The sequence below is a fragment of the Eptesicus fuscus genome, chromosome 14 (genome assembly GCF_027574615.1).
Source record: "Eptesicus fuscus isolate TK198812 chromosome 14, DD_ASM_mEF_20220401, whole genome shotgun sequence".
In the NCBI taxonomy this organism is placed as follows: Eukaryota; Metazoa; Chordata; class Mammalia; order Chiroptera; family Vespertilionidae; genus Eptesicus; species Eptesicus fuscus.
The window spans coordinates 41540314-41612402 of NC_072486.1; the positions used below are offsets into that span (position 1 = coordinate 41540314).

At 38.4% G+C, this 72089-nt stretch overlaps 1 protein-coding gene across 3 annotated transcripts; it reads right to left on the reverse strand.

Annotated features, from left to right (window-relative positions):
* Positions 1-10299: 10299 nt before the first annotated feature.
* NAMPT (nicotinamide phosphoribosyltransferase) lies at positions 10300-46937 on the reverse strand. Of its 3 annotated transcripts, XM_008149991.3 has the most exons (11): positions 46765-46936; positions 40974-41130; positions 37794-37897; positions 35368-35496; positions 28009-28167; positions 27337-27473; positions 20995-21220; positions 19192-19311; positions 14335-14475; positions 13046-13180; positions 10300-10987 (listed from the first exon to the last, which is right to left on the reverse strand). In XM_008149991.3, exons 1-11 carry the CDS (start codon positions 46819-46821, stop codon positions 10877-10879), a joined length of 1476 nt encoding a protein of 491 aa, XP_008148213.2. In that variant the 5' UTR covers positions 46822-46936; the 3' UTR covers positions 10300-10876. The 3 variants fall into 3 exon arrangements, with proteins under 3 accessions (XP_008148213.2, XP_028014642.2, XP_028014653.2); XM_028158841.2 differs by lacking the exon at positions 14335-14475 and having other exon boundaries at positions 46765-46937; XM_028158852.2 differs by lacking the exon at positions 28009-28167.
* Between the last annotated feature and the right edge of the window lie 25152 nt (positions 46938-72089).

Below are 72089 nucleotides of genomic sequence, written 5' to 3' on the forward strand. Positions count from 1 at the left end.
CAGAAGGGTTCCAGGGTGTGTCTGGCCCATCTCACTCAGTCCCGATCGGCCGGACCCCAGCAAGCTAACCTACCAGTTGGAGCATCTGACCCCTGGTGGTCAGTGCACATCATAACAACTGGTTGACCGGTCAACTCTCTGCCCCCTGGTGGTCAGTGCATGTCATAGCGAGCGATTGAGCAGCCTTAGCATATCATTAGCATATTACCCTTTGGTTGACCAGACAACCAGACGACCAGACACTTAGCATATAGGCTTTTATTATATAGGATTAGTTTTTAATCCTCTAACTAAAAAACCCCACCCCAGACTTAGTAGAAAATAATTTAGAAAAACGCTTTAAATGACCACATGCATGTGTTTTCAAGTATACAAGTGTATTAGGCTGGGTTTTGGGGTTGCCAGATCAGAATACACCTCAGACAAGCTCAAGAAGAAAAGGAAATTTATGGGCTTATGTAACTGGAAAGTCCAGAGATCAGCTGCTTCAGCTTGATTCAGAGATTACATTAATCACTTTCCTTCACAACCTGAGTCTTCCTTTCTCTCACTGGAAATAGGCTTCCTCCATGTAGCTCAGAGTGTGGCCACCAGTAGCCTGAGATTCACAAATCCATGGCTAAACACCTTAATAAAAAGACCTCTTTCCTCATCTCTGCATGTCAATTCCAGGAAAGACTTCATTTATTATCTCCCACTTGGGTCCCACCTCACTGCCATGATGGTGCACAATGATTGACAGCAATATCTAGACTCTATGGAATGGGGGGGAGAATCCTCCAGAGAAAATATAGCATTGTGCTAGAACAAGGGTTGGCAAACTTTCCTGTAAAGGGTCCGATAGTAAATATATTAGGCTTTATGGCTACTTAAGATCACTGCTTCATATTCTTGGTCTTCTCCTACCAAGCCTTCTTAGTACCACACTGAGGAAAAAGTAGAATTAAAATTGAGCAGAGAAGGATAGTAGGAACAAAGAAAAGAGGGAATGAAGAAAAATGGATGAGGGTAACCATTTGAACATTGGAACATTATTTCAGAAAGTATTTAAGGAAATATTTTTTATTACAAAATAACAAAACAGGAGTTCTAGAGATGTAAAGCTAGAAAAACTATACTTTGCAAAAGTAAAAGTAAAATTCATTTCACTTAAATATGAGCAACAGAAAATGACCATGGTCAAAGTTCATACAAAGTTTTGATAAAATATAGTATGGAGCACAATAACATTCTTTTAGACAGTGAAAGCACATGCTCACAAAGAGATGAAAACTGTAAAACCTATTTAAAATAAGCTAAAATGAAAACCTATGAAGGAAGAACATAGAGAAACTCACAAATGAGGTGTTTGGAAAAGAGAACTACCTCAGATAAGAATTAGAAAATTTAAAAATCATTTCAGAAATGAAGGCTACACCATATTGAATAAAAGAGCAAATAAATATATTTATTTTTTTAATGATTAAAAGGAGGAAACTTTGGAAAATCAAAAAAGATATGAAGTGGGAGGATTTGAGAGAAAATAGATTTAAAGAATATTTAAGGAAGATCGAACATATGTATAATAGGAGTTCCTGAAAAGGAGAACCAATCCATTGAATAGAGCAAATCTAAAAACTATAACTCAAGAAAAACTTACCATAAAAATAGACCTCAAAAACTACATTTTGCCCTAACCAGTTTGGCTCAGTAGATAAGAGTGTCGGCCTGTGGTCTGAAGGGTCCCAGGTTTGATTCTGGTCAAGGGCATGTATCTGGGTTGCGGGCACATCCCCAGTAGGAGGTGTGCAGGAGGTAGCTGATCAATGTTTCTCTCTCACTGATGTTTCTAACTCTCTATCCCTCTCCCTTCCTCTCTGTAAAAAAATCAATAAAAAGAAAAAAAAAATCTGAAAGCTAAGAGGGACTTCTCTCAAAAAAACAAAAACAAAAACAAAAAACAAACAAAAAAACTACATCTTGAAAGGATACAGTGTATGTGAGGGAAAATAGACTTGGAATAGACTACACTAAAACACGCTTGTAAAATTATTGGAATTTAAAAATAAAATGTTTAATATTCTGATAAAAGGATCAAAAAATATTTCTTAGAGAAAGCAAAATAAATTACCATAATATTTTTTATAGCAATGGTTTATGCTAGGAGAGAAAATAAAACATGAACCAAAGACTATATCTAATCAAACTGACACTCAGTTAAAAAAGGCTTTAGGCAAAATATTTTGAGGATGTAAGAATTTAGGAAATATTACTTTGAAGACCTTTCCTGAGGAACCTACTAAAGAACTATTTTCAGACAGCAAAATGATTGGAGAGATTGACATAAAGCCTAGTAGTAAGCATTAAACATCGGGGGAACTAGATCTAGATTAAAGATTATAAAGGTACTAGAGGCCTGGTGCAAGAAATTCGTGCACTTGGGGCCGGGGGGGGGGGGGCGGGGTAGGGTGTCCCTCAGCCTGGCCTGTGCCCTCTCGCAGTCTGGGAGCCCTCGGGGGATGTCCAACTGACGGCTTAGGCCTGCTCCCCATGGGCCTAAGCCGACAGTTGGACATCCTTAGGGCTGCCGTGGAGGCGGGAGAGGCTCCTGCCACCACCGCTGCACTCGCCAGCCATGAGCCTGGCTCAGGGCTTCCGGTTGAGTGGCGTTCCTCCTGTGGGAGCACACTGACCACCGGGGGGCAGCTCCTGCATTGAGTATCTGCCCCTGGTGGTCAGTGTGAGTCATAGCAACCAGTCATTCCACCATTCGGTTGATTGGCATGAGGCCCGGTGCACGAAACTCATGCATGGGGGGGGGGGGGGGTGTTGGGTTCTCTCAGCCCAGTCTGCACCCTCTCCAATCTGGGACCCCTTGGGGGTATGTCCGACTACCAGTTTAGGCCTGATCCCGGGAATCAGGCCTAAACCGGCAGTTGGACATCCCTCTCACAATCCTGGACTGCTGGCTTCTAATCGCTCTCCTGCCTGCCTGACTGGTCACCCCTAACTGCCCCCCCCTGCTGGCCTGATTGCCCCTAACTGCCTCCACCGGCCAGGTCACCCTCAACTGTCCCCCCTGCTGGCCTGGTCGCCCCATGCAGCCTGCTGTTCAGTCGTTTGGGCATCCCTCACTAACCCCCCTGTCAGCCTGGTCATAGGTAGCCATTTTTGTGAGGACGTGATGGTCAATTTGCATATTACCTCTTTATTATATAGGATATGTGTAAGTATGTTGTGTGATGGCTGTGTGTTCTAATAGTGTAATAGAGTGCAACTATCAAAAACTGGGGGGAAATATGATGAGTATATGAAAAATCGATTAAGTTTACTGATTGTCTTATAGATATTACCTGGGAGTAAAACAATATTATTTCAGCCGAGGCCCGTTTGGCTCAGTGGATACAGCGTCGGCCTGCGGACTCGGGGGTCCCAGGTTCGGTTCCGGTCAGGGGCATGTGCCTTGGTTGCGGGCACGTCCCGGTGGGGGGTGTGCAGGAGGCAGCTGATCGATGTTTCTCTCTCATTGATGTTTCTAACTCTGTCACTCTCTCTTCCTCTCTGTAAAAAAATCAATAAAATATATTAAAAAACCAACAAAAAAAACCACTATTATTTCAAATTAGGTGCTGAAGGAGAAGGAAGGATGCGATAAGAGCTTACTAGCTAAATTTAATATTGCTCATAGTAGAAACTAATAGACAACAGTAAAAAATGAGAGCCCTGGTGCATAGGATGACACTCCAACCATCTGAGCCACACTAGCCAGGCCAGGGTGGCAGTGACTTATTGGTATTGTTCCTAATTTGGTCTGCCCAGAGCTAAAGCAACTTTCCTTGCATTGCTCTAGTGATGTAGGGATGGTTTTATTACTGACCACTGGTTCATCCTCATTCTGAGGGTAGCCCTTTGGAATGAGGGGTGCTTTTAGCAGGAGGATTTTTTAATTTGTTTACTAAGTCTTGTCAGGCCTTAAAAAAAATTAAAGGTCAGAGTCCCCAGGTTTGGTAAATGTCCAGGACAAAAGCAGCTTCAGTGATTGGTTCTCACTTCAGAGTCCCATTTTCACTTGGATTTTTGACCTGGTAATTTCTTACTGTCCTGTTAGTTCAATACTTTTAAAATTTACTTTTTGTTGTTTTCAGTGAGAACATGGTCAGAATTACCTAGCCTGCTTACATATCTGAAAATAGAAATCTCCTCATTATAAAAATACATAGACATTTTTTGTCAAAAGTTTGATATTGCTGGACTGCACAGAAGATTCCTGGAATTTCTTTTTAACCTTCTCACAGCACATGGTCAGATTTCTTAATTTTACTTCCTAAGTTTCCATTTCTCCATCTGTAAAAATGTCATTTAAAATAGCCATCAATTTTGGGATCCATATCAATGAATTCCATAGAACCTATTGAGAGTTGAATTAAAATTATATTTATTTACTTTGCCTTATTTTAAAAACCGTTTAAGGTGATTAAAATCTTAAAATTCCCAAGAGCACCACTAGAAGCTCATTCAAATAAAGAGGGAAGAGCATTTGAAAGCATGAATTCGAATCTGCTCTGCAGTTAGAGTTCTCATTGTGGTCTGTAGAACAGCCCCTTTAAGTGTTATGCAAATTGTTTTATTTGTAATTGAGAATTTATCTGTGAAGAGGGTACATAGCTTTAAGCAAATTCTCAGAGGTCTAAGACTGAAGGAAAGTTATGAACCACTGAACTATATACAAGGCAATCTTAGGCAAATAATTTATTGTCTTTCTACCTTATTTTTCTAATCTATATTTTGAAGAAACAACCTTCATGAATTTATTGTAAGGATTTTTCAAAATGACAATAATATGTGAAGATACTTTGAAAGTTACCTATCTCTAAACACTCTTAGTAAAATGAAATACTTATTAAAATTTTCAGGATATATTATAGAGGATATCAAAACATGTGTTTATCTTAAGGACATTTATTTAACAAACATCTGACTGTTCTGTGCTGAATTCAGGGGCACAGATGAGTAAAACACAGTCCTTTGCTGCCTTGTACGGGACACAAACCCATGGACTGTGAGTGCTGTTTTATAAATACACTCGGTACCTGTGGAGGCCAGAGGAAGGGCATGTGGGGTGGGGATAGCAGAGTGAGCCTGCAGAATGCTTCTTGGAGGTGTCATCACAATAAGCTACCAAAGGCAGGCATTCTGGCTGAGGGGTCAGCATAAGCAAAGGCAGAGAAATGGAGAAAATGGTAGTGTGTCTGTGTGCATGTGTGTTGATGAGGCAGAGCAAGTCAGTGATGCTGGCACAGAAAATGAAGGACAAGACACGAGGCTCTCCGTGCTGCATGGGCCAGATAGGGGAGGTTTGTGTAGGTTAGGCTGGGTTCTGAGCATCAGCCAGTCGGCTAAGAGGAGGAGCACCAAACGCTCTAAGCAGGGGACTGAAATGACTAGATTTTGCTACAATACTCTGGTAGCAGAGTGGGAGGGAGAGGAGGCTGAGGATAGGAAATCTACTTACTTGAAATATTGCTTCAAAGAGATTAGTGAGCCTGAAATGGGGGCTGGAGAGAAGATAGGATATAACATTATTCAGTAGGTAAATCAATATAACTGTGAAGTTGATTACATGTGTGGGGTAATGGAGAGGGAAGTCTCACCTCAGTGGGTGGTCAACCCCCGCTTCACCCCGCCCCCTGCCGTGAGGCAGAGAATCAGGAGGAATATGATGTTTGGATCTGTTGCATTTGAGTAGGTATCTGGATGAAAATGTATTGCAGACAGGTAGGGAAATTCAGAGGTCTGGGCTAGAGAGCTGAATGGGTGGAGCTTTAGTAGATAGGCGAGTGCCCCAGACCATGTGAATGGCTGAGACCAGCCAAGGTAAATACAACGATAAAATGGGACCTGCCAACATTTAAAGGTTGCGTGAAGAAGAGCCCTAGAGAAGGGATTTAACACAGAAAACAAAGTAGTTCCAAGGAATGAACTATTAGCAGTGACAATACAGGAGAGTTCCTCCCATGAGAACTCAGCATATTCATTTGGCCATCAAGAGGTCCCTGTTTTGTTTAATGCAGGATGAGAACCAAATTGGAGTTGAACAGGAAGTGAGGCAGTATATGGAAAGGAAATGTACAGAGCTCAAGAAGTCTGGATATAAATGGGAGATGGGAGACACAGAGCTGATATTATCAAGGGAGGCCTTTTTTTTTTTGTAAAGAATGGAAGAAACAGAAACATATGTTTATTGGCTGAGGAGGAAGGAATAAAAAGGGAGAGGTTGAAGGTTAAGAGTTGGCTTTTCTCAGGCTCAGAAATCTGGTAGAAATCTTCAGGCTGCTCAGAAAGACCTAATCAAAAATTAAACTTTTGGCCAATTCATCAGGAGAGCTCGTAAGCACTGGAGCTAATTCATTTTAATAAAATCTACAGAATGTCCTACCTAGTTTAAGTCAAAGAAGTAACCGCTCAGTAGCCAATCACAAAATTTAAAAAAAAAAAAGTCGATCAGGATAAGTGTATTTTAAATTGAATTTTGTTTCCAACCAAAGAAAATATTTTTCTCTGGAATGAACATAAATTGAACATAAATCCTTATAAACCAAAACTTTTTTCTGCAGAGATGATTCTATAAACTGGTCAAAAAATCAATTGGCAGGCTACTACAGTACTTGCTGAGAGAGCAGCAACATGAGCTCTGAAAAGTGGTCAAAACCTTAGGTCCCTTGTGAATATACCAAGGAAGTTACCAAGTCATGTATACCAGTGAGGTGAGGGTTCAATCAGCCCATGTGACAGTATGCAGGCAAATACCTGATTTTCATCAGGACCCATTTTCATGTTAGTTAAAAAAATTTTGGTGACATTGATAACTTGAATGATTCTAAATTCCTAAGAACATATTTCTCTTTGCTGGAATAACTTAAAAGTATTTAATAAGTAAGTTTTAATGGAATAAAGAACTGTGAACCAAATAGATAAAGTTGTCTCTGGGGGAGAGAACAATTAGAGAAACTTCTGAAAATAAAATGATAAAATGAGGTGGGAGGACTCTAAATACATGGGAGAGGTGACTGATTTTAATTGGCTGCAGAATGCTTTGGCTGGTCTCTTAAAAATAAAATGTAAACGAAATGTAACATTCCAAACAAAAATTTAAAGATTATTTAAAGGCTTGAACATATGGGCCTGTATCAGAAAATGGGTATTTGTAGCAAGCTAATGAAGTCAAGAAATTTTTTATCTTGATTATGCCTTCTCTCCATCCATTTAGACATCAAATATTGCTTGAGTGCCTGGTGAAGGACAGTAAGCCGTTGGCAACTCTACAGAAGCACTTTTTAATCAGCTTGTACTTGTCACGTATGGTTGGACCCTTCCAAGAGGCTGAGCTTTCTGCAGGCCTGCCTGCACTAGTACTCTCCTTGCTTGATCCCTTTGAGGTTTGCATCCCTCCTTGTTGCTGCCTCCTGGTCCCTACACCTCATTCACTGAACACTTGGGCACTGATTTAGTTTTCCTCTCCACTACAACTTCTGCCATCCTCCTGGAGGATTTTATTGTCTACCCATACAACCCACTTGTCTTTTCAGGTTTCTGGATCTTGTCTCGTCCTCTTTTCTTAAGCACATTTTATTCTTTAAAGAACCATACAGTAAATTATTTTAGGCTTTGCACTACTCAACTCTGCCATTGTAGCATGAAAGCAGCCATAGAGAGCTGTGGGCAGAGCTGTGTTCCAAAAACACTTTATTTACAAAAATAGATGGACTAGATCTGGCCTGTGGTTTGCCAGGCCATACTCTACACTCTCTTTAGAGAAGTATCCTTTCCTGTGTCTCTAGTGGCTGCCTACACATCAAATTGGTATCTTGAGACTCTTTTGTCCCCAAATCTGTATACAAAGCTACCTAGTATCCTCATTTAAATGTTTCAGAGGCATCTCAAATCTTAATATAGGAATTGTGCTCTTTCTCTCCCCATAAAGCTGGTCTCCTTCTAGTGTTCTCTCTTAGTAAGAGGCACGACCATGCATATACTAGTAGTTGCACAAAGTAAAATATAGGAGTCATCTTTGACACTTCTCCCTCTCATTCTCTAATTATTTGAACTGAAGGAATACATTAAAAAGGCAAGTCTGGAAATATGCCATTATTGGAAGCACACAGTCAAGTTTAACATTTCACTAATAGAGCTAAACTTTATTTCCATGTTTATAAAATGTTTATCTATGATGCTGAATACATATATTAGAATTGACTTAACATACAACTTTGGAGAAAAACTGACATTCTCCACTGAATGGGTTAAAAAGGAATGTAAAACTACAAAATACTTGTTTAAGTGTTTAATTCTAAATATGGCAAACAGAACAATAAATACCTTGTCATTTTTCCTCTAATTTTCCAAATGATAAAATATTTTTTGTAACAATTTATATCAATAAAGGAAATAAGGGATAATCACTAAAACCACTTTAACTATAGAGTACAAATAAAGAGTCTTAATACAGAACACCTATCTCCTATTTAAAATAAGAATACTTTATATTATGAATTGAGAGGGATTAACCGATGTCAGCTGCACATCTAATGTCTTAAGGAAAGCCACACATGCCACTTGCTTTTGTCTGAAACAGGCTGATTTAAAGGGCGACACAGCAGAGTTCTATGTGGTACCTATGCTAACCATTGCTACTCAGAGTGGTGCTTAGTGATGGAAATTCAGGGTTAATCAGTTCCAAATGAGTAAGAGTGAACAGAATTAATCATCCCACCCCACAATCTATGGCCATATCCAAATGTACAGATTTTAGCATTCATTGAAAGTCTTAAAATAAAACTCCTCTAGATACTTTGAAATTGCTGATATTCACAGTACAAAAAGAATATTGCCTTTAGTTCAATTCCAGTGTTTAAACAAATTAAATCAAACTTACAGGTGGTATCAGTTATTTGTGATATAGTTTCTTTTAATTCTTTATAAGTCCCTTAGAGCACATTTTGTGAAAAGATTTAATTCTTTTTAATACTAATCTTTACTTAGATACATTTAAAATCATCTTAAAATTATTTTGTACCAGAAATTACAGGATGAAAACTTTTACTGAAAGTGAATAAAACTTAATATTCTCATTAAACAAGTGTTTAGAATCATCTGCAAAAACCTATATTTTTAATGTTATAAAAGATGTTTAATAAAGGTAACTCACCTCTCATTAGATTATTCTAAGAAAATACTAATAAAATACTTTCTCATGTAATTGTTCAGGACAGATGATTTATGGCTTTTCAATTTTTTAAATTTCACATTTAATCAGATTCTTAAATGAGAAAAGAAAGGATGAGAGACAAACTCCGTATCTACTTAACCTTCAACCTTCCCTGAAAATCAACATTTCTCTTAAAATTCAAGGCACAGTCCTAAAGGGCCAGATAAACATTTCAGGTTTCCGGGCCATGTGTTCACTATTGCAACTACTCAATTTCTGCTGCTGTCTGGGAAGGCAGCCCTAGACAAGATGTTATTTAACAACAACAAAAAAAAGCAGTCCAAATTTGGCCTTGGGCCTTAGTTGTCAACCTCTTGCTGCCTTAAAAGTGCAGACCTAAATATATACGAATCACCTACAAAACAAATGGTCTCCAGTCAGATGTGATGACTGACTCAGAATCTAGCAGATAATCACTCTAGAACATTTTGATGCTGAATACTTTGAATTTAGCCCATTTTCTTCTTTTGGTTAAGATTCTTCTATTTAAACTCATGTCATCATGCTTTTGACTGGGGATAATTCATCTTCATTTAAGAACTTGATGGAATATTATTTATTTAGGAATTCAGTTTAAAATAAATGATGTCCATACAATTTAATATTCAATTTAATTTTTAAAAAACTTAATGAAAATATAACAGAATCAAAAAATTTAAAATAAGTACACTCACTACCCATTCCAGTATTAAGTCATATCAACTATAGAATAGGAAAAATAAATTCAAAGTGTAATTATTTTAAAATACACTACTTCCACTTTTGTCAATATTTTACATTTATGTATACATTCTATAGCGGAAGCAGAAATTCTTTCTAAAAACATTATTTGACATATAAAACTGTAGTACAGGCCTTTCCAATTTGGCATTTCACTGGTACAATACAATGACCAACATATATAATCACTGTACAGTGCCTAGACATTCCAGTAAGAACCATTATTTTCTTAAATGTAGAATGATTAATATATATTCTACAAGGGGCAGTGAGGTTAGTAATTCTATAGGATGTGTCCCGACATAATTTTAAAATTCTACAATAACACAAACAACTTTGTTAAGGCCATGTTTTATTTGCTGATTAATGGACAAAAGGCAATGTAATTTATCTTCAAGTATTTTCTTGAAAGTCTGTGCTCATAAAAATCATGAAAAGTTGGAAAGACTGTTAAATCACTGAAACTTTAAATATATCGTACACAATCTTGTTTGTACAAAAATACAAGTTAAATATAAACATAAAGCAATCATGACAACTTTATGCAAATCTGTTTTATGTGATCTTTAGTTATATATAAAAGTTTCTCAGTTCTGTTGAGAAAAGATCAATACCAGATTAAATTACTATCTATTGGCAAAGGGCCCTAAAAAGCTTACTTTAGCATTAATCTTTTATGTGGTCAAGTGCATTGCCTAATTGAGATCACCTAAACACTGGGAAAAAAAAGAAAGGGCAGTATGTCCATAAACCAACAAATAATTTGGCTGTAATGTATCATAAAACAAAGAAACCCCACACATCTGTACAATGAACATTATGTATCACACACTCACCCACACTGGTGTATAGGTGCGTGCATGTACACGCACACACAGAGGCAAGGACACACACCCAGTCATAAAACAAAGCCTAATGAGGTGCTACTTCCAGTTCAATATTCAGCTTTGCATTTTTTCTTACTTCATCAAATGAATAACTTTTTGTCACCTTCCCATTCTTGAAGACAGTATGGAGAAGATCCTGCACAAATTTAACAATACTGAAGTTTAATGATTAGACTCTCAAGCAAAATACTTAAGCCTGGCTCATGAATTAGACTTCCTAGTCAAATACACAGAGATGTTGATGGTGTTCAAATTATGAAATAATTTTATACACGAAGAATGCTGGTGGAGCAGTCAGACAGCAAGGCACTATCTAAAATGGCTATGTAGAAATACTTAGCTTTTATGAAAAGGAATGATCTAGGCATTACATTCTTAAAAAAGTTGTCCTTAAAGGATAAACCAAAACACTTAGTTGACCTTTTTTTTTTTTTTTTTTTTCAGGTGCAAGATGCATTGCCTAGAACTATGGCTGTTGATAATTACCACTGACAGTACAACAAAGGAAACCTTCCCTTGTTCCTACCCAACAGGCTCAACACTAGGTTAATAAATGCATAAGCCTGGAGTTTAATAAAAACAAAAACAATTATTATTTCTTAAGTAATGCACAGTGACTGATTTTTACTTTGTGTATATCCAAAAGTCACTGATACAAGTAATGTATTTGATCCTGGCAAAGGTAGCAAAGACATACTAAGAAATCAGTACTAAATTCCCTTTTGAGTCCGGTAAAGCCACTCCGGTCTCACTAAGGAATTAACTACCTCTAATTTCTCTTTTAAAAATCTGTAAGTAATCTACCATGCTTAACTTTTCCATCTATTCTTAAGATTGTGATACGTAACATTATCTAATATTTTCGTCATTATGTTGTTTCATATCACACTGCTCTACATAATCTATCAAGAAATGGTGGTTCTTATTCTTAAATCAAAATTCTTAATTTTAAGTTAATTACTACCTTAAATATTCTAGAATATCATTCACATACTCTTAAAAATCAATGCCCTTTAAAAAAATAAGTTATGACTATGCCTTTAAAAAAATAATAGTTATGACTGTCTACAGTAATTCAGCGAAGTCCTGGTAGCTATAAGGGAAGGCTACTCAAAGGACAGTATTAACAGGCTATATAAAGGAATCTAATTCTAAAAGTTCGTTTAGAAACATATTTTAATTAAAGGTAACAAAATGTTTTTTCATTCTGGCTCAAAATCATAAAAGTAACAAGCAGAGTGTTAGATATGGTATAATGAATCTCAAGTACTAAATTAGTGTGTTTATATTTAATATAAACTTTTCTCTGAAAATATAAATATTCATGAGTAGTTTCCCTAAAACAATGAGTATGTTTTTAATCCAGTGTGTTAAGAATTAGAAATTTTATAATTTTTGAGTTCACAAATATAAATGTACTTTTGTATGTTAAAAGACCATTAGATCATATGGACTCCTTTAGCATAAGCATACTACGTATTTTTCCAATTTGATTGACCTGAATCAGAAAACTTGGTTAAGGCTAGGTTTCACTATTTATTCGTTATGTAATCTGAATCAAGTCATGTAGTTTTCACATTTCATACTACTAAGATAACATAATTTGCCTTTTTAGTCCATGGAGTTGCCCTGAGAATCAAATGAGACTACTAAAGAAAACCATCTAAGCTGGATTCTATTATTTTTTAAAATGGGATTATCTTTAGCATTTTAGAATTTGGATAAAATAAAAGCCCTTCTTTTTTCTGTTAAAATTACCAAAGTTTACTATAATATAAATAGCTATGAGAAGTGTAATAATAATATCCTTTAAGTATTCCTAACTATTCCTCTTCAGAAAAAATTGACTGCTAAAAAACACAGCTTGTTGAAGCTTAGCAGTAACAACCCTGCTGGTCACTATTTGGAAACACTTTTACTTTTTAAATGTTACAAAATATTTCACCCAATATATACAAGTCTCATATTTATGATCTAGCCATTTTTTGTTTTTCATCTTATTTTGGTAGGTTCAGTCAACTATTGTATATTTTAAAATAAAGCTACTTTGTCCTCAAAGAAAAAAATTGTTCTGATAATTTAAAATTTAAATACAACTAAAGCCTCCTTTCTTAATTTGGAGAGCCAAGCTACTACTGTTAAAAGGAGGAAAAAAAAAAAGGGCAAAACAAATCCAATCAGCATAGATACATACATGACCATATTCCTCGAGGTCTCCTTTTCCTTCCTCAAGTGTAACAAAATTTCCTGCTGGTGTTTTATGTAAAGATAATCGACCTTTTTTGGATCTTTTGTTGGGATCAGCAACTGGGTCCTTGAAGACATTAACCTTAAATCCAAATTCAGAAAGAAAAAAGATTAATCGTCAGTAATGGTCATTCAACTCCTATTAAAAAATAACCCTACATACATAATTTACAAATAAATTTTAAGGCAATTTTTAGGTATAATGAAACCAATCCACACCAGGTTTTTATAAACCAATCCTAGCCTGTGTTGGAGGACAGAGTGAGTTCTTTGTTAGGAAAAAAACAAAATACAAATCTTGGCTATTTTTTCTTACCAATGAAGATTACCTAATACTCCTTTTGTAGGAAATATTTAATGCTAACATGTGATCTTTAAGGTATCTCCTTTTATATCACACCTTATCTTTATACTGATCTAAGTATAGCACAGACATGCTATTGAAAAACAAATCTACGTCAACTCAATTATATAATCTGTGGCTCCAGAACTAGGATTTTACTAAGTATGGCTTTCCTATTTCATAACCTTTGCATTTTGTTACTTTTTACTCTATTATATTGTTACTGTCAGAAGCAAAATGATCTAGAGAACCTCAAGAGCAGTATGTTTGTTTCAAGATCAGAAAGGTAGGAGGCAAAACATAAGCAGCAGATGGTCAATCCCATAACTATCCAAAGAAAGATGGAGGTAAATAAAGCAGGGGACCAAACCAGGTATTCTTAGGAGAGTCTTCTCCACCTCACCCTTTGACCCACAGACTCTCAAGAGCTATGAAGCCTAGGGCGATTGTTGTTCAGTTGCCTAGCAGCCTGGGTTTCCCTATTCTAAGGCTACTAGAACATGATTCTGGTGTCACAACTCCAGTGTCATACTCTACCTCCCTAAAACACCGTTTTGATAGTGTTTACATGCTTGCTTATCGTTCATATACGATGGCTAGGTTAGCTGATGTTCATGTTCCAGATCAAATATGGTCAACTTTTTGATTCAAAGTTATATACAGAAGCAGTGGGAAATGACTGACCTGCATTGTCTTTTAATCTCTCATCTTATTTTTTCTGGTCTTGTTATTATCTAATGTCTCTTTCCTTTTTATTCAGGCAGTCAGTAATACCTGATAATATATTAATACTTCAGGACCATATTATCATTTGATTATTGCATTCAATAACTGCATTCTACCTAGATACATAAAAAAGGTACTAACACAAGAGTAAAAGTTAAAGGACATACCCCAAGGCCATTGGTTACAACATAACTACACTTAAAGGAACAATTCAAGAGATCTCTTGTTAATTTTTGTAGCAAAGCTCCACCAGAACCGAAGGCAATATTTTCAATACTCCATTTTTTTTGCTTCATGCCTTCTACAACCTAGAATATTAAAAAATAAAAACAAACAAAAACTAAGTAAACTGGAAAAGAAATGAGGTAATTTTCCATGAGTCATATTGATAAATAAAGCATCCTAGAGTTGTATTATAACATAGTGAATGATGAGATTAAGCATAGGCTTATACAAAACTATATCCCACATTTTCTTTTAAAAGCCCCACCTACCCCAAAAAGGACAAACTGAGGGATAAGTGTGGAGGGGAGGGATTTCATTCATAGTCCCTGAATTTGTGTTGTTGTCATCATTGTAACTGTGGTTAGGGTTGAGGAAATGAAGGAAATGAGAGAAAAAAATGGCTTTACATATGTAAGGTTACTTAAGTAAACTTATCTGTCTCCTATAGTTGTTGCCCAGATACCAGTAGGGACCTAGACATTTGCCCTGAATTTCTACATTCTAGGAATGACTAATCACTCCTAATAAATCTCAATACATGTTAGCACATGTCATAATGCATATCATATCTAATGGGGCATTTAAATAAATCAACAGATACTGGTGGAAAAACAATATAAAATACTCTCTCTTACATATCATTCAGATATTGGCAGAGTCATTTTAATTTTTTTTTAAAATATATTTTATTGATTTTTTACAGAGAGGAAGAGAGAGGGATAGAGAGCCAGAAACATCGATGAGAGAGAAACATCGATCAGCTGCCTCTTGCACACCCCCTACTGGGGATGTGCCCGCAACCAAGGTACATGCCTTGACCGGAATCGAACCCGGGACCCTTGAGTCCGCAGGCCGACGCTCTATCCACTGAGCCAAACCGGTTTCGGCGGCAGAGTCATTTTATTCTGGCTAGAACTCCAGTGCTGTAAGCAAAATTATGAATAGACTAGGCATTAACATTTATCATTGGATCACTTTTGGCAGAATGATGATCTACAAGCCACTAGAGAGACCTGAATGAACATATAGTTCTGGCAGCTAAAGTAGTTTTTTCAAGGGACACATAATTTGAAAGTTATATTAATTTATTAAGTCACATTATTATTGTCATTTATATTTCTTTTTCCTAAGTAGGGCTTATTTACCTAGCATGTCTTATTTGTGATAGAAGGTTGCAAGTTCAATTTAATTTCACGAGATGAGTCAAAAGGAAGTATTGGAAAATCTGGTTCCATTTTACTGAAACAGAACTTTCAGAAACGATTAGAAAACCGTAAGCAAATTTAATAGTTTTATGTAAATCATTAATATAAATTCACCATATTCCCCTCAAATACTAAGAGTCTTGACCTGACATCTATTATTTTCAACTCTGAACAATAAAAATATATAAACTCCAAGGACCTTCAACTTTTAACAATCTCACATTTAAAAAGGCAGATTTTTTCTTAAATCCCAACCATCTAATTCTACTGCTATATGTCAGGCATCACTATGAAAACATACACAATTTATTTTAAAGTGATTCCTTAGGCTATACATAAACTCAGTCTCATGTCTTTATTATTATATCAGAACCCAACAGTATCCAAAGGTTCTGGATTCAGATTTTTCATTGAAATAACTGTGAACAAAGTATAACTAAAACAATAATAAAATCTTTATAAAATAATATAAAATTAATACATGTTCCAGAAGAGTGAATTTCAATATGGGAGAAATGCAAAGAGTAGAAAAGAAACAGACAGATGGAGGGTAAGGTGGTTTAGTTAAAAACACATCACCCTAACCAGTGAGCAGTGGTTAGAACACTGACCAGAGCACCCAAGGGTCTTGAGTTCCATTCCAGGTCAAGGGTATGTACCTGGGTTGCAGGTTCAATCCCTGGCATACGGTAGGCAACCAATTAATGTGTCTCTCTCACATTGATGTTTCTGTTTCTCTCTCTCTCTCTCCCTCCCTACCTCACTCCCCCTCTCTCTAGAAAATCAGTGGGAAAAATATCGAGGATTAACAAGAAAAAATAGAGAAAATTGTTTCAGACCTGTCACATGATTTTAGATATGCCTCAGAAGCGTAAGAATGAGGAAATTACAAAGAACAGTAATCACCTAATGTCATATATCTGCATTTCTGGCTCAGTTACTTTAAGATATTCTTCCCATATAGCTGCACCAGAAGTTATAAAATTTAGACAATTTGGAGTTAAAGTTTAAGTGAATCGTTCTGTTAAGAGTACAGGAAATTTCAGAATTAGGGAAAAAACACACCACTACTTAAAAATATTTACAAGAAGGAAATCTGACTAGACATAAACTGACAAAATTTAACTGTTAGATACTACTCTTAATCTCCTATTTTATGCCCATGGTATTTAGATAAAAAAAATTAATGTACTCCTATCATTAAGATTTATATAAATCTTCTATTTAGTCTCTGGACCAAAGTTATGAGGGTCAAGGGACATTTCCTAGAAAGGACGAGAAAAGGTTTCTAGGGAAAGAACAGTAGGATATGCTACAGTGAAAGAAAAATGTTTCAACTATGTGGGACTTCACTTGCAAAGAAATCTTACCAATTTTGAGAATTTGGTATCATTTTAAGATCATTAATGAACTACTCCAATAGAAAGGTCTCCATGATAATCAAGATGACTGAATAGTTAACTGAGATACAAACAGAGAAGACAATCTGTTTTGTCCAACACAAGAGAATTCTGCCTCTTTTTGTAAATAAGCAGATTGATTTTGGTACACACAAACTAGGACATGCTTACACTGTAAACTTCATGGGGAAGACTGATGGTGAATAACAGTATAGAAAGTGAGGCTGATAGTCAATAAAAGAAGCCAATTGTTTGAAATTAAACAGATTTTTTTCATTTTGTCAAAATTAGTCATCTAATTTAGTACATAAACAATGCAAAACCACTAGGTGAATTATTCTTTCTCCTTCTAAAAACTTATTTGACCCACCTCCAATATGAAGAAAGCAGCTATCACCCTTTAGGTAAATCAACACGAGCACATTCACATTACACAAACTTCATTCTCTGATCATTTTCACCAATGCAAAGAGTATTTGTCTCAATATCTGACTTCTTGTTCATAGTTAAAAAGGGCAAAGGAAGAAAAGCCAATAGCTTCAGTTTTTTAAAGGAAGTTGGATTAACAAACCAACTTAAAGAGCTCACCACTGGAATAAGGAAGGGCAGATATAAGCAGTGGGAAGAGCACAGTACAATGGGTTTTCTGAAACGGGTACAGAACCCTGTCCGTTTCTTCATCTGAAAGGGGAATAAAGAAGGTTATCTGCTAACCTGCCTAAAATGTAGGAATTGGGTAATAGTTCTTATCTGATACCCAGATAAGAAACCTTTAATTCAGCTGAGCTAAGGAGACAACAGCAACTACATATGACAGCTGGGATTCCTATAATCATCCTCCTCACTGCAAACTTTTCTTCTTTCTCTTTCACATGAAAGCTCCTAATGTCCCAACACCAATGTCTTAGAGGAGTTTGGGGGCGTTTCCACTTTTCTTAGACAAAGCAGTTTGGGAGAGTTGGTGGAAGAAACCTCATTTCTGTTATTCCAAGAAATCTATTTCAGATACCTCCTTTTGGAACACTAAACGCACATTACCACAGAAATACTGTTTTGTTATATTCAGTAGTTCTTACTTTTAAGTGAACCTTTGGAAAACTATTTATAATGTGGATACTGATTTCACTGTAACTACACACCAAACTCTTTCAAACAGAAAAATCTTGGATAACTTGTGTCAGACAAATGGATGCCCCTGGAGATTGACATACATTAAAATGTCAGTGGCTACAATGGCAGACAGTCCATATTATGAAATTGGTGATATCCTTAACTTTTATGGAGTATATTTTATGAAATTATAGCTCTTTAGGAGCTTACTTGAGAATAAAAGTAGCAAAAGTTTTAATATAATGCACTATGTGGCTAAATCTAACAATAATAATTGATGACAGTTGAGGCTTAATTTAGAAGAGCTAACAAACCATTTTATAATTTTGAAAAAGCACATATTAATACCATTTGAGTTTCACATTGTTAGAGTATGTGAAGCTCCATTCTATTAAAACTGAGACCTATATGAACAGTGTCAAGGCTTTTGTTTTAATACAAGAAACATTCCTTGACTGGCACTTTCTTGTTTCTTAGTGATATTTTTCTTTCTTTCTTCTTTTTTGTTAATCCACACCAGAGGATATTTTTTCTATTGCTTTCAGAGAGTGGAAGGGAGAGATGGGGGAAGAGAGAAAGAAACATCGGTGTGAGAGAAACACACGAATTGGTTGCCTCCTACATGTGCCCCAAGCGGAGGCATGGAGTGAACTTGCAACCCAGGTACCTGCCCTTGACCGGGAATAGGACCTGTGACCCATTGGTGCTCGAGGGCCAACACTCTAACCACTGAGCAACACTAGCCAGGGCAATGATATTTCTTTAGGTTTGTCATCCAGGGTGGCCACTGAGAACTAGGAATATAAATGAGGTTTCATTGTTACTTTTAAGTTACCTGCCATGACATTTTGAATTTAATTAAAAAAGGTCCGCCACTTGTGTCTATAGATGCTTATGTCGTACAAATGGTTAAGTTACTATTATTTATAAAATGGAAGCAATTAGCAGAAAAGACATAGAGTATATCATTATAAACACTTAAGAAAAGAATCACAATTATGCTGAAATTATGTGTTGTTATCAAACTAATAAAAAGGAACTTAATTATGATTACCTTATTGGAACACTTAGTATAAACACGTACCTCTTGTAAGGTATTAATATCTACTCCATCTCCTTGAATAACTCGAAGATAAGGTGGCAGCAACTTGTAGCCCTTTGAGTTCTCAGTAATAGGAAATTTCTTACCCAAAATATCCAAAACCTGTACAGAAAAATACACAACCCAACAAAAAATAAAAGTGAAAAACAAGTGTAAAAGCTTTCCAAAGTTAAAAAGTGACTTTGCTTTGCTAGACAACCTTGAGAATATAATCAATTTACTTAAAAAATTTTACAACACTATGCATAAACCTTCTAAAATTTAGTCTCAATTCCTTTTATGTTATAGACATAGAACGTATTTTCTATCAAGTCATATTATACAGTCAAGTGGCTCAAACCATAAGATTTTTCCCTTACATCTATCAAATTATACAGATTCAGGAAAAGAACCCACCCCAAACATCTTAACATTAGGAGCTTAAAACAGTAAATATAATAGTTTTAAAAGGTATAGAAAACACAATTTATCATGATTATACTTTTGATTTTCATTTATTCTGCTTGTGCCCAATAGTTTTATTTGATTTAATTTTGATAAAATAAAAATCTATTTGAATTACAAAGTTCAGAGAAATATATGCAGGCAAAGCTGGAAATTAAACTCATATAACCCAGTTTCGCTGAAGTTCCCATTAGTTAAAGATGACACCCATTTTTTAAGCCAAATTGCATAATATGCAAATCATACCACTCATTCATTAACTACTAAAAGTTTTATAGCAGCTGAAATACCTAAACACTGATTTAAAATTTCTCAGAAAGCTTGGCCAGAGATTCAAAAGACCTATCAGACAGTTTTTCTCCCCAACAATCATTCCCTTTTCCTAAAGAAATTGATTTAAGATTCTAACAATGCATAGATTCCATATTGATGACTTAGGTTATTTTTAAAACTAGGTCTACACATTTTTTTTTTTAAATTAGGTAACAGGTAAAACATGAAACCTGTTAAGTTTGCTAAAACCAAATCTGTAAATATTTCAGGCTAAGATGATTTTAAGATTGGTCTATTATTAATAGGATAGGAAAAGACTTCCTTGATTCTATATCCCCCTTTCTTAAGGGGTATTTTATTATCTAATTATTAGATGGGAAACTGGGGTAAAGTGAGAAGGTGACAATGGATAGTTGGCTTATTTTACACGTTGTGTGACCTTGAGCAAGTTACTTTAACCTCTCTATCTAAATCTGTTTGTCTATAAAAAAGAGAATGTAATATTTATCAGAGTTTTCATAGAGATTAAGTGACACAGCTTAAGAAAAGCATCTAACAATATTTTTCTAGTAGGATCAAAGAACCTGCTCTTATTTAGTGCTTTTCAAAGAAGGCAAACCAAGTCCTGAACACTAAACATAGACAATACTGCTACATTGATGATCGAAGTATCTTTAAAAAAACACTACTTGAAAAGTATTTCTAATATTTTTTTACCACCTCAACTTGCACATGTTTCTTTTGCACTAAGAACTTCAAAGGTATAGCAACAAACCATAAACTTGGTAACAACCAAATCACAGGAGTCATTAAAATGGTAATGCTATCAATTAATTTTGAAACAAAAAATAATCAACAGTACTTGTCTATATATAAATAACCCATAACTAAGGGTATCCTTTCTGTTATTGTGTGACCTTGGGCAAATCTATTACTCTCTCTGGGCTGCAACTCTAAAGTAAGATCTAGGATAGCTCTGAAATGGTATGTGTGTAAATGAAATTAAAAGTAGTGGTGATGCAGCTGGTCGATAGCATTTTAATAATCAAGTTATGTATTAAAATTTACCTTTAATACAGTGTCAAGAGGATTTCCAGAATCAGGTCTGATTATTAGTGGTGCCTCTGAACTTCTTGATACTATTAAATGTCTTAGATCTTCACCCCATATTTTCTCACACGCATTATAAATGTCATAACTATCGCTGACCACAGATACAGGCACTGATGAGAACTGTGTTACTATATGTTCAAAAGCATCTTTTTCATGGTCTTTCCCCCAAGCTGTTATGGTACTAGAAAACAAAATGAAAAGACAGATTTACTCAGGCAGACACATTACCTGTTCCTGAATCATATCTCATGATTACTATACTATATCATCAACACTGCAGAAAAAGTGAGTGATTTAGTTTAATGAATGCACATCAGAGGGTTAATTGAGTAGCTCAGGCAAACCACCTCGTATAATTTTTTTAAAGACTAAAAGTAATATCACTCCTCTCCAATAATTATTTAAGCTTTCAAGTCATATTGAACTTTTTTGGGGGTATTTAAACTTAATGAACTATAAAGCACTTACTGAATGCACTTTATTTGTTATGCCAAGATGTTAGAAAGAATGGACACATGTTCCCACCATTTGTTAGGCAATGTAAGCACTTGGCTCCCTCCTGTGAATTTTCAAAACCATGTACCAATAATAGTAGGCATACATTTTATCTTTTTCACCTTTCAAATTCTTACACTTAAAGGCAATTACTTAAACTATACTGTAGATACATATAGTCAACTAACTCTTTACCTGTTATATCTTCAAATGGCTAGTAATTATCATTTATTTCATTTATAGGTTATCCACTAATTAACATATATCCAGGGAATAAGAATTTTAATATTTAGTTTGAGCAAAATGTAATTTAGGTGGAAAATAAAGTGTGAGAGTTTCTATGAGTGACTTTTACAATGTCCTCAAATAGATTAATATTATATAATTTAAGAACTTGTTGGTTTACTAATATAGGGGTGGGCAAAAGTAGGTTAATAATAACAATAAATAATACAATCCTACCTAATAATAGAGTAATATGCAAATTGACCGTACCTTCGCTATGCCCACGATTGGCCAGGAGGCACGGGGGGGCGGGACTCAGGGTGGCTGGGGTGGCCGATTGGGCTGGTGGGACGCTGAGCTCACGTCGCCAGCGATGGCGAGAGCTCAGCGTCTGCGCCATGGCTATGCTGTGGCACAGAAGGGGCCCCTGGGGCAGCGAACCCACATCCCGCCACCGACCATCAAAAGCGGGGAGCTGGGTGTCCGCTCCGGCACCAGTGGACAGACACCCAGCTCCCCCGTGATCGAAAGCGGGGAGCTGTGTGTCAGCTCTGGCACCAGTGGACCCCCTGCCATCAAAAGCGGGGAGCAGGCTGCCAGCAGTGTCCGCGGAGCGTGCTAGGCTTTGCGGGGCAGTGGATATGGCCTGGATGGCAGGTTAGGCCTAGGGGACCCTACACGTGCATGATTTAATCATGCACTGGGCCTCTAGTCCTATCTAAAAATAGACAAATATGCAAACTGAACATACCTCCGACACACCCAGAGGCCACGCCCACAAGCCACGCCCACCATCCAATCAGAGCAAGCATGCAAATTAACCCAAACCAAGATAGCTACAGCCACAGAGAGCAAGGTTTCCTAGGTAACAGAGGAAGCCAAGCTTTCCGCCTGCCCTTGCCAGGCCTAAGCCTCCACTCAAGCTACAAAGTTTCAATTATAGAAGGTAAACAAATTCAAACAAATGGCGGCAGAATGGAGCTTGAGAGAGCAGGCCAGGATTGCTCCCGGCAACAGGGGAAGCAAAGCTTTCTGCACACCCTGGCCGGGCCCACCCACTTAAGGCAACAAAGTTTCAATTATAACCCCAACACAAATGGCTGCCGGCCTCGGAGGGAGCCCCAGGCTTGGCTCCGCTCCAGGCTACAAAGTTTCAATTGTAGAAGGTAAATAAATTCCAGATACCAGGGCCTCTGCTTGGGTTGCCAGGGGGCGTGGCCAGCCTGCAAACCACCACGGGCCCCTCGCTCAGGCCACCCCACACCCCAAGGGAACCCCACCTGATCTGGGACGCCCTTCAGGGCAAACCAGCTGGCCCCCACCCATGCACCAGGCCTCTATCCTATCTAATAAAAGAGTAATATGCAGATTGGTCATCACTGCAACACACAATATAACTGCCCCCATGTGGTCAAAGATCCTGCCCCCATGTGGACACAAGATGGCCACCACAAGATGGCCAGCAGGAGAGGGCAGTTGGGAGGCACCCGGCCTGCAAGGGAGGGCAGTTGGAGATGATCAACCCTGCAGGAGAGGGCAGTTAGGGGTGACCAGGCTGGCAGAGGAGGGAAGTTGGGGGCAAACAGGCTGGCAGCAGAGGGGTTAGGGGGTGATCAGGCTGGCAGGCAGAAGCGGTTAGGGGCAATCAGGAAGGCAGGCAGGCAAGCAGTTGGGAGCCAGCAGTCCTGAACTGAGAGAGGGATGTCCGACTGCCCATTTAGGGATCTGATTGCCCACCAGGATCGGGCCTAAACGGGCAGTCGGACATCCCTCGAGGGGTCCAATATTGGAGAGGGTACAGGCTGGGCTGAGGGACAACCCCCCTCCGTGCACGAATTTCGTGCACTGGGCCTCTAGTAATTAATAAATAATAATACAAGGATAAACTGTTTTGAGTACTCACAACTGTAAACCTACTTTTGTCCACTCCTGTAAATAATTTTTAAAATTCTTAAAACAGAATAATGAACTTGAAAACTGCCATTTTCTCAGGCCAAGCAATTTTTCTTTCTTCCCTAATTTTCTAGTCTTTGCCTCTACCCCATTTTTGTAAGTAAAATAATGAAAAATAAGACAACTCATTCATTTACTATAAAACCCCATGTAGGTAAACGTTTATCTCAAAACTTTTTGAAGAGTCATATGAATTTAAGATTGGAAATTGTCATTTTATTTTTACTTTTTTTCTAAAAGATTAGAGTAGCCAACTTTTCCCTGCTGTCAATGGTATGCTGGGGATAGCAGAGTACGTACAATTCAGGGTTATAAAGACTTAACTACCCAGAGAGACTACTCTTGTCTGAAATGGAAAGATAGCCTATTTATATAGTGAACACTCTTCTAAACTATAGAGGCTACCAGTAGCTATGCTGTTCTCTTAACTCACTCAAGCAACTGCAGGCTATGGGAAAATTAGGACATGATGAAAAAAAAGCCCCTTCTTCATATCAAGAATTGCTATTGTCCCCTTGATAAGAAAGACAATTAAGAGCAAAGAATACCAGTACTGGAGAGCTTAGTAACTGAATAAAAAATCCTAGTTAGAAGTTATTGCTTATGCAGTTATATTTTACTAGCATTGTATCAATACAGTCATCTAACTCTATGTGTGTTTATATCTAGCCAACGTAATTGTTTATTTTAATCCTTTATTTGCTTTCCCTGTGGCATCTGAACTTTCCTGAAGCTTTCTTTCCCATAATTTCAATGACACCTCCCACGTTCTGATTTTCCTATTTCTATGGCTCCTTTTCCATATGCCCCAGATGCTATGCTATCTCTTTTCTTCAATCTGACCAAAGGCTGTGACCTGGGCACTGTCTCCCTTCATACATCTCCACGTGTGAAAAAAACACACACACCCAAGCTTTTAAAAAATACCCTCGTGGTGAGGATTTCCAAAGTACCCTAGTCCAAGTTTTGCTTCTGTACTCCAGATGCACTTTGTTAGGTAGAAGATGAATACGTTCATCTCATCATACCACAGACTTTTCCTAGAGCATTCTCTATATAATCCAGTTGTTACACCCATTCTTCTTAGTATAATATTTAGTATATGGAGATCATAAATATTTATTCAATGAATTCTACTCATGCCAATATTCCAATTTCCAGGTTCAAATTAGATAACTTTCCGAAGTTTGAGGGAAAAGGTATATAACTGAATATTTCTAAATTCAGGTTCATATATTCCTTAAGAAAATATTTACAAGAATAATGGCGGTGCTATAAAATTTAGAGTTCTCTTATTTTAAAATTATTTTAGATGTTAGCTCATTTATTTTCAATGACCTTCTGATGTTAAAGATGTAAAATTTTAGCTTCTCCTTTTATTTGGTTGGATGAACAGAAAAACAGAGAGGTAAGTGCCTTGCCCAAGGCCACCCAAGGTGTCAGCTACAGCTATAAAGTTCTATTCACTATACTATACTGTTGTTTAAGACTTTGACTTTTCTATTTAAGGACATCTGAAATACTCTTCTATATTAAGGAATCGAACACTTACAAATGTAGTATTATGTGACTTTAAAGTAAATGGATTTTTACCTTTTTATCATGAAAGCCCTAAAGAAGATACTATCCTTATTCTCACATTTATAGTACCATTCTCATGGTACTATACAAAACCACTAGTCAAGAGTCAAATACATGGATACTACATTAAGTTTTAAAAGCTGTACATACATCTAAGTCTGAAATAAAAATACTGTAACCCTAAAACCATTATCTGTTGATAAATTTTCCCAGTTTCACTAGTCTTTTTTAAAAAAAATATATTTTATTGATTTTTTACAGAGAGGAAGAGAAAGGGATAGAAAGTTAGAAACATCGATGAGAGAGAAACAACGATCAGCTGCCTCCTGCACGCCCCCTTCTGGGGATGTGCCCGCAACCAAGGTACATGCCCTTGACCAGAATCGAACCTGGGACCCTTGAGTCCGAAGGCCGATGCTCTATCCACTGAGCCAAACCGGTTTCAGCAGTTTCACTAGTCTTAAATGTGATATTCAATAAGGCCCTACTAATACAGCTATTCTCATAAATGTTAGTTGAATCTACTCTCTACGTGGTCCCAATTCCAGTCATCAAGTTCTGGCAATTTCATTTCCCAAGCCATTGCTCATGTTTACCTGCATCTTTCCATTTATTTAGACACTTTATTTTGAACCCTGTCATCTCTCAAAACTGCTGCAATAGCTTTACTATAGCCTCCTACCTTTTCGTTTCTCTTTTCCAAATCAGAAGATAACCTGCTATCAAAATAATGTTTCTATAATATTCCTCTGACATTAATTCTTTGCTAAAAACCATCAATGTCCACTTCCACTAGAAAATAGAATTAGAATAAGCTAGCATAAATCTGAGGGCCTTCAGTAACCTATCTTCCCAGTTTACCCTATGTTCCCTACAGTTTCTATATTTTACCTCTGATTCCCTAAACACATTGTCTCCTCTTTCATTCTTGCTCCTTTAGGACAATGCCTGACACCTGATGGGTAAGCAGTAAATATTCACTTAGAGAACGAGTGATCCCCATGACTGCCATTAAATGTTACCATTCCTTCAAAAAGTCAAGATTTCACATCCCATCTCTGTAAGACCTTTCTTGACACTGCCAGTGGAATGCAATCCCTCCTTTCCTTCCCTTGCACTACTAAAGCACTTTAATTAAACCTCTTTAAAAATACTTAATCAACAGAGCTAAATGTTGCTAGTGTACTATTTTACCCTAAAGACAGAGTCAGTATTTTATCTTTCTATTCCTTATAGCACTCAGTAGATTGCCTTTATAACAATCTCACCTTTTGCATCACATAAAACAAGTGCTTAATAAATATAAACTACTTTTTTAAAAGCTCAGTTTATTCTAAACTCACTACTGGTTTTGGTACCCTGAAATACTCAAGTTTAAGTAGGACTTAAGAAACCACCTCAAAGAGTAAATACATTTTGTTATAAGAACCAGAAATAAGGTTTGATCTGTTTTAAAAACAAGTTAAGTCTAGGATCAGAGCAGCTGCTGCCTAGATTATAATTGCCTTCTAATTCAACTTGAGATGGTTTAGTAAGATCACATAAGGAAGCATGAGAAGAATCTGAACTCTCTTCCTTTCATCAAAAGAGCTTACTAGCTCTTCTACAATTGAGGGTACCGGCTCCAGATGACAATTTCCATGGCAAATATAGCTGGAGGTCATAGAAGAGCAGGGAGAGGGGGAAAAAGTGACCAAGTTTTACAGTGAGTAGATGTAATTCAATACATAAAATCCATCTGCATATACAACAGAGCAGCTGAAAAAGTCCTTTAAAAAAAACCCTCACCTATATGGCAATATAGCAGTTAAAAAAGCTCTTACATTGTTTCTATTAGGATGGTTAAAAGTTCTCTAGGTCCCTAATACTAGTCTTTACACAAAGTATCAATAATGAATTTGTACTGCTTTAGTTCATGAAGATTTACTGGAGTACATGGCTCTGTAATTAAGCAAAACATCACTAAATTACAAATAAAAAGAGAAAACTTAGTAATTATAGAAAATAAATGTTTAGATAATAAAAGAATGAAAACGGTTTTACCTGTGTTCTGCCGCTGGGATAGAATAGCCTGGAACAGGATCTTTCGTTCCATAGTATTTTTTAATTAAAGCAATTCCTGCTACTGTATCTGTTCCTTTGAAGTTAACCAAATGAGCAGATGCTCCTATGCCAGCAGTCTAGAAAACAAACCATAAACCAAAATCCAAAAAAAGAAAAAGACCCACACTTGACATAGCTCCCAAAGAATTATTGTCTTCCATCATTTTTAGAAAGGTATTTATTATCAGAGATAATAGTTATATGACAAACATCCAGTTTTTTTAAGCACTTAAGGAATCAACTGCTACCTTCTCAAAGAGTATTTAATAGGGCCTACCCCTATTTCCCATCACTCTCTTTTTCCTTACTCTGCCTAATGCTTCCCTGTAGCATTATCTGGCATCTGCTATATTTATTATGTCTGTCTGTCAGTCCACCCACCCATCGATCTAATATATAAAGGATGGAAACATTATTTGAAGGCTATATTCCATGTACTTTGAACAGAGTCTAACATACAGTAGGTACTTAATCTGTTGGCTAAATCTCTAGAACTTCAAAATGTTGCCTATATAGAACCAACACTGATCCCATAACTTCCCAGAATGTTTATAATGGGTAATCTATTGACAATCTACATTTTATTCAATGAGGTTCATTTCAGTTTCTTACCTCTTGGGAAGAGACTCCTCTGTAGCCAAAATCATGCAACTTGTATTCCAGACCAACTAAGTTACCAGATGTTTCTAACAAATATTTCGCCAATATTTTCTTCTGCTCTCTAGAATTTGTGGCCACAGTGATTGGATACCAGGACTGAACAAGAATAGTCTGCAGTAATAAAATTAACCACAAATATTAATACATAAAATACTGGGTTCTGTCTGAGGAAAACCCTAGCTTTCTCCGGAGATATGTTCTAGACTTCCATACTACCGGAAATGCCATTTAGACATTTCAACTGTGTAACAGAATGCTAAAATGAGCATTCCAGATACAGTGAATAGCTCGGCTCTCAAATCAGCAACACAAAGAGAAAGCACCAGGCCCCTACCAGTTGAGGATGTCACATTTCTCTCCAAAGCTCCAAAGAAGGAAATAATAGGCTGTGATGAAAGACCAACTTTTAAAAAGATTTTCAATCTGTCATGGAGTAATTATTTTATGAAATACACACACACTTGAATGGTGGAGCAATTATCATAAAAGTTTCTAAATGCTTATCCTTAATTTCTGTATTTAATGTGAACCTGCATCAAATAATTCATGGACCAGCGCTGGTCTATTGACTATACCTTGAATAGTATGGGCCTAAGGTTATTCATTTACTCCTCTAGGTCGGCTTGGATTTAATTTTTCCTTGGATCTAATATGACTATTGATAGGTTATATATTTGAAATACTTTTGCTTAGCACTAGAGAATTCTATTCACTGAAATTATGCTTTATGCCCTTGGCTTTTATCAAGTCATTATAGAAGGCCACATGAAACATTTCTGTATATGTTATAAAACCGTGAGGCCACTGTCTATTTTATAACTTAGTACCTATTATATAAATTCCCAAATAAGGACAAGGAAGAATTGCGAGGTCCCTAATTTCTTATAAGAATTGTACCTTGGTTTTGTTTTTGTCCTTGGCTGACAGGAAACTTCTAAGTAAGTCTGATACTTAATCATGGCAACCATATCAATTATTATGGCTTCTTCTCCATAGTAGTATCAGAATTTTCCATTTTTATTTTATAAACCAGAGAGTCTATTATTAGAAGCAGCCTCAAACCTGATTTAGAAAGACCTAAGATGACAATATCTGAGCTCAATAAAAAAGCTATTTAATGAAAAAAAAAAAAAAGCTATTTAATGAATAAGAATTTACAAAACTAGCTCTTATTGATCCCAGTTAAGTGATCAATAAATAAAATAAGTAAAAACAAAAGATAATTTAACCTTGGACTTCCCCTTGGTCACCTAAAAAGAAAAAACAAAAAACTGTAGCATTAGACTCCTACTGTATGACTGATTAATGTGGCCCCAAATCTTTGCAGCTCCTCTCAAGAGATGGGATCTATTTCCATCCTTTGATTCTGGGCTGTCCTTTTAATTTGCTTTTAACCAACAGAATGTGGTATAAGCCATACTGTATGACTTTCAAGGTATTGTTTTTAACAGCTCTCACTCTCCTAGATCCTTGAGACTACAATGTTGTGAGGAGCCGAAGTTATTGAGAGAGGCCCAGCAGTCCCTGCTATCTCAATGAGGCCCTAGACATGGGAGTGAGGCCATTTTAAACTGCCTAGTCCTAGCTGAACCCTTAATACAGACACAAAAGTCCAAGAGAGAGTAGCAGAGAACCACCTAGTCAACCACAGAATCATGCGAATAATAGCTACTTTATGTTGTGGTAGTTCGTTAACTAACATTAGAAAACTAATTTAAACTCTATAACCAATCACCTCTAATCTCTAACCACTCTTTTTGTGTCTCCGACTTACTTTTCATACTACTGGTTAGCATTCTAAAGCAAAAGTTTTATTTAGGTTGTGTCATTCCTTAAAATCCTTTAACAACTATTGTCCATAGGGGGGAAACACCAATTCATATAGAAATTGGGATTCCTATAATCCTGCCTTGTTGATCTATTATATTTCCCACTGCAATGCTCCCCTTTGAACTATTTGCCATTCTAAAAATACTGTGTCATTTCCTCAGCTCTCCCTATCCCTTATTAAAGCTTATTTATGTTTTCTATTTCAGATTCCTCAGATGGGATTACCTATTTTTCTGCTACCAATTTAGTTTCTTTCTTATGTTAGTGGTTAGTTAAGATGAAGTGCTCCTCCCCCAAAAGGCCCTTAACTTACTCTAATTTCTGTGCCCACCATTTTTTTGTACACAGCTGGTACTCAATGTTCATCTGTTGATTTAATTCAATTAACTCTCACATTTTAATTTAACTTAGACTGGTATTATCTAGGAGTATGAGAAAGATAAAACAACGTGAACGACTCTAGTTGAGTTATGAAGGTAGAAGATTGACCTTACCCCTCGAAAAATGCCAGGGAAGGAAGGAAATAACTATCAGACACAGTGATCCTTCACATCACCATTTCCTTTCCATAGTCCAACAAAATCAGCTTAAATTTTACTCTTAATAAAATCAGTCCCCTTTAAAAAAGATCACTGTAGGTGTAAGCAAGGGAAAAAAAAGGCAAGTTAGTTTGGGTTAATCCAAGGTCTAATAAAGTAGGCCTTGTTGGAAACTTTTCCAAAACAGCAATTTGCCCACACAAATCAAGGTTAAATTTTCAGCTGAAAACTAAGACTAAAGTAAATGAACCTGCAAATTTCATTAAGATGTGTTTATTATAATGTTACTGTGCAGGATAAAGAATTTTAAGGAATAAAAAATGGTGTGGTATAATAGGAAGGGGACTAAACCTACTCTAGTGTAAACTATAGTCCATTCACCTCTCAGGGCTCAATTTCCCCATCTGTAAAATGAGGGCTATTTGATTAATGTAATGATTTTTCAAGTCATTTTTTAACAGCAACAGGTTTTGTTTTGTTTTGTTGGTTGAAAGAGACAGTAAAGTTTAGCCTAATACATTCAATCCTTAGTCCCTCCGATGTCTGAGACTCCCCTCTTAAATGTTTTAAAATTTGATTTGAGGACTAAAATTTCTTCTAGCACTAATATTGAAACTGATAAAGCAATTCAATAATTTCAGTGGGTTTTAAAGGTCAGTATATGGGGAATAACAGTGTATGGTTAATAACAATTAAAGAATGTTATTAATAACTTTGGATATAAATTGGAAGGAGCCCTATTTAGTACTATTATTTTAAATATTCTAAATCAAGAATTACCTGAAGGAAATCTTCAATTTATACATAAAAAGTTTATTGAATTTGGTAACATATTTCATATACAAGGTGGTAAAGTTGTGTTAGGGATGAGTAAAAATAGGATGAACCTCCTCTAATCCTACATGAAAGCCCACGAAGAATGCAGAGTTACCATGAACAAGTCTCTTCTAGAGACCTGTTATTGAGAGTATACACATTGTTTTATAAAGCATTGGTCAATCAGAAACTATAATAAAGGATTGTCAGACCATGTTTTTTGTGCCTAGATAAAAATACCTGAAATTATTTAAAATCCTATATAGTAAAAACCTAATATGCTAAGTGTCCAGTTGTCCATTCAACCAATCAAAGCGTAATATGCTAATAATATGCCACTCAACTGCTCGCTATGACGTGCACTGACCACCAGGGAGCAGATAGTCACCTGGTCAACCAGTCACTATGACATGCACTGACCACCAGGGGGCAGAGAGTCGACTGGTCAACCAGTTGCTATGACATGCATTGACCACCAGGAGGCAGATGTTCTGACCAGGTAGGTTAGCTTGCTGCTAGGGTCGGGCCGATTGGGACTGAGCAAGATGGGCTGGACACGCCCTGGAGCCCTCCCGTGGTCCCTCCGTGGCACCGATCATGCACTAGTGGGGTCCCTCGGCCTAGCCTGTGCCCTCTTGCAATCTGGGACTCCTTGGGGGATGTCAGAGAGCCGGTTTCAGCCCGATCCTGCAGGGACCCCACTCGTGCATGAATTCATGCACTGAACCTCTAGTGATATATAATATATTAGAAGATAAACTTGATATTAGCTATTTCAGGTTATAAGCAAATAAAAACAAGGAACTATGTACTTTTTCTTTTCTTCAAAATCTAAGTCTCACATTGGATTTCACATTTAATAGTTGTTAAATTTAAATTTAAAATATTTATATATTTGCTAACAAACTAGTGCTCTAAGATGTCTATATATAAAAGTAAAATTTTTTACTTTATGTTTCTTTGGTGAAATAAACCAAAACAATAATGATTATTAAAACAAGTTTATTTTTTAGGGCTATGTTTTTTCACTTTCTGAAGAGAATAAAAACGTACATGAAGAGGGTAGACTGGTAGAAACAAGATGGCAGTATAGGTAAACACCTATACTTGCTGCCTCTCAAAACCACATCAAAATTACAACTAAAAGGCAGAACAACTACCACCCAGAACCCTGGGAAAGCTGGCTGAGTGAAAGTTCCACAACCAGAGAGGTGAAGAAAGCGCATTGAGACAGGTAAGAGTGCGGCGGCGCGGAAAGTGCTGGCCCCTGGATGTGCTGCTCTTTAAACCGGGAGGGAGATACAAACTCCCACTTGTTCTGAACTCCAGTTCCAGGCGAGACTCTGGGAGACCCAGACACATATGGGGAGAAACTGGACTGTCTGTCATTAGGACAGGAACGTGAGGGCGGCTTTCTCTCAGAGGTGCTCGCAGTGACATTGTTCCTGCACGGGGGCGCGGGACATGGAGACCTGGGGACCTCTCCGGTGCAGGGTTGACTGGCAGCCGTTGTTGTTTGCTCCGCCCTGGTGATTCCCAGAGACCCTGCCCTACCCAATTTACAACCCCACCCATTGGCTTTTGCATAAAAACCTGTCAAACTGCAGCTGGGTCAGAGAGCCCCAGAGCTTCCAAAAGAAGGCCCAAAAGAATCTTAAAAGCAGCAAGAGAAAAACAGTCAGTTACCTACAAGGGAGTAACCATACGACTGTCAGCTGATTTCTCAACAGAACTATGCAGGCCAGACGAGAGTGGCAAAAAATATTCAAAGTGATGAATAGCAAGAACCTACAACCAAGATTACTCTACCCAGCAAAGTTATCATTTAGAATTGAAAGTCAGATAAAGAGCTTCACAGACAAAAAAAAGCTAAAGGAGTTCATTACCACCAAACCAGTATTATATGAAATGCTGAAGGGTATTCTTTAAGAAGAGGAATAAGAAGAAAAAGGTAAAGATAAAAAATTATGAACAACAAAGTGACAACAAATACCTATCTATCAACAAGTGAACCTAGAAATCAAATGAAAAAAAAACCTGATGAACAGAACAGACTGGTGAATATAATAGAATCAGAGGCATGGAAAGGGAGCAGACTGATAACTCTCAGGGGAAGGAGATGTGGGGGGTGCGGGAAGAGATTGGACAAAGAGCTTATACCTATGGATGAGGTCAGTGGGGTGGGGAAGGTCTGGAGTGGGGTGGGAACAGGGTGGAGGGGAGCTGTGGGGAAAAAGAAGGAACATCTGTAATAATCTGAATAATAAAGATTAAAAAAAATAATAATAAAAAAAAGAAGGTAGACTGGGAGCTAGTTCTTTGTCCATAAATATCTGCTTTATGGAAGTTCAATTAAACATAAGGGAATAGTACTTATTGACTAAAGCCTCAATCAGGAAACCAGAAAAAAAATTGAGAAAAAGTTAATCCACAGATGATGATTTTCACAATAAGATTTATCTATTTAGAATCTTTTGGCACCATTGAAGGTAAAATGACAGACTAGATTATGTGATTAAGAACCCCTCCACTGTTGTGTTTTCATAATACCATCCCCTTAAAATAAATATTTTCCGCCGAAACCGGTTTGGCTCAGTGGATAGAGCGTCGGCCTGCGGACTCAAGGGTCCCAGGTTCGATTCCGGTCAAGGGCATGTACCTTGGTTGCGGGCACATCCCCAGTAGGGGGTATGCAAGAGGCAGCTGATCGATGTTTCTCTCTCATCGATGTTTCTAACTCTCTATCCCTCTCTCTTCCTCTCTGTAGAAAATCAATAAAATATATATTAAAAAATAAATAAATAAATAAAATAAATATTTTCCAGTACAAATACTTTAACAATTATACAAAATTAATAAGGAGATACATGTTCTTTTACTTTGAGTTCATTAATTCAAAGTTTTAAGACATAGCAGTGAACTATTTTAAATCTGCATTTTAGTTAATTGAACATTTTTTTGAGCCCATTAGTCTATTATTAGTAGATGGTTCATTAAGAGTCTGATATGAAAGTTTTAAATTTAGCAAAATTCATTTCGCAAAATGTTAGCAAAAATGAATTTCAAACATATTCTTAGATATGTTTTCTTCTCTAGTTTTTATAAATGAACCTCATATGTATTTTACTATGCAACAACAAATTAGTTTAACTAATAAACTAATAAGATAAAGAATCAGCTCTAAGCACTAAGTAAACACCTCTCAAAAATAAATATGGTATTTCTATAGTCACCTTCCAGAATATTTCCTTTTATAGATAAAACTAGAGGCCCAGCGTGCACGAAATCATGCATGAGTAGCTTGCTTTCGCTTGCCTCAGCTGGCCGCCCCGCCCATCACCGCTTGTAGCTCACGCCCCGCTCGTAGCTTGTGCCCCGCCCCACCTGCCGCTGCTCATTTGGTCGTGATGGCCACAGACCTTTTATCAGTATAGATGTAAGTTAAGCTGGTATTGCTTCTTGGCCTTTTAGCTAAGATCAAGTGTAAATTAAGCTGTGAGGAGCTAAGTAGATTATTAATATCAAAACTATAAGCATGTGAAAAAATATGATTATTTAGGAATAGATGCAAGGAAAACAAACAAAAAACTTTATAATATAAACTCAGAGCCTATAATGTAGCCTCCTTTGAGGTGCAGAAATCAAATAAAATAATCAGTGAATCTTGAATATAGCTCGATGAGAAATATCAGGAGGTAGAGCCTAGGCTCTTAATTAGATAAGAATAGAGAAAGCAGTTATTAAAAATTTGAACAAAAATGCCTTTAGTCTAATTGAAACAATTTCCAAAAAATGCCTTAAATCATCAAAAATATACCTGTGCTGTTTTTCTAATTTTTCTTAGGACTGCAACAAATAAGATGGAATCTACCTGAGCTTTAACAGAAATAATTAATAATTTGATTTAGATAAAATCTCAGAACATTAGATTTCACTGCAAGGAATGTTAAAGATTATTTAGTCCAAATGTCATTTTATAGGTGAGGAAATTGAGAATTGTAAAGGTTTATTAAATTATAGGAGGTGACATCACCTTATTAATAGCAATTTTTAAATTAGAATCCCAATTGAATGGTTTTTACATCTTCAATTAATGTAAATAAGAATTAAAAACAAAACAATTTACCTCAACCCAATTTGTAAGCCAATAACACTCTGGATCTGTATTTTCCACTGTGAAGAGAACATTTCCTCTGGGAATGACAGAGCCCTCAGGAACAGCTTTTACTTCTATTGGAAGATGCCCATCGTATTTCTGGTAAGAGACAATAACGAATGCATTTCATTCAACTGATGATATGCAGTTACCTGTTTTTATAATAAGGTTCTTTACATTTTACAGAAGCTAAACTTATTATAATAGAAACTGCAATTGTAGATGTTATTATAATGTTAGTAAGATAGTCAGAATATCCTTATTCTCCTGAAATGAAATTAACTAACAGCTAAGGCACCGATATCACACACACACACACACACACACACACACACACACACACACACACAAAAAAAAAAAAAAAAAAAAAAAAAAAACAGACCGAGATCCCTGCCAATAGAAGAACCTTAAATAGGTTTTCTCTTTATTCTGGTGTAGACCTGAAATTATTTTGGCATGAGATAGTACACTTTCTAGAGCTTTGGTTATCGATATCAAAAGTACAATAATTCTCTCCAATATTAGGCTAAAAAATAATCTAGTAACATCCAAAAAATATCTAGTAACATCCTATGTAGCAAATGTTTTTGCTACATAGGATGTTACTAGATATTTAATTATGCCTCCCTACTTTTAAAGCTAAAAGTTGTGGCTAACTTTTGGTTAGGAAGGCAAGTTGTTTGAGATATCTACGTTTATTTATGTGATTTGGGACAAGGTAACTAGAATTTTAAAAATCTGTTTAGCCCGGCCAATATAGCTTAGTGGCTGAGCATTGAGCCAGGAACCAAGAGGCCACCGGTTCAATTCCTGGTCAGGGCACATGCCCAGGTTGCAGGCTTAGTCCCCTGTCGGGGGGCATGCAAGGAGGCAGCTGATCAATGATGTTTCTCTCGCATCGATGTTTCTATCTCTCTATCTATCTCCCTTCCTTCCTCTCTCTCTAAAAAATTCAAAAGGTCAAGAAGCAATACCAGCTTAATTTATATTTTATCTAAAATATATTTTTAAAAAATCTGTTTAGCCGGCTGGTGTTCCTCAGTGGTTGTGCATCGACCTATAAACCAGGAGGTCACAGTTCGATTCCTGGTCAGGGCACATGCCCAGATTGCAGACTTGGTCTCTAGTAGGGGGTGTGCAGAGGCAGCTGTTCAATGATTCTCTCTCATCATTGATGCTTCTCTCTCCCTCTCCCTTCCTCTCTGAAATAAATAAATAAAAATATATATTTAAAAAAATCTGTTTAATGAGAAGCACTGAGGGCCTCAAGATAGAGCAGAAAGAATACTGCCTTACAAGTCTTGGCTTGAATTCAAAAGCAGGTAGGAGAAACCTGGGCAAGTCTTTTAACATTTCTAGGTCTCAGACTTTCTTTATAAAATAGGGTTAGACAAGATTATCTCTAGAGAACCTATGAATCCCTAAAATTCTCTGAACATAAAATCAAAACATTTATCATCCTGGCCACTGGAAATTGTATTAATAAGCATAGTAACTGACTTAGCTATTAATATTATTCTCACAAAAAAACAAATGGGGTGAGTACCCAACAGATTTTACTTAAATATGGAAAACCTACAGTACAGAGTGCTTACCTGACTTATTCAAAGACTCATAAGTAACAAAAAGTAAAATTTGATTATTACCAGATAGGTATGAAAGTTAAAATATTTCTAATTATTTTGTGTTTAATAGTCTACAATGGAAAATACATACATTTTTAAGATGCAAATTAGTTAACTAATACTTAACATGACAAGATGCCAATAGATACCATTCCCAATCTATTTTTGTAATAAAAAAACAAGCAAACACCAAAGGACGTTAACTTAATTCTCATGTCTCTGAATGCCCAAAGTTTAAGCAATGGTTCCAAACATGCTATATATATTATAGTACAAACAAAGAATAAAATTCAACTTCATGGATCTGCACCAAACCATTTTAACTATTCAGTAAGGGAAATTTCCTAGAATTATTTTGTAGTGATAGATTCACAGCATCTATTTTCTTAGATAACCTATAATCAAGAAATAGACCTAAATATTGAAATTGCCAACTAACCATGCCCTTTTTAAATTATAGTGTATTTTCAAAGAAAGGGTTAAATTACCTTCCTAAAAAAAAAAAGTTAGTTATTTACATTATAGTTCATTTATATTATAACAAATTAGACTTGCTGTAGATTCTAGACGCTAATGATTGGCAACCAGAAAAAAAGTTTAACTGTTACCGTTAACTTTTCACAAGAATGTCTAAAGTAGCCATCATACTTAGGTCACAGACAGAAAAGAGTTGTAAGTATAGTCTAATCTCTTATTCAAACTCCTTTGCAAGAAATTTTGAAGTAAATGTAAAACCAAAATAGTAGACCAAAACATGAAACCAGTTTTTACCTCAAGAATGTAGTTCCATCCCTTTTCGTTAAATACATCATCTTGGAAATGCTCTTTGTACACCTCTTTGGCTTCCTGGATCTTCTCTTTGGTCACTACTTTACCTAAAAAGATAAACATTTCTTGTTTACATTTCGAAAGACATTCTGTGAACTGTTAAGCTGTCACAAGATTAATGTCTGTAGATTTTTCACCCATTCTGTGGATAAAAAAACAAGAACTGAGAGGTCAAATAACTCATCCAGAGTCAACAGCAAAGCCAGAAAATGTATTTGCACTTTTATATATATATAGTTGATTGATTTCATAGAGGAAGAGAGAGGATAGAGAAAGATAGAAACATCAATAATGAGAATCATTAATTGGCTGCCTCCTGCACACCACCTACTGGGGATCAAACCCGCACACCGGGAATAGAACTGTGACCTCCTGGTTGATAGGTCTATGCTCAACCACTGAGCACACCAGCCAGGCTGAATTTGCATTTTTAATCACTCAGTCTAAGTGTGTTGATTTCTTATTTGAAAAGTAAATGTGCAGAAGAAATTATAACATGTATAGTATTTTTAAAAATCACAATAATAAATTAACTTCTAAGAAGATATCTTTTCTAGCTCTATTAATTTCTACACCCTTCAAATTTAAGAGTAAGCCTTTGATACAGATGATTTTCTAGATGAACCTTCTCACTTTATTCTTAAAAGATATCTTCAGGGCTGATAATCCAATAATTTTCACAATTACTACATTTTGCCCCCCAAAGATACTTTAAATTTTCTTTATCTGTAAAGTGAGGATAAAAATAGTAGAGTACCTACTTATAAGTGGTTGTGAGGACTGAGTTATAACTTATGAAGCACTTAGAATAATGCTGGCTTATAATAGGAAATCAATATATCCTATATAATAAAGAGGTAATATGCAAATTGAACATCAGTCCAACACACAAGATGGCCGCCACAAGATGGCCAGCAGGGGAGGGCAGTTGTGGGTGATCAGGCCAGCAGGGGAGGGCAGTTAGGGCTGACTGGGCTGGCAGAAGAGGGCAGTTGGGGGGGACCCAGGCCTGCAGGGGAGGGCAGTTGGGGGGGGACCCAGGCCTGCAGGGGAGGGCAGCTGTGGGGGACTAGGCCTGCAGGGGAGGGAAGTTGGGGGGGGGGGGGAAACACCAGGATTGCAGGGGAGGGCAGTTGGGGGGAACCAGGCCAGCAGGGGAGGGCAGTTGGGGGCGACCAGGCCAGCAGGGAAGAGCAGTTAGGGGCAACCAGGCCAGCAGGGGAGGGCAGTTAGGGGCAATCAGGCCAGCAGGGGAGGGCAGTTAGGGGTGACCAGGCTGGCAAGGGAGGGAAGTTGGGGGTGACCGGGCCAGCAGGGGAGAGCAGTTGGGGGCAACCAGGCCTGAAGGGGAGGACAGTTAGGGGCGACCAGGCCTGCAGGGAAGGGCAGTTGGGTGGGTCCAGGTCGGCAGGGGAGGGCAGTTAGGGGCAACCAGGCTGGCAAGGGAGGATAGTTAGGGGTGACCGGGCCAGCAAGGAAGGGCAGTTAGGGGTGACCAGGCCAGCAGGGGAGGACAGTTAGGGGTGACCAGGCCTGCAGAGGAGGGCAGTTAGGGGTGACCAGGCCAGCAGGGGAGGGCAGTTAGGGGCAATCGGGCTGGCAGGGGAACAGTTAGGCATTGATTAGGCTGGCAGGCAGAAGCAGTTAAGTGCAATCAGGCAGGCAGGCAAGCAGTTGAGAGCCAGCAGTCCTGGATTGTGAGAGGGATGTCCCAGATTGGAGAGAGTGCAGGCTGGGCTAAGGGACATCCCCCCGCCCTGTGCACGAATTTTGTGCACCGGGCCTCTAGTCTATATATATAAAAGTCTAAGCGACCGTTGCAACTGAACGGACGACTAAACAGGCTGTGTGGGGCAACCAGGCAGGCAGGAGGGTTAGTGAGGGGCAACCCAACAACTGAGCAGCAGACTGCATGGGGTGACCAGGCCGGTGGGGGAAGGCAGTTAGGGGCGACTAGGCCTGCGGCGGAGGGAAAGGGGGGGGCAGTTGGGGTAACCAGGCCAGCAGTGGGGGCAGTTAGGGGCGATCAGGCAGACAAGCAAGCAGTTAGGAGCCAGTGGTCCCGGACTGGAGAGGGTGCAGGCCAGCATGGATTTCGTGCACCGGGCCTCTAGTTTTTGTTATAATTAATAACTAATATGAAGTTTTTAACATGTAGAATTGAAGTGTGACATCAGTCTTTTGGTAACTTTCTCAATATAAGATCACTAGTAAACTCATTTAAAATATCTTGGGAGGTCTTGCTGCAAAAGAAGTACTTTGGATACCAAGTAGGTTTCAGTAGTATAACATATCTGAACAGTCTAATCTTAAAATTGCCAAGATTATGGGAAAAGGTTATTAAATAAAAATTCAACTTAATCTGTGTTCAATTTTAAAATTATTTTTTATTTGAAAAGGTTAAAGATGAAATTTTCCAAAATACATAAAATCCTTGGAAACTGTTTTGCCTCCTAGAAATAATATTACAAAACAGACTAGAAATGGACTTTCAAGTAAAAAGGCAAAGAAATTATTTGGGGGATTTTTCTGCTTTTATATGCATTTGGGACTAAGTTCATGGTTAGAGGTAGTTTTGAAAAATAAGACTTTACAGTAAAACTGACTAGCATAAAAATATTCTAATTATAATTGCTACCACAATTCAAAATGAGTTCCCAGGTCAATAATACTAGTAAATCCTTCATTTTGAATTAATGACTAAAGTCTATTAACAAACCAGATTTGCCTCGGAAAATTAGTGACTTAAAAATTTTTTTAACTTAATTTTTATTGTTGACACTATTACAGATGTCCCCATACCACCCCTTTGCCTGCCCCCACCAGACTCCATTTAGTGACTTTTCTAGAATTATTCCCAAACTTACTAGTTTCAGAAAATCTTCCTCATATTGAGAACACAAGCACACACAAAATTGTAAGATTTAATGTATTACTAATAATATTAGTAAATATTATTCTAAGGTTTTTTTTAAATTCCAAGACTCCTAAAGTAAAGCAATTAAATAAATATCAAAATTAGACTATTCAAAATGCTACTTTAGATAACAGAATATAAAATAGGAGAAAAATTATGAAGTTTTATGTAAAAGCATTGTTTTAAATTTATAGGACAAATAATACCTTTTAAGTATTTATTAAGAATGTACTGCAACCCATAAAATACTGTTTCCTCGTATTTCACCTTCCTTATTTTGGAGTTTTCTGTCTTCTTTTCACGGCATTCAAAGTAGGAATAAACTTTGCTTGTGTTGGGTGGGTACTGTTTATAGTGAGTAACCTATAAAAGAGAAATAATTGAGTCAGAAGACATGAGAAGAATGGACTATAAATCACAACGGAAATGGCTTGAAATTATTTAAAACCAGAGAAACTATATTTATTTGCAATTGATCAGCTCCTTTTCCTGGCCATAAAAATAAAAAATAAGAAATACTTATTAAGATACTTTTAATAGTTCAGTATCTTAAATTCAAAACCACAAGAGAGTATGAAATTTTATAAACAAGCAGATGAACTTAAAGGAAGCAAAAGGTCTCTAAGCTGCCCACCAGGTACAGTAAAAAGACAGGTATCTTATTTGATCTCAGGGAACAGTATTCATTCAAGGGAAGAGAGATGCAGCTGCCTGAGGGGGACAGGAGGAGTGCACATACACGATATAAAAGAATGAGCTGAAAGCAAAATTTGGTCCTATTCCTATCTAAATGTAGTGTGTTTGATAAGTCAACAGTCATGATTTCTTAGGAGTCTATTTCTTCATCTGTATAATGAGGTAATGAGAATGACCTCTTCTAGTCTTCACAGAGACACTGAAAACCTGAATGAAAGCAAAAGCAGCAGCAGCAGCAGCAAAAAAAAAAAAAAAAAAAAAAAATTAAAAAAAATCTTGTTTTGTAGTCTTTCCTTTTGCTCAAATTATTTCCAAATTGTGAAAGAAATGCCTATATAATACAATAGCAAACCCTTATAAGCTTAAAAATATAAAGAGGTATTATCACAAATTTCCATCAAATTGAGTAAAAGTCACTGGTGAAAAATTACCTGTTTTTGTTTCAAGAAAAAATAAAGTGAGTGGTTCATTATAATTTGAATTTTATTATATTTCAATGTGGTTAAAACATTTACCAATAAAAAATAACTGGAAGAATAATGTGTATTTATTTTGCCAGTTGAAAGAGTAGTTAATAATGCCTTAATTGGGTGGTAATTCAGGTTAATGGTGGAATAAATCTTTGCAGACCAAAGTTCATAGATGACCTCTGTAAACATTAACCATTCATCTAAAATGAATATACTCTGTAGAGAGAGGAAAAAAACCCCACAAAATTAAAAAATATTTTAGTTTCCTCTTCAGTAGAAGTAACTTGCAACTCTATATAAACAGCACCCTCATGTTCCTTACAGGCAATCTTTATATTAATATGTGGTCTGATTGCCTAAGTCAGGCAACAGAATTAGAACTGTTTCACTCAGGTATGATGGATTACCTATATACCACAAGGTACAGTGAGGCCTCATCAATATCTAGAAGTATTTGCTAGTTTCTTTCAGGTTTGAACCCAGGGACTGATACTACTATTAAGTCCAGAGCATTTAAATCTATTAGGCAATTCACTAAAATGCAAAACAACATCTAGCCCAGCCGGTGTGGCTCAATGGTTGAGTGTCGACCTATGAACCAGGAGGTCAGGGTTTCATTCCCAGGGCACATGCCCAGGTTGTGCACATGCCCAGGGCACATGCCCAGGTTGCAGGCTTGATCCCCAGTAGGGGGTATGCAGGAGGCAGCCGATCGATGTGTCTATCATTGATGTTTCTATCTCTCTCCCTCTCTCTCTCTTCCTCTCTCTCTAGAAAGTCAATAAAAACATAAAAAAACAACATTTATATCTATATCTATACATACATATATATATGAATGATACCTTAGTAATAAATGATCACTATTTCAACTACTTATAAAACTGATTAGAAAAGATACCACTAAAAACATATCTAAGGTGTATGTAAAAATGAAAATGTCCAGTTTACAATATAAATAACTCCAACTACTTTAATGGGAATAAGCAGTGGGATAGAAGAAAGCTCAATTATAATGAAGTAAAATATGAATAAAGATCTAGATTGCATCAGGCAAGTTTATAAAAGTCAGATTCATAGTTGTGACTCTCAATAGTTTGACCTTCTTTAAGTTCAGATACTTAATGGTGCATCTTTATAAATTTACTTTTTCTATATCAAATTTAAAAGTATCAGAACACAAATGAATTATTTCTATCTTCTGAGTAGACCAAGCAGTCAAAAGTTAAATGGAAATGTCCCTAAACTATGTAAATCCATCTTGGTCTAAAAGTATAATAAAAATTTTTGATCTTACAGATACAGTTCCAGTTCTTTACTTTGGCTGTGTTCTTTAATTATGGTACTTCAAAACTGTGTATAAATATTCAGAATGTCTCCTCTGAAAACAAATGTCATTAAAAACATGAAATTATCTAGGCTGCTAAATTAGAAATGAAGTGACTTCTAAAATCTTTGGAAAAACTTAAGAGAATAGTTTTAGAATTTAGCTAAAGTATCTAAGTCCTCTAAGTAAACTGTCAGGCAATTAAACATGAAACATAATTTACTATTAACCACCTACTATCACCCAATACTTTTATAGAAGAATAAGAGTATGTTCAGATCTATTTATATTGGCATATAACATTGTTTTAAGGGAAAACATTTTATACAGATCTTCTTAATAAATATTATTCTAAAAATACAGCCAAAGGATGATTTATAATAATTCTACTTTTGCTAGGTTTTCTGCCCTCTTCATTTTACTTTCTGCTAAACTGGTCACTCTGAACCCCTTGAAACCTTCACCAGAAATTGAGATGAATACAGCAGAAACTGAAAGCAACAGATTATTTTATAAATAGTTCATTCATCCACAAATATACAGGGTGGGGCAAAGTAGGTTTACAGTGTTCATATGGGAAATAAGTCAATAATGAGTATGTAATAAAAGAATAAACTGTTTCCTGGACTCATAAACTGTAAACCTACTTTTGCCCCACCCTGTATGTATATGCTGTATCTACTATATATCAGGCACTGTTTCAGATGTTGTGGAGAGAGAAATAAATAGACTAAAGTAGTTTCTATCCTCATAGGGCTAAAGAAGGCTGAAAAGTCAGAAAATAATAAACAAGCAAAATAATGTCAGGTTTAGGTGGATGCTATGAAAAATGAAAAGAAAATGATGGGCTAGAGGGAGCCTGGGAGAGTACTTCAAATGGGAGGCCCGAAGGCTTCTCTGAGATCGTGACATGTGAGCAAGACCTAAATGACAAGGAGGTATGAAATAACTTGACTCAAAGGACAGAAAAGAATGAAGGTTCGAGTGGCTGGTGCTTAGAGAATGGGGAGGAGGAAGAAAGAGGTACATGGTCTAGAAGTCAGAGATGCAGAGACAAGAACAGGTAAGGCTTACAGGCTGCACAGGCGTCCTCAAACTACGGCCTGCAGGCCACATGCGGGTGTTTTTGCGTTTTGTTTTTTTACTTCAAAATAAGATATGTGCAGTGTGCATAGGAATTTGTTCATAGTTTTTTTTAAACTATAGTCCGGCCCTCCAACGGTCTGAGGGACAGTGAACTGGCCCCCTGTTTAAAAAGTTTGAGGACCCCCTGGAAGGAGTTTGAATTTATATCAAGTGCAAAGGGAAGCCATTAGTATGTTTTAAGCTGGGTAATTTACATTTTACAAGGATCACTTGGCAGTGAGGTGGAGAACTGGATTACAGGGTGACCAGAGTGGAAGAGGGGCATCAGGTGAGAGGCTACTGCTAAGGACTACTAGGCCAGGTGAGAGAAATGGCTCAGTATCTTTGGAGGTAAAGGGAAATTAGGCTGATAGATTAGATCTGGAGGATAAGGAGGGGGAGGAATTAAGGATGTCTCCTAAATGTTTGGCTTGAGCACCTGGGTAAATGCTGCCATTTACTGAGATGGGGAAGGCCTTGGAATTGGTAGAGAAATTGAGAGCTCAGTTTAAAAAATGTTAAGCAATACTAACAAAAAGTTTCATAGTATTCAAAATTAAAGTGAACTACAAAAGGGAACTATAAAGTTGATTTCAGAGAGGAAGGGAGAGGGAGAGAGAGAGAGAAACATCAACGATGAGAGAAAATCATTGATTGGCTGCCTCCTGCACGCCCTCTACTGGGGATGGAGCCCACAACCCAGTCATGTGCCCTTGACCAGAATTGAACCTGGGACCCTTCAGCCTGCAGGCCCATGAGCCAAACCGGCTAAGACCAAATCATATTTTTTAAAGCACTGTTTTGACTTAGATTATTAGAGAAAATGGCTCCACAATAACTTTAAAATTATTTACAGATGAAAATAAATCATATCTTCAGCAAACCTTTTCCCTAAAAATGTTTCCTAAACTGGTATGGCCTTTCTGTAGCTAACAGAGCACTACCAGTACATAAATATGTGTGTCATAAAAAACAGGCACACAGGAAAATGTAGTTCTTTTAATAAACTTAATTTCAGTTATGTAATTTTGCACTTCATGAAAAGATAAGCTTCTAAAATTTGTAACCCCAAGCATGACATTTAAAGAGAAGTATGAGAAATATTTAAACTGCATAAAATAATTCTGTGAGAGCAAAGTCTAACTTGCTCCTGAGTTCTAGATTTCCCACAAGGTTGACTTATCTTTCCAAGAGCTTTCCTGCCACGATGGATCCCATGACCAAAGACAACAACTACTAACCCACTTTTCCAGTTATAATTTTACTTTTAACCTCTAACAAATAATCACAAGCCAACACTTTAACAATGCCACGTCCATAAAAGAGCACATGGGGTGACATGCCCAAGGTCACAGGGTAAGTTCTGTTACCTGCATAATATCTAACGGCACTCAGAAAGCAGGGGAGTAAACATCTGGCAGATTTTTCCCATCATTCTTTCCTTTACTAGTGTGTGTTTTTCAAATGAAATTAATGGGGCCGCTATGCATGCAACAGTCCAATACGCCTATACATTCTCCAGGATTGAAACTGCAGTTCATTGAACTTCTCGTGTTTCACTTTCCATTTCACAGAAATCCTGGGGTGGCCTTAGTGGAGTAAGGGCAGGTCGGCCTTGGCTAGCGACCAGGGGTTAAAGATCGTGAGTGATCGAGCAGGAGCAAAAAGAGTTTGAAACGGAGCCCAGGGGGGGTGGGACGGAGAAGTCCAGCACGGCTACGGGGACAGATGAGTGTCCTCAGGACCGAGCCACAGGCAGAGGAACGCGGCCGGCTGCTCCGGGACCCCTGTAGGACCTCGCCCACACCTCCTCCGAAAAGGGACCCAATCTGCCTAGCAATAGCTGAGCTGGGAAACCCCACTTCTCCAACCCCGCTCCCTCCCTCCCTCTCCACCGCCGAGTCCCAGGGGCTGTTACTTAACTGACCCGCTCCCTAGGGCGAGCCCTCGCCCAGGCCAGCCCGGCCCGGCGCCAAAAGGCCGAGGTCCTGGGTCAGGCGTCCGCTCGGCCGGAGACGCCCAAGCCAGTCCGGCCCGCGCCCGCCGCGCCGACCCGAGCCAGGAGCCCCGAACCCAGGGCGGAGGGAGAACCCGCGAGCATGCAGCGCGCCGGCCGGGCCCGCCTCAGCCCCTCGCCGCGCCCCCCCACCACGCACCGCCAGGCCCCGCCTCCTGCCGTCCATCCTTCCATCCCTCCTCCATCCACCTCCTTCCCAAGGCGGCGCCAGCTTCACCTGCCCCGCGCCGCTGCCCGCACCTTCCCTCGGGGCTGCCCGGCGCACGACCCCATCCAGACCAGCCGCCCCCGACCCCACAGCCCCGCGCTCGCCCCCAGGGCGCCCTCTCCTCTCCCTCACCTGCCCCCGCCCCAGCCTCTACCTTGTAGGAGTCGGTGGCCAGGAGGATGTTGAACTCGGCTTCAGCCGCAGCATTCATCTCGGGCCGGAGTGGGGACCGCGTACCGGAGGGGGGGGGGGCTTCCCTGCACCGCAGCGAGGAGGGAGAAAATATAGGCTTCACCGCGCTCTGTTGCTTAAGTCACCGCTCGGTCGGAGGGGGAGGTGAGGGGGAAACGGAGCGCGGAGGCGGGGCCTAGGGAGGGCGGGCCGGCGGCCCTGACGCGGCGGGGGCGGCGGCGGCTCACGCGCACGCAGCCGGGAGTCAGACGGCCTCACCTCGGCTCCTCGCCCCGCCCACTGCCCAGGGGTGGGGGCGGGACGCGCGTGCGCAGTGCGCGGGGGCGAGCCCGGCGGGGAGGACGTGAGGCACGCGCTCCTTCTGGGAAACGCCCACCCCGGGAAGCCGGAGGCTGTGGGGCCGCCCCGGGCCCGTGACCCCGAGGTTTCGTTTCCCGGCTTGCGCGGCGGGACCGGGAGGGCGCCGTCCGTCGCCTCGCCGCTCCTGCAGTCACGGGTGCGCCAGCTTCGCGGACAGCTTCCTGTCTCGCCCAGTCCTGGCCCGTTTTCTGAGTCCTGAAGTCACGCCACTGCCGGCCTCTCCGTCCCACTGTTCCTCACCGTTGTCAACGGCTTGATTTATGGGCCGAGCCTTTGGCCTCCATCCCTCTTGTCTCCCCCGACCCTCCTCACCCTCGCTTTAGCGTCTGAAGACCTGCGGTGAGGAATAGGCCTGAGGGGCCCTCTAATCTGGTACATGGACCCCCCTTTCCTCCGGCTCTGTGGCTGAGCTCCTGGATCCTTTGAGGGATGTTTTAATTTTCCCGGAAAAGAACGGCCTGCACCCAAAGGCAGGGGATGAATTCAGTCCTCACAGATAATGAGAAGACAAGACCCAGTTGAATCAGAGATTGCCTCGAAGTGAAGGGCACCGGGCCAAGTCTTGGACGGTGCGAAACGGACGTTATCCTGGTTGTCGTCGGTAACGCTTGGGAAACCTCCGGGGAAGACGCAGGGACCACGTCAGAGGACTGCAAATGCGGACCGTCCGTTTGCTCCGTGCTCATATGTGGCTGCATTTTTGCGTAAAACTAAGATTCCCTTTGTCCACCTAGTCAGTGCCTGCTTTTTTAAGTTTTTATTTTAAGATTTAGGTTTTACAAGTAAATGGTAATAATTTCATAGTTCTAGATAGAATTAGGCACACTCTATATGAAACTACATGCGTAAGCAGGACCAATTTTGAATTAATTGGGGTTTAGAACTAGAACTATGAAATTATTACCATATATGAAATTATTCCCAAGCTGGGGGGAAAACGTGGTTTAATGGAAACGGATACAAGGACTTTATAGCCTGTCCTTCAAGTTAGTGGAAGTCTTGTTTTATGGGTGAAGAAGGGGAGTGTGACTTGAGAGAGAGTCATCACAAGAAAACGGAGACCTCTTCAATCAAAAGTAACTTTGGTCCAGCTATGTTCTGGAGTCCCTTCAGATTCTTGACAATTGCCCCCATCTATAGATAGATTCCTACAGTCAAAATTCACAGAAGGGGTGAGATACCGTAGTAAATAAATACTAAAGTAGTAAATAATACTAATACACTTAGAATTATTTTCAGCAACAAGGTTTAAAATAAAACAAAGATGCAGGTTTTGTTGTTGTTGTTGACCCGGTATTTACTGGGGAAAAGTACTTTTAAAAACATTCAAATAATTAAATTATTTGAATATTTTTATTTTGGGAGATTTTGTTAATTTAGTTCAAGCAGTGCAGTTCAGAGAAGGAAAATGATCCTTTTTGTCCCCTTTCAGTTTGGTGCTTTTTTCTTTATTCATTTAAAATTTTCATAACCTACTTTACTTAAATGACAAATTATTTTTTGCTTAGCTTCCTGGAATCCATGTTTGTATAACTCACCATTTTTCTGTGCTGCCTTATACAAGGGGGGAAAGGATTCTGATTACAAAGTGGGCTTTGTTTATGGTACCATTTTTGTTTTAAAAAAGCAAAATAAACTTTGATTTTGCAGTATTTGAATTGAATTTGAAGTTTTAAGGTGAGAAAGTTTAGTATCAGTACAGGTAAAAATGTTATTACATTGACATGTTAAATGTAGGGGATAGTCATAAGACCTGTATACATAGTGACTTAAACCCTCACGACAGTCTCCAGAGGAAAATGAAGTCATGTTACCAATAGAAAATCACCATTTGTCTATGATAGAATTAGGCACACTCTATATGAAACTACATGCGTAAGCAGGACCAATTTTGAATTAATTGGGGTTTAGAACTAGAACTATGAAATTATTACCATATACAAAGTCATGATTTCATTTTGAAATGGCCTTCCTTGAAACACAGTTTAACCTGGCCAGTGTGGCTCAGTGGTTAAGCATTGATCTATGAACTAGGAGGTCACAGTTTGATTCCTGGTTGGGGGCTCAATTCTGGAGAGGGGGGGAGGTGCAGGAGGCAGCTGATTGATGTTTTCTCTCATCGATGTTTCTCTCTCTCTCTTCCCCCTCTTCCTCTCTCAGAAATCAAAACATTTTTTGAAAAGAAAGCTTAACAGCTAGCATACCTAGTAGCATGTAAAAATGTCTGAGAAACTTTCTCATAGGTCCTCACAACATGACAAAACCTGACAAGTACAAAGACTCAAATGGACCCGTCCCTTTATTCAAAGCCCTGGATTAATCTCAGCAGAGTGAATTGGGCATCCAGCTCGGTGTTTATATCCCACAGAGTGCCTGGACATGTCCATTTGATAAAGCCAAGTGGGTGTTACTACACCATCCCTGTTTCCACACACCCTTCCAGACAGCCTTTGGTACACTTTTGTATTTCTAAGTTGCCTCAGAATCCCAACCTGACCTGATTTCATCTCAGTAAAAAAACACCGGAGAAATAGATGTGGGGCTCACCCACCTGCAAGTCATGACGCTGTTCCTACCCATCACCCTTCAACACTTCTCTAGCCTTACCAAGCAGCAACAATTATCACAAAGACAAACAAGAACAAAGGAAATGTTTAATTGGTTAGACCTTTTTCTTATTCAAACCTCCATTAGAGTTCTAATTTCCTAAAGAAAAGGCCTCATCTGCAGAAAGGGTTTTCATGGATCCGATTATCAGTGCTAACCATCCCTGAAGCACTCTTCAATAACTCAGGCTGCTGGGTCCTCTACAATCACACAGAGACACACACTGATGACTCTTGCCCTAAAAGTATGGAAGTGTCAGAGTAACTGGGGAAAAAAGTGGTTTAATGGAAACGGATACAGTAACCCACATACAGGAAGAATTACTGCGCGTACATGGGTCATCTACAGGCATTAAGTAGCAAAATGTTCCTGTTTTCAACTGAATATTAATATCAACCAGGTGTTTCATCACCAAAAAGGATTTATTTGGGAAAAAAGAAAGGGGTTGCCACCCAGTACAAGCAGACATAGCAAGCCACATGCACATTCTGGCCTATGTGCCAAGATAGAGGAGCATTTATAGAAGGGGGAAAAAGGAAGTTAAGGAAAGGGGGAGTTACAACCATAGAACTCTTCCTGTAGAGTTCTCCCAATTACATAAAGTACATAAGCCCTGCTAGCAAAGTTCCAGTTAGTCTTTATCACTGTACACTTCCTATAGTATCCTGGTGGTCTGACTGTGCTATGCTCTCTAACCAACTATTCGCCTGGGCAATAGTGATCTGACCATCTATCTGAAAGACTCTCTTCAAATCTCTTATTCTGCAGGAAGTCTTCCCAATCTATGTATGCTGCATGGCAGGTCTCAATCTTCCCACCTTTATTAGTTGTGTTTTTGGTTTCCATTATACCCAAACAAATTTTTCTTATCCCAACCAAATAAAATGGGAAATAAAGGTAGAAAGCAAAAAGAAAAAGGTTTGAATTTATTTTTAAAACTAAGGTAAATGTGGACTTGCATGTTATGATGCTATATGTGGAGATTTGGGAGTTATAATTACTTATACATTTTGCTAATGGCCACTTTATTTAAGACTCAATGGCTAAAATTAATGATTGAGAGAATGAGAGTGTTAGAAGTATAAAAGGTTGTCAAGACCTTTTAATGAAGTGTTTTCCTAAGTGAGGCTTGCTTATCTGAGATGTGCTCAAATTAACATTTTTAACATTAATAATTATTTTAATGAGTTCTAGAAAAATCTAACTAGCACATAAGACTCAATTTTTCCTGGGAATTAGTATTTAGGATGAAGCCAAAGTAGGTGGGCACTCAGACTGGTGAGCCTTACTGCTTCCCTTGCCTTTTTAACCTATAAGTTGTTTTCATAGCCTCAACATTAGACTAGTTTTCTTGAAGAAGTTAAACATGAAAGGCTACATACTGTATGATTTCATTTTTAAAATTCTAGAAGTTCTACAATGAAAGCAGATCAATGATGGTTAGAGGCTGGGATTAAGGCAAGCAGGAGTGCTTAATAAATATTTATTGAATGAATGAAGGAGCAACTTCTATCACTAACAAAAGCAGGATGGGCCTTGTGATAGACTGCATTGCTTTCCCATATTCAAAGCCCCTCTCTATTGTACTGCTCACCCATATTCATCATCCCTCTCCTATATGCCTGTGCTATTGAACTCAGGCATGATCACGGGAGTTGCTTTAGCCATGAAATGTGAACTGATGCGATGTGTTGTGCATCACTTCCCAGCAGAAGTTTTAAATATATTTTATTGATTTTTTACAGAGAGGAAGAGAGAGGGATAGAGAGTTAGAAACATGGATGAGAGAGAAACATCGATCAGCTGCCTCTTGCACACCCCCTACTGGGGATGTGCCCGCAACCAAGGTACATGCCCTTGACCGGAATCGAACCTGGGACCCTTGAGTCCGCAGGCCGATGCTCTATCCATTGAGCCAAACCGGTCTCGGCCCAGCAGAAGTTTTAAGCACTCATGCACGATTTGCCGTTCTCTCTTTTCTTTCTGCCACAAAGATGGCAGTATTCCAGTTAGGGCCTGATCCACATGCCTAAATCCTGAAATGTGGAACGAATCAGAGCCAACTTGCCCTGGCTATGTAGCGTACGAAATAAACCTTTCTTGTAAGCCATGAAGATTTTGGAGGTTGTTAGGTTTATCCTGACATATGTAGACACCCACGCATGTTTTCTTTTTTTCTTCAGGCTCAAGGAAAGAGGTATCCCTCCTTCTGCCCCTGGTTAATCTCTCTCACCTGTGCTCTGGATCCATCCCACATCCTCCCTTCCCCTTGCCCACCTATCTCCTTAGGTCCTGTTCATTAGTCATCACATTTTCTCTCTTCTGATCAGCTGCCTCTTGCACAACCCCTACCGGGGATGTGCCCGCAACCAAGGTACATCCCTTGACCGGGATCGAACCCGGGACCTTTCAGTCCGCAGGCCGATGCTCTCCACTGAGCCAAACCGGTTTCTGCTCTTCTGAACTTTCAAACACCCCCTTTCTCTTGACTTCTCCTTGGCATATAAACATATTTGAACCTCTCCCATTTTAAAGAAAAAATAAAACAAAACAAAAACCTCCATTTCCCAGTTACCACAGTATCTCTTTCCTTTTCCAAAAAAGAGGTCTCTGACTCCCGTCTCTACCACTTTCTTCCTCATCTTACCAGCTTCTGTCTGTGGTCATATAAGTTGGCAGACCCAATGGATGTAGTTCTCAGATATTGGCTAATAACACCAGTAAAAGAAAAATAAGTTTTTTTCTTTTGTTCATTCCTCTTGTTTTTCCTTCTGACAACAGGGTGAGAGAACATTTTCCTCCAAAAGAAATGTAACCACAGTCCATCTGCCATGGAACTTGGCTGTAGGTCCCAGAAGAAACCACCTGTTTATCTTGGCCTGGGCTATGTATCTCTTTCTGTCTGAGTGGTGAATTTTTGTTCTCCTAAAATACCTGGTAATGAGAGGCAAGGGAACATTTTGGATCCCATCTTTGGCCAGGGTGTTAGTCATACTATCAATCCCAAAAAGCTTTCCCCCATTTTTCATATAAGCTTAGGGGCTCCTCGTGCAAAGGACTCCTTGTGGTCTGCTCTGAAATTAGAATTCTTGAGTTGTGCATGTGCACTGCATGCCCCATAGATACTGGTTCAGAAAGAATTTCATCAAGTGGCTCAAAAGTGACTAAACTATAGAGGACTGAGAAACACTAACTAAACTGATAAGCAATACATTGGTCTCTTCGATGGAAAATTCAAGTAATTGCAATGTGAAAGAAACCTGACTTGACAAGGGGATCCTGTTACCTGTACAGCAGCTTCTCTCTAAAACCAGTTTGCATGTCAATAACTTGTTTGCCAGATACAGAATAAGACACTGAGTGTTACATTCTCTTAAAAAATACTCCCATTAAGCCATCTAGGTCTTAAAAAATTTGCTTTTGTAAAATTCTGGGGGTACTTCTGTCAAGATTAGGATTGTTGGTCTTCTAGAATCAATGTATCTTCTTCTGGGATAGTATTAGAAAACAGTGAAAAATTCCATAAGCACCACTTCAATGTGCCAGGCAAGTTACAGTGCCATTTCATTTTACATGAGTGACATTTGAGCCATGTTCTTGACATGGGGATTGGTCATCTTCCAAGTTTTCCAACAGTACATTTGTAAGCTGTTTTTTCAGCTCTTGGTGTTATAATTTCAATGCTTTCTGTTTTCACTTTCAAAAGACGATCTTTTCCTTATTCTAGCCCCATGTTCTGGATATTCTAGTGTAGTTCTTCATGTGCCAAGAATATTCAAGTTTTAAGAATGTCTTTAAAGCTGTGTGCCAGAACCATAATATTGACTAAGAATTCACAAGTTTCTTTACAATGAAATTATTCAAACTAGTTATTCATGTGTGTGAGTATACTGAAGTGTGATGAGTTATACAATTTGAGCTCTATGGGCCCTGAATTCTAATTACTATATGGATATGTTTTAAAAATCAAAGAAGAAATAAATTTATACAGATTATACCTATTCACTCCAATTATTTGTACACATTTGGAAGTGTGTATTATTTTTGAACTTGTAACAAAGTCTGTGAAAAAGTGATGTAAAAGTGAAGAGCTGGAAAATTATGCAATAAACTTGATCATATAACTTGATCATTTGTGCATGACTTGTTATTTTTTAAATTAAACAAGCATGAATACATAAGTTTATCATAAATACTTATAGAATTTAGAAGTATATAGAGGATTAAAAGTAAAAGTTGATTTGTATGTTCTAGTTTGCTATGAATTTAAGTGTTGGGGAGCATAAGAGACTTGGTTGGAAAGTTGTAAGGAGGACATTCTGATAAAAGGGAAGTGTGTGGAAGGCTGCCTGCCCTGTTTATTGGAATTCTGGCCCTCCTATCAGTCTCCATGTGGCTTATTCTTTACTTCCTTAGTTATAGGAGTTCTGTTTAGCTAGTCTTCAGCAGGTGGTTCTCTGGGATTGTTCTATAATTAGTTGTAAGTTTGTTGTGGTTGTGGAAGGAGGCAAGCAGGGCATTTACGTACTCTGCCATGTCGACTGTAAGATACCCTGAACTTAAAAAAAACCCGCGACCTCTCTCAGTTTCTGTGGGTCAGGAACTCAGACTTAGCCGTGTACACTTTGGCTCAATGTCTGTGTTGTAGTCAGATAGATGCTGGGACTGAATCAGGAGGGTTCTGGTACAATTGAGGACCAACTGGGCATTTCTCTTTTTTTCTTATAGTCCCAGGGCCTTTTCACCCAACATAAACTAGTTTGGACTACCCACAAGATGTCAAGCTTAAGGTAGCCAGATACCTATATAGTGGCTGAAGGCTTCTAGAACAAATATTTTCGTGAGCAAGGTGGAAAGCTACATTGTCTTTTATGACCTAGCCTTGGAAGTCACACACCATCACTTCCATCATCCTCTCCCTCATGGGAGTGGTTATTAGCCTTCTGGCATGTATTATTTATTTATTGCTGCATAATAACATTATTGCTGAACTTTTTACTTTGCTTTCTTCTTTGGGACACTTCTTGGTTTCTGCTTAGCTATGTTCCTAGTCTGTAAACTCTAAGACCCTTGAGTAAATATTTATTGATTATATTTAGCATAGCCTCCAGACATTTTTTAGTTCATTTGATATATATGATTGGATTTTTTTAAATAGAGTTTTTTCTGTAAATTGATAGAGGAATTTAATCCATTCATACGATCAGGTCAGATCATATCCTGACATTTTCCTTTATGTTTCCTATCCACTATACTTTCTTGCTGATTTTTTCTCTTCTAAGATCAAAAGAAAATCCTAAAAGTTCCCAGAGTAAAAAGAAAGGTTACTTACAAAAGAATAAGAAACAGAATGTCAATGGATTTTTGCATCATCAATACAAGGTACTGGAAGACAACAGAATAGTCTCTGATTCTGAAATTATTTTACACTAGAGGCCTGGTGCACAAATTTGTGCCTGGGGGTGGGGAGGGAAGGGAAGGTGGGATGTTGGCTGGCTGGGGGGAGGGAACATGGGAGGTTGGCCGGCCAGGAGGAGGGACTGGGGGAGGTTGGCTGGCTGCGGGAGGTTGGCTTCGGGAGTGCACTGACCACCAGCGGGAAGCTCCTGCATTGAGCGTCTGCCCCCTGGTAGTCAGTGCATGTCATAGTGACTGCTTGACTGGTTGTTCTGGTTGTTCCAGTTGTTTGGTTGTAATAGTCGCTTAGGCTTTTCTATATATAGATTAGAATTCTATAGTCAGTCAAATGTGACTGCATTAAAACGTGAGAGTATTTTAAAAGACAATTTTGAGCATGTCATGATTCTATAGGACTTGGGAAATTCTATTGCTGCCCGCTGCTCAGTATGGAGTGGGGAAAACCCATTGGAAAGGGGAGGATCTCCTCTGGTGTAACTCTTTTTACTGTTGTTTTTTGTATTCTTGTTCAATTGTGCTTCGTTGTATTTGTAGATCCTGAACTTGGGGCAAGAGTCAGCAAAGCTATTGCCCTCAGGCCAAACCTACCCTGCCACCTGCTTTTGTAAATAAAGATTTATTGGAGCATGGCCCTGTTATTTACATATCCATGACTGTTTTTAGTATGCAATGATAAAGTTGATTAACTGCGACAGAGTGCATAACTCACAAAACCTAAAATCAGGACTAGGACTAAGATGAGGAAAGAGAGGTGCCTAGGATGCAATACCAAGGAAGTGCTCCTTTTTAAAGCTCACTAGCCTCACTTTATTTTACACTCTGCCTGACACATTTACTATGTGGCTCACAACAGAAATTGGTTTCCTGGCTTAGAGTTTCTCTGAAATTGTTTGTGTTTCTGGAATAGTCTTCTGCACATAATATGGATCATGGTTTTCTACTTCGGGCTCTCCCTGTCAATCTGATCATACCTTTCTATTTTGTGATTCATTATTTTTTAAATTATTTTTTTCTAGGTATTTTGGGTAGGAGGAGAGGTAGATCTATTTTATAGAGAAATCTAATGAAAATCCAGTCTGAAATATAGCATTTTAATATAAACCGTTATTCTTCTCTTGGTCCTTTTTAAAAGTTTTCTTATAGAATTGATTATTGGGAGGTGTTTTGTGTGCTTTTTTTTTTTTCAGATTAAATCTGACAGCACTGCAAAGGACATAGTGTAGTGTTATATATCCTCTCCCAAGCACCTTCTGATTCAGTTCCTAAAAGGTTAATAAATAAGTCACTGGAAAATTTATTCATATTATGTTTTCATTCTCTGAGTCTTTTTATGTTTATTACCTGAGGCATAGAATTAATACCTTTATTTACATCTTACTGCCTGCCTTGCACACTAAAGCACTATTACTGACATGTTTATTTATTCAGCATCTACTTTGTGCCAATTGCTATTCTAGATTCTGGGGCTACAGTGGTGATGGTAAAACTCATGCTCTTTCTGCTCTCATGGAGTATATAGTCTAGCTAGGAGAAAGAAATTGATCAAATATTGGATTATGAACCATGGAAAGTGATGTGAAAGAAAAATATGAAGCTTCAATAATGTTTAAAAGGTGAGCTTGACCTGGAATGGTAGTTCTAAGAATGCTTCCCTGAGAAAGTAATGTTTGAATTAAAATTTACAGTAGGAGTAGGAATTAACTAAGTGAACTTGGGGAGAAGAAAGGATTGTTTGGAGGAGAAAGAAGACTTTATGCAAATGCTTGAGGCAATATTGAACATGGCACATTCCCCTATGAGGAAGAGTATTGAGAAATGAGGTGGAAAAGGGGGGGGGGGCAGGGTTTACATTGTATACAGGATGTGTATTTTGGTCTTAATCTTTAACACAATTGGAATCTATTGACAGGCTTTTAAGCTAGGAAACTACATGATCATATTTAGGTTAAATTAAACAAAAATCAATTTGCCAACAGAGTAGAAAATTGAATGGAGGATATGAAGTGGCCCGTTAAAAGGTTATTAGAGTGATTCAGGTGAGAGTTGGTGGTAGATTGGACTATGGTAATAAGAGAGGAGATAAAAGAAATTGATTCAAGGGATATTCAGAAGGTAACATGAACAAGTCTTTGTAATGATTTATAGATGGAGGATGAGCAAGTGGTGGGTGGCAAGGACAACTCCCAAGCTTCGGGCTTGCTCAGTTGAGTAGATTTTGGTGCTGATGTATTTACTGAAATAAGAAACACCACAGATGAGCTAAGTTGGGGGGACAGATCATTTTTCATCTTTAGGTGTTTGAGTGGTAAGTGCTTCTGATACATGCAAACAAAGATTTCACATAGCTCTCCTTGTCCAGAGCTCAAAAGAGAAGCCCAGAATAGATGCACACTTAAGATATATGGGATTTAAGCTCTGGTGTGTTTGAGATTGTCTAAGGAGGTAGTCTAGACTCTAGAGAGCCTACAACTGAGCCTTGATGAACTTAAAGGCAGCATAGAAGAGGATGAGCCAACAAAGAAGACAATGAAGTAGCAGCCACAAACAAAAGAGGAATATCAGGAGTGCACAGAATCATGGAAACCAAATCATGTTTAAGGAAGGGATCAGTCATCATTTTGGCTACTGATTCAAGAAGAGGATCAAAATATTTATTGAATCTTTTGGCAAATAATTAGTAGTAATCTTTATGAAAATAGTTTCATAGTTTGGTAAGAGAAAAAGTCAGATAGGAATATGTTGAGAAATTGGTGGCCGGCAAGGAAACTGTTGGAAATGTAACTAATTTCTTTGTGGTGAAGTGGAGTCTCCAGAAAAGGAAGTGGATTTAAAATATTTTTCTTGCCCAGCTGGTGTGGCTCAGAGGCTGAGCATCAACCTATGAACCAGGATATTATTCACGGTTCAATTAGCAGTCAGGGCACATGCCTGGGTTGCTGGCTCAATCCCCAATAGGGGGCATGCAGAAGGCAGCCGATCGATCAATGATTCTTTCTCATCATTGATGTTTCTGTCTCTCTTTCCCTTTCCTTTCTCCCTGAAATAAATTTTTAAAAATTAAATTTTCTTTTAATTTTTCTCCATTTTTTTTCTTTTTTTGCTTTCATTCCTTATTTTTTAAAAAAGAAAAGCAGGTATGGTTATATGGAATAGAAGGTTTCAGAAGAGAGCAATAAGTTAAAGATCCTGAAGAGACAAGAAGTAATAAAAAAACTTAAGACTGATAAAACAGGAGAGTGTGGAATTCAGAACCTTGGAAGACTTGTAGAGTCATTGCTATCACAGTCTCATGTCTTCTCAGTTATGTCTTAGTACAGTTATGTCTTTGAAGTACTGTTCAGGTGGGTATTTGTCAACAGCTGTTCTTTGTCTATTGTTTTTGGCTCAATGAATGATAATAAAATGGAGCAGAGTCATTTAGGTCATTTGCTCTTGACATCATTACTGTAACATTACGCACACAATCTTTTTTTTTGTTTTAAATACATTTGTGGCATGTGCTTTGGAGGGCATGAGGTCCTTCCTATCAAGGACTCTTTGCCAATGCTGTTTTATATCTCTATGTGGGATTCAATGTTTTGCCTCAAGTCTGGTTCACATCGCAGATAAATGGGTATGATAAGGTACAGGCAGTTCTTACTTCTCATCATTGATGCTGACTCATCTGACCAGTACTTCATATCTCTCTGTTATCCTGCATGAAGTGTTTTCTGCATAGGTCCAAATGGCAAAAACCAACAGCAGATGAGCAGTAATACAATACACATGACAGTCCAGAGTTTATCCTACCTCAAGGTGATTAAATACATGATTTTCAGAACACATTACATCTAAAGATGAGCTAATCTGTAGCTGAAGGTTGGTATCCCATCTTTCCTCAGCAGCAGGAAATATAAAGGTCCAGTCCACATTAATCAGATAAGCCATTCTAAAATTAAGCAGGAAAAAAAAAGATGCTTTCTTGTATCCTTTTTTTTTTTTTGCATATTACTTAATGATATTATTTAGCTAAACAAAGGTGAAAGGCTAAGAGAAAGACAGTGTGGGATAAAATAAAAGAAAATATATAACCAACCCAGTAATACAATTACTTACACTTCTTAAAATCATTTTTTTTAAAAAGGAAATCTCAGAATTTTCAGCAGGCCTAGAAAGCAATAATCCAAATTAAAAGGAAAAATCAGTGTTCTTCAAGAAGAAGAAAGATGGAGTAACTTGTATGTAATATCTAACATAAGTAAGAAGCTGGAATTAATTTATAATATGTATAAAAAAGAGCTATTTATTCTCTATAAGAAAAATTCAAAGCAATCCAAAATGCTAGAAAAACAAAAAGCTATACAAGAAAGCCAGAATTCAAATACACAATCTAAAATGTATAAAACTTTTCAATAATTTGTAGAAAGGAAGAAAGGAGAATCCTTAAAACCTTGACTCCAGATCATACTTTTTTGCGTGGCACAGGGGTTATGATGTTGGTACTCTACAGAAGAAAGGCACACGCGGTGACACGGCTTCTTTTCTACAAAAAGAAGGGCAGCTCTTCCCTTCAGCCACCGCTTTCCCTGGAAAGTCTCCTTCCCTGAGATTGACAACCAAGGGGAATCATTATCCCTTGCTGGTTCCTTTAATACTGTCCACATATTTGTAAAAATCCTTTCATTAAACTTTCTTCAATCAACTCTTTTTAAGTATCTACTAGTACCCTGCCATCAAGAGAAAGAGAGTAAGACAATATTTATTTATTTTTAAATTTTTTTTTTGAAAGTATTACATATGTCCCCTTTTTTCCCCATTGTCCTCTCCCAGCCTGCCCCCGGCCCCCAGCCCAGGTCTTCACCGCACCCCCTACCATTGTCTCTGTCCATTAGTTATGCTTATATGCATTCACGTTCTTTGGTTGATCTCTTACCCCTACCTCCCCTTGCCCACCCTCTCCAGCCTTCCCTCTGAGGTTTGACGGTCTGTTCGATACTTCCATGTCTCAGGATCAATTTTTGTTCATCAGTTTATGTTGTTTATTATAGTCCACAAATGAGTGAGATCATGTGATACTTATTTTTTCTCTGACTGGCTTTCACTTAGCATAATGCTTTCCAGGTCCACCCATGCTGTTGCAAATGGTAAGAGTTCTTTCATTCATTCATTCATTCATTTATTTATTTATTTATTTATTTATTTATTTATTTATTTATTTTTATTGATTTCAGAGAGGAAGGGAGAAGGAGAGAGATATAGAAATATCAAAGATGAGAGAGAATCATTGATTGGATGCCTCCTGCACACCCCCTACTGGGGATCGAGCCCACAACCCAGGTATAAGCTCTTGACTGGAATCGAACCTGGGACCCTTCAATCTGCAGACTGATGCTCTATATACTGAGCCAAACCAGTTAGGGCAGTTCTTTATTTTTTACAGCAGCATAGTATTCCATTGTGCAGATGTACCAACGTTTTTTAATCTACTCATCTGTGGATGGGCACTTAAGCTGTTTCCAAATCTTAGCTATTGTAAATTGTGCTGCTATGAACATAGGGGTGCATATATTCTTTCTGATTGGTGTTTCTGATTTCTTGGGATAGATTCCTAGAAGTGGGATTACTGGGTCAAATGTGAGTTACATTTTTAATTTTTTGAGGAAACTCCATACTGTTTTCCACAGTGGTTGCACCAGTCTGCATTCCCACCAGCAGTGTATGAGGGCTCCCATTTCCCCACATTCTCGCCAGCACTTGTTTGTTGATTTATTGATGATAGCCATTCTGACAGATGTGAGGTATTACCTCATTGTCATTTTGACTTGCAGCTCTTGGTTGATCAGTGACTTTGAGCATTTTTTTCATGTGCCTCTTGGTCTTCTGTATGTCTGCTTTTGAGAAGTGTCTATTAAGGTCCTTTGCTCATTTTTTGATTGGATTGTTTATCTTCAAGATAATACTTTAAAGTCTATTTAAGGAGAGGATTTTAGTAAGAGACCCAGTGAGCCCGAAGCAAGTTTTAGTGGAGCAAAAAGACAGAAAAGAGTGAAAGAACCCCAGAAGAACAGCTCCCTGACGTTTTTATGGAAGGGGACTCTCCTTTCAAACAATAACATTCCACCATCCCTCCTACCCATATTCAGTCAAAGAATGAGTTGAGAAGTTAGGACTTAAAACCTTTTAGGATTCCAAAATGGTGGTGGATTAGATGGAAGCCACACTGACCTTCTCCGAGGACCAAACTGGAATTACAACTATATATAGAAAAAGCATTCTGAATACCCAACTGAAGACTAGCTAGAGCGAACCCTTATAACCAAGAATGTAAAGAGGAGGCTGAATCAAGACTGGTAGAAATGCCGAAACCGGTTTGGCTCAATGGATAGAGCGTCGGTCTGCGGACTGAAAGGTCCCAGGTTCGATTCCGGTCAAGGGCATGTACATTGGCTGTGGGCACATCCATGGTAGGGGGTGTGCAGGAGGCAGCTGGTCAATGATTCTCTCTCATCAATGTTTCTAGCTCTCTATCCCTCTCCCTTCCTCTCTGTAAAAAAATTAATAAAATATATTTAAAATAATAATAATAATAAAATAAGACTGGTAGGAAGTGTGGAGGTGTAAGAGGGATGGTTGGGCTTCCATAGGCAGCTTCTGAAGTTCTGGAGGAATATCTCAGGTGCAGGGGGTTCGCCGGGGTCTAAACCCCAAGCTGGGCTCCCCAGCCCAGAGCACCAGGACTGGGAAAGGTGCTCACATAACATCTGGCTGTGAAAAGCAATGGGGTTTCTGTTCACCAGGGAGAGATGGCTAGAAATGCAGGCACCCGCTTAAAGTGCCAATGCACAAAATTTCATTTGCAGTCACTCTCCTTGGGCTCGGGCACAATGGACTAGAGCTGTGTGAGGAGAGTCTGGGGTTGATGGCTCTGTGGGAAGAGCTGAGAGGATAGCACCAGGATCCCTGTGCTGTCATTCCCCCATAATGCAGAAGCCATCTTTCTTATCTATACAACATTAGCATAGGGGGAAGCAATAGCCCCACCTGTTGGAATCCCTCTCAACCCACACTATGGAGTTTATACCCTGATGAGGAAGGACTATAGCTGGAGACTCATTAAGTGACTGAGCCTAACAGATAGCCTATGGACAGAGGTGAATCTCTGGGTGCTTTGAGTCTTTGCCTGACCTGCTCCTGGGCCTGGGACTAGCAAAAGCAGAACTGGGTGCACAGCTAGGTCCTTTCCACATGCACCAAGGCCCAGCAAAGGGAGCCACTGATAGCTCTAAACAGGTTGCTTAGGGCCAGTCACAGACAGTGTCTGACATTGACCTGTACCAGAGTCCCTCTAAAGAGGCCCAGAACCAATAAACTCAGTGGCCAACAGAGCAACAGAGCAGACAGAGCAGGATCCAATAAACTTCACAAGCAGCATATTCACAGGGAGATTGTAGCAGGCACCAAACACTGCTGAGGCAAATTCTACTTTGTATGACTGCACCTGCTCAGCAGCCTACATGCCGTGTTGGGGGTTGAGCCTCATTGTCAGCCAGACTGAGGGTTGGGCCCATGCATGAATGGGCCAATAGCAATCAGGAGTCAATTACAACAGGGTGGCCCACACAATACACACAAGGGACATTCTTAGAGGACCCAATTCATGTGATCAGGGAGACAGTACCGCTGGATCCCACACGTCATATACTACGTAGGCCACCATACCAAGACTAGGAGTCATAGAAGATCTACCTAACACATAGAAACAAACACAAGCAGCCCTAGCTGGTGTGGCTCAGTGGGTAGAGCGTTGGCCTGCAGACTGAAGGGTCCCAGGTTCGATTCCGGCCAGGGACACATGCCTGGGTTGCGGGCTCGATCCCCAGTGGGGGACGTGCTGGAGGCGGCTGGTCAGTGATTCTCATCATTGATGTTTCTCTCTCTCTCTTTCTCTCCCTTCCTCTCTGAAATCAATAAAGAAAAAAAAAATATATATATATATATACAGCCAAAATGAGGAGACAAAGAAATAGGCTTCAAATGAAGCAACAAGAGAATTATCCAGAAGAAGAGCTAAATGAAATGAAGGTAAGCAATTTATCAGAATAGAGTTCACAGTAATGATTATAAGGATGCACAACAGAATGAAAAAGGATATAGAAACCATAACAAAGTCAGAAATGAAGAATACCATATCTGTAATAAAGACTACACTGGAAGAAAAGAAACAACAACAACAACAACAACAGCAGGCTCGATGAAGCAGAGGATTGAATCAGTGACTTGGAAGACAAGGCAGAAAAAACACCCAATCAGAATAGCAAAAATAAAAAGACTTAAAATAAATGAGGATAGTTTAAGGGACTGTTGGGACAGCATGAAGTATAACATCAGCCTCATAGGGGTAAGAGGAGAAGGAGAAGAGAGAGAACAAGGGATTGAGAACCTATTTGAAGAAATAATGTTTGAAAGCTTCCCTAAGGTAGTAAAGGAAAAAGACATAAAGGTCCAGAAAGTATAGAGAATCCCAAAGAAGATGGATCCAAAGAGGCCCACACCAAGACACATCATAATTAAAATGCCAAAAGTTAAAGACAAAGAATGAATCTTAAAAGCCACAAATGCAAGTTAGTTACCTACACAGGAGCTCCCATAAGATCATCAGCTGGTTTCTAAACAGAAACATTGCTGGCCAGAAGGAATTGGTATGAAATATTCAAATTGATGAAAAACAAGAACCTAAAACCAAGGCTACTTTACCCAGCAAGGCTATCATTTAAAATTGAAGGAGAAATAAAGAGCTTGCCAGGCAAGAAAAAGCTGAAGGAGTTTGTTACCACCAAACCAACATTACAAAAAATGTTAAAGGGCTTGCTTTAAGAAGCAAAAGAAGAAAAAGAGAATAAAAACAAAGGAACATTGTAAAAAATAAAATTGCAATAAATATGAACCTATCGATAATAACTTTAAATGTAAATGGCTTGAATACTCCAATCAGAATTCATAAGGTAGCAGAATGGTTAAGAAAACAAGATCTATCTATAGGCTGTCTTCAAGATATCCACCTCAGAATGAAAGATACACACAAACTAAAAGTAAAAGGATGGAAAAAGATATTTGATGCAAATGGAACAGGAAAAAAGAGCTGGGATATCAATACTTATATCTGACAAAATAAACTTTAAAAAAAGGCTATAGTAATACAAAAAAGGACACTACATAATGATAAAGGGACCAATCCAAGAAGGAGATATGCACTCAACATAGGAGCAGCAAAATATGTAAAGAAAATCTGAATGGGAAGAAAGGGAAAGATTGGCAGTAATACAATTAAGTAGGGAATTTTAACACCCCATTGAAATCAATGGATAGATCTTCCAGACTGAAAATCAATAAGGAGACATCAGCCTTAAATGAAACAGTACATCAAATGGATTTAATTGATAGCTTTAGAGCATTCCACCCCAAAGCAGCAGAATATATATTCTTTTCAAGTGCACATGTAACATTTTCTAGAATAGACCATATGTTAGGACATAAACCAAGTCTCAATAAATTTTGGAATATTGAAACCATCTTCTCTGCACATAATGCTATGAAACTTGAAATCAATTGTAAGAAGAAAACTGAAAAACACACAAAAAAACGTGGAGGCGAAATAACATTTTACTGAACAATTAATGGGTTAACAATGAGATCAAGGAAGAAATCAAAAGATATCTCAAAACAAATGAAAATGAGGCCACTTGTTGAGATACAGGGAAAGTAGTCCTTAAAGGGAAATTTATAGCATTGTAAGCCTATCTCAAGAAACAAGAAAAAGCTCAAATAAACAATCTAACTTTACATTTAATGGAACTTGGAAAAGAACAACAAACAAAACCCAGAGTGAGGGAAGAGAATGAAATAATAAAGATCAGGGCAGAAGTAAACAAAAGAGAGTCTAAAAAAATAAATACAAAAGATCAATGAAACTGAGAGCTTGTTTTTTTAACAAGATGGACAAACCTTTTATCGGACCCATAAAGAAAAAAAGAGACAGGACCCAAATAAATAAAATCAGAAATGAAACAGGAGAAGTAACAACCAACACCAAAGAAATACAAAAGGATTGTAAGAAAATATTACGAACAACTATGTGCCAACAAATTAGGCAATCTAAAAGAAATGGCTAAATTCCTAGAAACATACAATTTTTCAAAAGTGAATCAGAGAATCTGCATAGGCAGATTACAACTAGTGAAATTGAAGCAGTAATAGTAATAATAATAATAATAATAATAAAAAATAATAATAAAAACTTCCAACAAACAAAAGCCCTGGACCAAATAGCTTTACAGATGAATTTTACCAAACATTCAAAGAAGAACTAGCACCTACCCTTCTCAAACTACTCAAAAAAATTCAAGAGGAGGGAAAACTCCCAAGCTCATTTTACAAGGCCAGTGTTATCCTAATCCCAAAACCAGATAAAGACATGACAAAGAAAGAAAGAAAATTACAGACCAATATTCCCGATGAACATAGATGCTAACATCCTCAACAAAATATTAGCAAACCAAATCCAGCAAGTACATTAAAAAGATATTACACCATGATCAAAAGGTATTTATTCTGGGGATGCAAAGTTGGTACAATATCCACAACACAATAAATGTGATATGCCACATAAACAAATTGAAGGATAAAAACCACATGATCATATCAATAGACACAGAAAAAGCATTTGAGAAAAATCCATCACCCATTTATGGTGAAAACTCTTGGCAAAATGGGAATAGAGGGAATATATTTCAATGTAATAAAAACTATATAAAGCAAACCCACAGCCAACATCATACTCAATGGGCAAAAACTGCCAGTATTCACCTCAAGATCAAGAACAAGACAAGGATATCTGCTTCCACCACTCTTATTCAGCATAGTATTGGAAGCCCTAGCCACAGTAATCAGACAAGAAGAAGGAATAAATGACATACAAATTGGAAAGGAAGAAGTAATACTGTTATTATTTGCAGATGACATGATATTTTATATAAAAAATCATAAAGATTCCACCAAAAAGAAAAAAACACACCTATTGCAACTGATACATGAATTCAGTAAAGTAGCAGGATGCAAAATAAATGTTCAGAAATGTATGTCATTTTATATACCAATAATGAACCATCAAAAGGGAAACTAAAAAAACAATCCCAATCCCAATGGCTTAAAAAAGAATAAAATACCTAGGAATAAATTTGCATTATGCTTTTAAAAATTCTTTTTGTTGTTGATTTCAGAGAGGAAGAGTGAGGGAGTGAGAGATAGAAATATCAATGATGAGAGAGAATCAGTGATTGGCTGCCTCCTGCATGCCCCCCATTGGGGATCAAGCCTGCAACCTGGTAATGTGCCCTTGACCAGAATAGAACCTGGGACCCTTCAGTCCGTAGGCCAACACTCTATCTACTGAGCCCAAACCAGCTAGGGCCTTAGAAATAAATTTAACCAAGGATGTAAAGGACTTGTACTCAGAAAATATGACATGGAAGAAAGAAATCAAAGAAGATGCAAATAAGTGGAAGCATATATAGCATATATCATGTTCATGGTTAGGAAGAATTAACATAATTAAAATGTCCATACTACCCAAAGCAATCTTCAGATTCAACAGAATTTCTATCAAGATACCAATGGCGTATTTCACAGAACTAGAACAAATGTTTCAAAAATTTATATGGAACCACAAAAGACCATGAATAACAACAGCATTCTTGAGAAAGAAGAACAAAGTTGGAGAAATCATGCTACTTGATATCAAAGTATACTACCAGGCTATAGTAATCAAAACAGCATGGTACTGGAATAAAAACTACATATAGATCAATGAAACAGAATAGAGACCCCGGAAATTTTCCCACACCTTTGTAGTCAGTTAATATTTGACCAAGGAAGCACAAACATACAATGGACTAAAGAGAGTATATTCAATAAATCTTGTTGGGAAAATTGAAAAGATACATACAAAAAAATGAAACTAGACCAATTTCTTACACTGCGCACAAGACTAAATTCAAAGTGGATTAAAGACTTAAAATGTTAGAATTGAAACCATAAAAATTCTAGAAAAAAACATAGGCAGTGAAATCTTGGACATTTCTTGTAGCAATATTTTTTCTGAATTATACTTGCCACAAGATGAGCCCATTATGGCAAGGGAAACAAAAGAAAAAATAAACAAATGGGACTACATCAAACTAATGAATTTTTTGCAAAGCAAAGGAAATCATCAACAAAATGAAAAGACAACCCACTGAATGGAGACCATATTTGCTAATGACACATCTGATAAGGGGCTAATATCCAAAATTATGAACTTATACAATTCAAAACAAACAAACAAACAAGTAATCCAATTAAAACATGGGCAAAAGACCCGAATAGACACTTCTCCAAAGAGAAAACACAGATGGCTAACAGACATATGAAAAGATGTTCAACATCACTAGTCATCAGATAAATGCAAGTTAAAACCACAATGAGATATCACCTCATGCCTGTCAGAATGACTATCATTAGTAAATCAACAAACAAGTGCTGGCAAGGATGTGGGGAAAAGGGAACCCTTATGCACTGTTGGTGGGAATGCAGATTGTGTAGCCACTGTGGAAAGCAGTAGGGAGTTACCTTAAAATTTAAAAATGGAACTGCCTTATGACCCAGCAATTTTACTTCTGGGAATTTATCCAAAGAAACTCGAAACATTAATTCAAAAGAATATATGTGCCCCTATATATGTTCATTGTGGCATTATTTACAACAGTCAAAATTTGGAAGCAGCCCAAGTTTCCAGTAATATATGAGTGGGTAAAGAAGCTGTGGTACACTTACATAATTAAATACTACTCTACTGTAAAAGGAAGAAAATTTTACCCTTTGTGACAGCATGGATGGACCTGGAGAATATTATGCTAAGTGATATAAGCCAGTCAGAGAAAATCAAGTACCATATGATTTCACTCATATGTGGAATTTAATGAACAAACTGACCTATCAAGCAAAATAGAGGCAGAGTAATAGAGAGCTGGCAGACAGCTCTGGTGTGTGTGTCTGGGTGGGGGCAAGGGGGCTAAAGGAATGATCAAAAAAGAAAAAAAAAGAGAGAACTCATGAACATGAACAACAGTGTGGTGATTGTGGAGGAAGGTGTGGAGGTGGGAGAGGGCATAGAGGGGATAAATGGTAATGGAAAAAATAAAATAAATTTCATTTAAGTTTCATCTAGTGATGACTGAAGGCCATGAGGTAAGTGTGAGAGGAGTCGAGAGACACAAAATTCTTCTTTCCCTTGTCAGTCTCAGTCCCATGTCCACATGCCTCTCATAATGTGCTCATCTTGTGGCAAGTATGATTCTTCTGTTTGTTAGATGCAAACATACTACCTCGGGCTTCAGTAGATAAACAAATCTTATTTCCATAGCCACTATTAAGTCATTAGAACTGTTGTGCAAGTTACTAAAAGAGCTCCTCTCCTGCATCTTGACAAACAGACCAGGTTAGATCTGTCCCCACTCACTCTTCTGGAGGCCTTGAGTGACCAAGGCATAGCTTCCATCACCACATGCAGTGGCCTTGCCTGCCTGTATGTCAGAGGAAAAACTGGTTATGTTTGGACTTACTGAGAAACCAGTCTTGACCTTTATAAGCTGATGCAATAAAATGCTGATAAGAAAAAAATCAGTCCCCAAAATCACAGCAGGAACTTCAAAATCAGTCTGGTCTGCCCATGTTGGCTTATGAAAAGGGACTTGTCGGGTGTATTGATCTCATACAACACATCTCAACAGAAGCACAAACCCAGGTATAAGGCACATTGATGATCAAATTTTCAGTTTTTCATGAAAACATTTCTCTTGGTGTTTAGGTCAGCTCAAATAGTAAAAAACACTGCCTCTCTTTCCTCCCTGCTTCAGATCCACTTACATTTTGGCATCCTTTCTCTCACTTCCCAGACCCCTTCTCTGTCTGCTTCACTCAGTTGCCCATGGGCAACCACACTGCATGCATTAAAGTTTCTCCCCACCCTGCTTCCAAATGCCTCCGTGAATTGTGACTCAGTTGTGAAATAGGCAACATGAACTTAGAATTGTTCTGGGTTCTTTGCTCTTCCCTTAAGTGCTCCCTTCCCCTATTTTAAAGTTCCAAGATATTTTTTCTTGGAAGGAAACCTGCTCTCCCAAAAGAATTTTTTCAATTATTTATATTTGATCTGAATCTCTATCTAATAACAATAAATGTTTGCATTAACTGGGTTGGTTTTGTGGTACTTTGGTATAGTTATGATGTTATTGTATGACTAGAGGTCCAGTGCACGAAATTCGTGCATGGGAGGTGTCCCTTGGTCTAGCCTGCACCCTCTCCAATCTGGGACCCATCAGGGGATAACCAGCAGTCAGACATCCCTCTCGAAATTCAGGACCACTGACTCCTAACCACTCATCTGCCTGCCTGCCTGATCACCCCTAACTGCCCTTCCCTGCTGGCCTGATCTCACCCCCAATGGCCCTCCCCTGCCAGCCTGATCTTGCCCCTAACTGCTCTCCCCTGCCAGCCTGATCGCCCCTAACTGCCCTCCCCTGCGGGCCTTATTTTGTCCCCAACTGCCCTCCCCTGCTGGCCAATTTGGTTCTGATTGTTTTGATGCCAGTCAGCATCAAAAGCTCCGCCTCCTAGGCAACCATTGGCTCCTCACACTTCACCCAGATTTGGTTCTAGTTGGTTGGTTTCTATGCCAGTCAGTGTCAAAAGCTCTGCCTCCTAGGCAGCCATTGGTTCCTCACAGTTCACCCAGATTTGGTTCTGATTGGTCGGTTTCTATGCCAGTCAGCGTCAAAAGCTCTGTCTCCTAGGCAGCTATTGGCTCCTCACAGTTCACCCAAATTTGGTTCTGATTGGTCAGTTTCTATGCCAGTCAGCATCTCCGGGCCTATCTCCAGGCATGATCAGAGAGGCAGGGCTGATCAGCAGCCCCTGTAGAGGCCCGGAGAGAAGCAGAGGCTCAGCTCCTGGTGAAGCCCGGAGGGAAATGGCTAATCAACAGCTGCCCGGAGGCTACAGATCAGACCCTGCCTCTCTCTTTGGGCCTCTCTCTTTGGGCCTCTCTCTGGGCCTGATCCATAGTCCTCTCGACAGTCAGTGCTGGGTTGCCGCAATAAAATAAGTTATAAAACATGCTATGAAAATCACTCCATGTTGGCTAATTGCATAATAGAGCACACGTGAATCTGGAAAATAACAATTTCAAATTTTGCAAATAGTACACAGTAAAACTGGAAAACATAGCACTCGTGATTTTATATGAGTTGAAAGTACACAAACACATGGCAGTGATTTTGGTCTGTGTTGTATTCCCTTCCTGTTTGTCACTTCCCCCCAGAGGAATAGAAACAAAGTCTCCTCCAGCATCTCCTTCAAAAATGGTTCACCCAGTACATTTTAAAAATTCTATATGAGAGCACTGGAGGCTAATTAATTGGTTGCTTGCCTTATTTAATGCTTATTCTACCTGGCAGGCTCACTCTGATGTTCATAAATCCAATTTTGTGCATCATCTACTCATGAAATAGGATGTCTTAAACTGAAAGGGCCTTCCATTCTGTACATTTTATGCTAGTCTTTTCTTTCAGTTTCTTTCTCCAAAGTTTCTTTTCTCTTCTTAGAAAGTTCCTTAAACTTGCTATGCAATTCCTCTTTTTTACTTCTTGAATCCTTGTTCACTTGCTCAAAAATTAGAGCCATTCCCCAAGGGTTTTTTCCTGGTCCTGTGTCTGTAATTCCATTTTCAGTCACTAGTCTCTCTTGTGTAAATTCCCATGTCCTGACTCTGACTTCCTGGAACAAGCTCTTTATTTCTTCTTCTCCTCCTCCTCTCTTCCTCCTCCTCCTCCTCCTCCTTCTTCTTCTAAAAAATCTTTATTGTTGAGAGTATTACAGATCTCCCCCTTTTTCCCCCCCATTGCTCCCCCTCCACCCGGTTCCCACCCTTTCCTGCCCCAAGCCTTCACCACCCTTTTGTCTGTGTCCATAAGTAATACCTTTGGTTAATCTCTTCCCACACCCTCTCCCCCCTTCCTTTTGAGATTCTGAGATTCGTCAGTCTGTTTCATGTTTCCATGGCTCTGATTCTATTTTATTCACCAGTTTATTTTGCTCATTAGATTTCTTACTCATTTATTTTGATTTTTTAGATTCAATTGTTGATAGATATGCATTTATTGTCAGTTTATTGTTCATATTTTTTATTAAATCTTTATTGTTGAGATTATTACACTTGTTCCTCTTTTTTCCCCCCATAGCTCCCCTCCACCCAATTCCCACCCCACCCTCTGCCCTTACCCCCCCCCCCCACTGTCCTCATGCATAGGTGTACGATTTTTGTCCAGTCTCTTCCCCTCACCCCCCATACCCCCTTTCCCCCAAGGAATGTCAGTCCACTCCCTTTCTATGCCCCTGATTCTATTATATTCACCAGATTATTCTGTTCATCAGATTTTTTATTCACTTGATTTTTAGAATCACTTGTTGATAGATATGTATTTGTTGTTCATAATTTTTATCTTTACCTTTTTCTTCTTCTTCCTCTTCTTAAAGAATACTTTTCAGCATTTCATATAATACTGGTTTGGCGGTGATGAACTCCTTTAGCTTTTTCTTATCTGTGAAACTCTTTTCTGACCTTCAATTCTAAATGATAACTTTGCTGGGTAATCTTGGTTATAGGTTCTTGCTATTCATCACTTTGACTATTTCTTGCCACTCCCGTCTGTACTGCATAGTTTCTGTTGAGAAATCAGCTGACAATCATTTGGGTACTCCCTCGTAGGTAATAACTGTTTTTCTCTTGCTGCTTTTAATATTTTCTCTTTGTCTTTTGCTCTTGGCATTTGA

Bases quoted from the DNA above. Each gene is read 5' to 3' on its own strand.
- NAMPT (XM_008149991.3), bottom strand. From the start codon at position 46,821: ATGAATGCTGCGGCTGAAGCCGAGTTCAACATCCTCCTGGCCACCGAC. The intron at 35,497-37,793 runs GTAAAAACTGGT...GTCTCTTACCAG, and splicing joins GATGGAACTACATTCTTGAG to AAATACGATGGGCATCTTCC. The intron at 27,474-28,008 runs GTAAGAAACTGA...TTTGTTTTCTAG, and splicing joins GAGGAGTCTCTTCCCAAGAG to ACTGCTGGCATAGGAGCATC.